Genomic DNA, 53,343 nt, shown 5'->3' on the forward strand with positions numbered 1-53,343 from the left:
ACGTCACAGGCCTAGTTTGTGGCCCCGTCCATAAAATCAGGACAATTTAGAAGGTGAAAGAGTTTTAAACCATATCTCAACAATTCAGTACTACATTGTTCTCAGTCTTTGCACTCATTATCTTCAAACATCCATCCATTCATCCATCCATCCGTCCAATACCCACAGACATATAGTGTTTATCCTCTGCGAAAAAATGAAAAATATTACTGCAGCTTACTGAGAAGCTGTGACCCCCCTCCATGTCTACTCTCCCAGGTGGTCAAGGCTCACACACTGGACGGAGCAGCACAACAGTGGCAAAAAACGGTTTCATTCTTTTCATTTTATTTGATGATGCCATTTGTGTATGTTTCTATAAAGTGCAATATTATAGAGTGCTATTTTTCCTATTAAAACACAATACAGAAAATGTAGGATTTTGGGTTGGCAGGAACGGATTAATGGCATTTGCATTCATCTTGTTAGTAAAATATGATAATAAAATGCTACCATACCAATTTATGTTGGGGGGAAAAAAGGGTGCCTAACGAGCGGTTATGGTATTTCCCCGTGAAGGAAAAGCCCCTAATCCCCGTTCCTGCTCATTGTTCCCTTTGCTTCGTTTCCTCTGTGAAATTTCCAGCCTTGGGACCGGGACCTGGACTCGGATAATTACTGGAAACCTCCATGGGGGCAGGGAATCCGCTTGACCGCCATTGATCCTTTCTTCGGGCCTGATTGGGCCGTACCAGCGGCGATGTTGCGCCTCCATTGGCCCAAAACCACATCAATCTGGTCATTTCCAGATGCCCCCTCAAGTTTGAAACTTTTTTTTTTTCTCTCTCTTTTTTTTACGAGCAGGAATCGGGTTTCAACTAAACGAGCTCTGGCAACCGAGTTCACTCGCGGCCGAGGGAAGAAAATACTCTTTGAATAATTCACACATCTGTGCCTGGCATACGTTTATACAGAGAACAGGCAGAGGAGGACCCGCGACGACGACAAGGAACAGGCGGGCGGACATGCTGCCGGGAGGGATGAAGACCAGATAGATAAAGTTGAGATAAGTTAGTCTTGTGTCCGGCTGACCGCTCCTGAGTGGATACACAGTAAGGTGAGCCTCTCGTCTCGAACTGGTTTTCATGAAACATTTCATCAACAGACTGAAACCGCCTGGTTGTTGGTCAACCGCTGTCAACCGAAACCCACTTTAGACACAGTCGATTAGTTTAAACGGGGGAGGGAGGCGTTGTTGTGTTTTGTGGCAGTTTTTACAGTTGACAGTACTTTGTAAGCATATCGGCCAGGACATGATGGACAAGGGTCGTTGAAACTGCCACCGTGTTTTACTACATTACAGAAGCTAAGGTCATATCGTTGTTTGACTGCTGAGAGGCTAGCATTTACACTTACATTGGTTATACGCCAAAACCTCCTGTGAGTTAGTAACTATGTGAATGCTTAAAGAGCCACGTTTTCACACTGTTGCTTTTTGTGTGTCAAAAACCTTTGTTTCACAGAAATGTAGTCTGTCAACGTTTTATTTTGTGGGTGCTGAGACCACTAAGAGTGAAGCATATTTACACTGACGTGTGTCTGATACAGTTTGCATTAGTTTGCTGGGAGTCGAGCATTCACATCAATGGTTCTGTGTGTCAAAAACTCTTGATCGTGTGAATGCTGAGTCAAAAACTTCTACTGTATGGCGGCTAACAATCAATCATTTGTACAAATGCTATTTTGCAATGAAAACCGTTGTAATGTGTGATTTGCCAAGTTTCACACTTGTCCTTTTGGTTTTAAAATATTTTTAGGGTCACCGATGATAGTCAAACATTAAGCAGTTGTGCGTCCAGTCTTCACTGTGTGAATGGTGTGTTCCAATAGCCTTTTTTGTTTTATTTTGTATGCAAAAACATTTTTTGGACGACTGCTGAGAGTCAAGCATTTTTGGTTAATATTGTTGTGCATCACCTAGGAATTAAAATAACTCGAAGAAAAGGGTTAGGTGTGATCTCTCCATTGAAGGCCTCAAAGTGGTCAAATGAGAAAACATCATTGCAACGGTTGCGTGTGTTGCACTATATGTGGGATTACCATGATATGCTGCCACCTGTATTGTCATGTCAATTAAATACGTTCTTTTTCATTTTGCCTGCTCGTTTCTCAGCATTTGCATGCGATTTCTAAAGGAAATGCATGTCCTAGGGAGATGGTCATGTCCATACGATCAATTTGATTGTGAACACCTAATAAGTGTGTGACAGTCTTGATATATATGTCTAGATAGTGTGAATGCTCTGAGCAGATGTTGTGTATTATTGAGAAAGGAAAAGAGGGGTGGGGGAAGAAGAAACTCAATGACTGGTAGTGCATTTTAGATGTTGACTATGAAGGGGGGTTTGCTTCATGATCGGCCCGCCTTCGTATATTAGTTGTTTTTCAAAATAAAACAGCATGTCATTGTCAAATGGTTTGCCACATTTCACATTTGGTATGTACAAGCTTGGAGCCTAATATTTCAGACAGGATGGTACAGAGAGAAGATACATATTTCGGATTTGCAGAAGGGTGTTATGTTTAACATTAGGCATTACAAGGAGCTCGCAGGAAGCAGAGGAAATGCAGAAAAAGACTAGTTTCAAATAAGCTTCCTTGCAGTCACAGGCTGGCTAATTCACTGTGTGTCCACTAAGATTAAAAGGCTGAGACGTGTTTTGAAAACAGTGATATGTTTTGTAACACATTGCAATGTTTACAATGTAAAGCTTGGTTCCAGAACAAGGCTCAAGTGTCAATGAATGGCTTCACTGTTCAGCCCAGGGGTCTGGGCAACTTACTGCCCATGTTATCTTGTACAGCCTGTACAGACAAGTCTGATGAATTTGGATTGAATCTTTGGACTTCTTGCATTACCTGCATTACATCGAAAGACTAATTTTTGTTTTTTTATTTTACATTTACAAGCGAAAGTTGTTGCCTAATTTAACCGACCATACAATAATGAAATAAGTGTCAGTTTCCCATTTATGCCATGACATTTTAAAATTGTAAAAGTGGAATAGAGTTCAGAGGAAGTGCAGTTACTCTGCTTATTTTAGATTTCATCCATGGCCACTTTTAATGAGATTTTTCTTTACCAATATTAATCTTAGATTTCTGCTTGGGCTTCCTCGTTTTTCAGGCCCAACATAACTCTGGAAGAACATAAATAATGACGTGCAATAATGAGCCATTAAGTCTAAACAGAAGCTGGATGGTGGGTCTCCTCTGAATCATCCAAGATGCTCCCCTCTGAGCGTCTTTATGAACAGGACAATAAAGTCACACCACCATACTGTCCCTATGTGGTGTTGTTATTATCATTAAAAGCTAGAAGGTGTGAAAGTGCTGTGGTAGTAACACTTGAGATATTGTTGTTCTAGCTGAGTGCAGTCCAAGGTAACTTATTGACCAGCCAAGTAGCGGTGTTTGACCCAGTTTTACGAGCTTGCAAAGTTCAGCTGGCCTCCAATTTCCCTGGAAACCCAAAACACTCCCTCACACAATGGCCACTGCATTGTTTGGAACAGAATGAGCGGGAGATGGCAGTCAGTCCTCCATCACGCCACCCTGCTTGGTTAGACAAACGTATCAAAATGTTGGCCCAGCTTGTGTTCAAACATAGGCTCTTTTAACTGACTTTTCTCAACAGCTGTGTTTTTAATGAGCTGCTCCAACTGGTTCTGGTCATCTCATTTTACACAGTAGAGGTGGGACTCCAATGTGCCAACAAAAGCAGTAATATCAATTTATTTGCTTTTCAAAGCCATCGGACATTAGTGTTACAAAAGAGTTGATAAATGGATAATTCTCGGATATTGGAGTACAATTTTCGCAAAGAAGATAACTGAACGCTATTCTTATCGGAAAACATGTTTTCTCGTGTCTGGTTTAAACCAGTGACACAAAGGCTTGTCAAGTTAGTGCTTTGAAACTGATTAGAAAAGGGCAAGCAGAAGAAAAAAAACATGCAGGAAGCTTAATCCATTCTTTCATTTGGTATACCGCTTGTTGTCATAAGGGTTGCGGGTGTGCTGGACCCTATCCCAGCTAAATTCAGGCTAAAGGCAGGGTAAATCCTAGACTGGTTGCCAGCCAATCACAGTGGAACAAACTTGACTGGATAAGCTTCCCGTTTGTCACATCCATTAACTGGTTAAAGGTAAATTGGCAAGCCTTTGGGGGAAGCAGAAAGTCAGTTCTCCTGTGTCACAGGCTTAAACAAGCGTGATGAGTGAAAACATCTTTTCCAACGAGAATAAGCCACTGTGCGTTTTTGTTTGTTTGTTTGTTCATCTTTTAATCTAGACATGTTAATCAGTTATGATAAAAAATTTTAGTAATCTCTTTGAAGGCATTTGTTTGCCACACACGATCACATAGCTACCACTGCTTTCTTCATTAAGGATGAGAACCGTTCTCATCATCAGTTGGAAGCTTTGACCAGGTATATTTGTAAGATTTCATGCCTGTATTATCGCAAATCCAGCTGTCATGCTGGATTTGATATTAGGGCAATTGAGGACACGTTTCCTAAATGGATTAATCCGAGGAGAAATTATCAGAAAATATCGTTTTGTAATGCTAAATTCCGATGGCTTTGAATATCAAATAAATTGTTTTTACTCAGTTAAATATTTCTTCCAAAAATAAATATTCCAACAATCAGTTGAACAAATAAACATTCACTCCCTTGTTTAAAAAAAACAAAAAACAAAAAATAGTGGTCCTTTATAAAAGCAGTGTAGCCCTGAGCTAGACTCGCTATGTTACAATGCAAAAGTCAACATTATTAAAACGAAGAAACACCAGCATTATAGTTCTTGTTTGGGTAAAATATCGCCCGTCCAGCAAAATAAAATGTTCTCACTGGTTCCACACCAAAGTTTAACAACAGTTTTGGGTAGGCTTTACATGATCAGGATTTTTGGGGCCGATCACCGATCAGTGAATTAAAAAAAAAAAAAAAAAAAAAAAAAACGATAACCAATCCGATCACAAGATGGAGGAATGTATATTTTAATGACCTGTTCATTTACTGTATATACTTGTGTACTTAATTGCTCAAAGAAATATATTTACAATAAATGTATCTTTGTTCCTCTATTTATGAGGCATAGTAACAGACAGAACAAATGAATGGTCTTCTATTAGATGGCAGGAAGTAAATATAGTAATTAATGTATTAACTTTTTGTGACATTTTTGTTTGTTGGTGTGCCGTAAGATTTTTCAATTCTAAAATATGTTCCTTGGTTCCATAAAGGTTGGAAATCATTGCTCTAGTCAGATAGTGTATTCTAATCAGTCAGGTCAAACCAACATTAGAACGTGACAGAAATACTGGGTGCTAAGTTACTGTATTTAAATTACTTTATTTTTAATTAAATGACTTCCCCCACACCGAAACTTTAGAGCATGATTCGACAGAACAGCGGCGGTTCGTGCTACTGCTAGCTTGCTAGACTACATAACATTTTATTGCCTGCTTGCGAGCCGTATTGTATTCAAAGTACATGAACATACCTCAAGCAAGCCTTAAACGAACGTCCTCTCCTGTCCTGAGCACCGGTGACCACCAACAGATTTTATTGCAGTAGTCTGACATAGTGCAATCGTGAAAGAGCAAATTTGTCTTGTAGTGTGATCTTGCATTACGTGTTGTCTGTCTCAGACATGTTGTCTGTTCCACACCGCCGACATTTTTTATTTATTTTTTAAATAACTTAATTGGCCGTCAGATGTTTACAATACTATGTCAAAAGACACGCAACAAGGCTAAAAATAAACTAGCCTTTGGATTCAAATATACTGTGCACGCGGGAACGCGGAGTAAATGTCTTTTGCGGAGCCGATCGATCACCGAATTATTACATTAAAGCTGATCAGCATAAAATGCTAAATATCGTCCAATACCGATCAGCCGATAAAATCGGTGTAAAGTCTAGTTTTGGGAGTCCTACAAGTTTGAACTGAATTTGCACCCACTGCCGATTCCTTCTTGGCAGTCACACTGATCAAAAGATTTTTAAGCGGCAGTAAACAACGGTTAATTTGTCATGTCAGTCGCTTTATCCAGAGTGGTGAGGCATAACCGCAATGTGACCTTTCCATCCTAGTTGTGTAAAAGCACTCCTTACCAATTTATTAACCAACTTAACAAATTAGGCTGTATGGGCTGGAGGTGAAGTAAAATTAGTCATTATGTGACTGGCTTTTGCAGTGTTCTTAATTAAATGTCATTGGCTCAGACATCAGTCATTACTCCAGCACCGGAATGAATTACATTTAATATAGGGCTGCAGCTGTTGCTTATTTTTTAAATAATGTGTAATTCAAATTTGGACTTGGCAGTCAAAGAGGGGAAAATGTATTGAATTTGTTCTGTGTCAGAGCAAATCAGGCAAGTGTGAATATTTGAATGGAAGAACAAATGTCAAAACATGTTGTACCCTAAGCCATTGCGGTTTATTATAAATGCACATTAGTGACTTGTTCCTACATTAGGGCCATCAGATTGCAGCCACTGTCACGCACTGTGTGCTGGTCCTCACATCTTTGCGTCAACCTGTTGCGGCAAACCTCCCTTACTTGCCCTTGGGTCTATTTTGGTCCAAATCACCTGGCTGAATTATTAATCAGTGAGCCATTATATGATTTTGTTTTAATTATTAATCGTTCACTGGAATGTGGCAGATCATGAAAAAGGGGAAAGGGGTCTGATGGTGCACAGCGTCTGATTGAGAGGCCTCCAGTTCATGTAAGACATGACAGACTGCGTGGGAAGATGAGAAAGCGGCACCTAATAATCATGCTGCATACAAATCGCATGTTGAACTGTGGCCACATCGGAGCACTTTTGAAGTAATTGCATGAATATTGCATGCATGTACTGTATATCATCCTGGTTTATGCAATAGTTAAAAACATCTGTGGACAAGCCTGTGACAAAAGTTGACGAGAGATGAAATTTCAGCCCGCTCTCATCCGCATGTCCTGCTATTGGTGACGCTCATTTGAGTGCTCACTTGTGAACACAAAGCACGGATGCACCTTTTATATAACTAGCACGATTGTCTATTGTTTCTTTCTGAGTGGAGGGGGGATTATGTCATGCAGTCAGGGCAGAAGCTTGTGGATGGGAGCGTTCTCATTCAGGATTTCTCGCTAAAACTTTAATCACGATCAAACATTCTGGCTCACTCTCAGCGCTCCTAATCATTGTATTGATTCATTCATTCATTCATTTTCTGTCACGCTTATCCTCATTAGGGTCACGGCCGTGCTGGAGCCTATCCCAGCTGACTCTGGGCGAGAGGCGGGGTACACCCTAAACTGGTCGTCAGCCAGTCTCAGGGGACATATAAACAAACAGCCACTCGCAGTCACAGTCACATCTACGGGCAATTTTGCTAAGCAGCTGTCCACCGTGCCGCCTCATTATTTATCCCTCAGAATAATCAATCACTTTAAATAAAAAGTTTAACCAAGTTGTTCTTTATTCAGTAGATCCAGCCCACATTCACAGTCACATTCATGCAACTCAAACCATAATTCAGAATCATTCAATGCCCTTATCCCATGATTATATTCTTCTTTACTAGGCTTTACACAATCAGGATTTTTGGGGCCGATCAGCGAGTTGAAAAAAAAAAATGACCTGCTCATTTGCTGTATATACTTGTGTACTTAATTGTCAAAAAAATTATATTTACAACAAATTTATCTTTGTTCATCTGTTTATGCCAGTGAGGCATAGTAACAGACAGAGCAAATGAATGGTCTTCTATTAGATGGCAGAAAGTACATACAGTAATTAATGTATATACTTTTTGTGACATTTTCGTTTGTTGGTGTGCCGTGTGATTTTTCAATTGTAAAATATGTTCCTTGGCTCTATAAAGGTTGGAAATCACTGCTCTAGTCAGATCGTGTATTCTAATTGCTCAGGTCAAACCAACATTACATGACAGAAATAATGGGTGCTAACTTACTGTAATTAAATTAATTAAATTTTTAATTAAATTACTTCACCCACACCGAAACTTTAGAGAGTGATTCGACAGAACGGCGGCATGTTTATGTCCAACCGTTCGTGGTACCACTAGCTTGCTAGGCTACATAACGTTTTGTTGCCAGCTTGCGAGCCGTATCATATTAAAACTAGGTGAACATACCTCAAGCAATCCTTAAACGAACGTCCTCTGCTGTCCTGAGCACCGGTGACCACCAACACACGTTTTTCCCCATTTTGTCCTTATAATACAAAGTCGGCGCGCTCCACTCTTGTTGTCGTCACCACGGTCACGAGTGTATCCTATCGCATTTGAGTTGACAAGATAAAGCCCAATGATGGTAAAAAACGGGATGCGGTGGTATCGGAATACAAGATTTTATTGCAGTAGTCTGACATAGTGCAATCGTGAAAGAGAAAATTTGTCTTGTAGTCTGATCCGGGCATTACGTGTTGTCTGTCTCAGACGTAATGTATGTTCCACATCGCCAACATGTTTATTTATTTTATTTTTTTTAAATAACTTTATTGCCTGTCAGATATTTCCAATACTACGTCAAAAGACGTGCGACAAGGCTAAAAATAAACTAGCTTTTGGATACAAATATACTGTGCACGATTGCGACGCGGAGTAAATGTCTTTTGCGGAGTCATTGATCAGATCAGCGAATTATGACATTAAAGCCGATCAGCATAAAATGCTAATTATCGGCTGATACTGATCAGCCCGATAAAATTGGTGTTTATTCTTTATGCAACTGACCAGCATACTGTACACCAGGGGTGGGCAAACATTTTGGCTCAGGGGCCACATTGACTTTTAAAATTTGACAGGCGGGCCAAGCCAGGACCAGATGCTTGCATATAAAAAATAAACAAAACAAATAAGGCATTGTAGTGTTCATACTTCAATTTACTTTTAATGGGAACAGAGTAGTTTTGTTGATCACCTTTTCTTGACAGTGCATCAATGTCTGGTGTTAGTTTTGTTGTGGTAATTCTCAGAACACATCTGAGGTTAATAACTCAGCTGGGATGTCTTCATCACACTAAAAGTCTGTTCACACACACATGTAGAGCCAAACACCACCAGCATCCTCTGTGCCATCTTCTGGATTTTTGGAAATTTGTCTGCGCTTAATGAAGCATAAAACCCATCCAGTTTGAGAGTTGAACTTCTCTTTTAACACAATATCACATTGGAGATCAATCCGTTACATCTGCAACTCCCATGGCGCTGTTTCAGGATCTTGTGTCACTGAATCTTGGATGGTAGTTTATCAGATAAGTGATTTGCTGAGCCTGCAAGCTTGATTTTCTGAGACGTAGCCATCAGTTCCTGCTGTTAGCGTAATCAGCATGCTTGGTATAAAAGTGACGACTGATGTTATATTCCTCTAAAATTCCAATGGTTCCTTAACAAATTAGATTTACAGCTTTTGACCGAACTTCAGTGAAAAAGTATTTAGTAGTCCATTCTATATTAAACACTCTGCCCTCACTGTCTTTTCTTTGGCCCACTCATGGTTGAAGGAGGGTTCAGAGCAGTAGCAGAATAAAAACAAGACAGCCAAAGTCAAGCCAGTGTATCACTGTACCAACCGCGCTACCTGGTGGAACCACTGGCCATTACAGGACAAGGTCAAATGAATTCAGTCATGATTTTGGGCGATTCTTTACCAATCATTGGCAGGCCGCATTGAAATGATCAACGGGCCGGCTGTGGCCCGTGGGCCGTATTTTGCCCACCCCTGCTGTACGCGGTCTAAAAGTACTTCACCAAATATTGGGAAAATTAAAAATCAATCATCAGCCAAATAATTAGACTTTACACCGATCTGATCAGCTTGATCGTATCGGCCGATAATTAGCATTTTATGCTTATCGGCTTTAATGTCGTCATTGATCGGACCACAAAAGACATTTACTCCGCGTCGCCATCGTGTACAGTATATGAATCCAAAAGGTAGTTTATTTTTAGCCATGTCGCATGTCTTTTGACGTAGTACTGTAAATATCTGACCGCCAATAAAATTATTTAAAAAAAAAAAAAAAAAAACGTTGGCAGTGTGGGACAGACAACACGTAATGCAAGGATCAGACTACAAGACAAATTTGGTCTTTCACGGTAGCACCATGTCAGCCTACTGCAATAAAATATTATATTCCGATACCACTGCATCCCGTCTTTTATGATCACTGGGCTTTATATTATCAAATCAAACTCGGCCGGATACACCCGTTACCATGGCGAGGGCAACAACAATGGTTCGTGTCGTGTGTATTATAAGACCAACATGGGGAAAAACGTGTGCTGGTGGTCACCGGTGCTCGGGAGAGGACTTTCATTCAAGGATTGCTTAATGTATGTTCACATACTTTTAATACGATACCGCTCGCAAGCAGGCAACAAAATGTTATGTAGCCTAGCAAGCTAGTTCTAGCACTAACATGCCGGCGTTATGTCGAATCATGCTCTGAAGATTTGGTGTGTGTGAAGTAATTTAATTACAATAAAGTAAGTTAATTACAGTAAGTTAGCACCCATTATTTCTGTCATTTTGTAATGTTGATTTGACCTGATTGATTAGAATACATGACCTGAATAGATGATAATAATACTTTAAGATACTCAGTATACAGTACATACAGTAAATGAACAAGTCATTTAAACACATTACTCCATCTTGTGATTGGATCGGTGATTGGTTATTGTTTTTTTTAAACTCGCCGATCGGTGATCGGCCCCAAAAATCCTGATTTGTGTAAAACCTACAAATGGGATAGGATAATCTCTCTGTCCTGTTTCAATGCCAGTGTGTATTGCGCCGAATAATGCTGCCATATTTTGGATACACTGTAGCGAAGCGATTGGTTAGCACGTCTGCCTCACAGTTCAGAGGACCGGAGTTAAAATCCCGGGGCCTTGCCTGTGTGGAGTTTGCATGTTCTGCCCGTGCCTGTGTGGGTTTTCTCCGTGCACTCTGGTTTCCTCCCACATCCCAAAAACATGCATGGTCTGTTGATTGAAGACTCTAAATTGCCCGTAGGTGTGAATGTGAGTGTGAATGGTTGTTTATTTACATGTGCCCTGCGATTGGCTGGCGACCAATCCACGGTGTACCCTGATTCTCGCCCGAAGATAGCTGGGATAGGCTCCAGCACGCCCGCGACCCTAGTGAGGATAAGCGGTAAAGAAAATGGATGGATGTAGCTAGCTCCCATAGCGTTTATTGGCCTTCTATAGATTGCAAATTGGTAGACTGAATCAGCACTGGTGCAGTTGATTCTTCAGGCACTCTATTTTGCCTCCGTTGCTCAAGAACACAATTAACAATCAATTCCACATAATCAGTATAATTCGTATGATCAATTATTGTTATTATGCTGTTTCCTGCTTATAAATCATTGGGACTGTCAACCATCCATTTGATTTATTACCTTATGTTTTCCAAGCTTGGCCTTGTTTACGCATTTCCCTGAGGGTTTTGATATTTAAATTTAATAATCAACATGGAAATAATGTCTGTGCCTTCACAAAAGCTTGCCTCTGCCCTCCATTGATTCTGATTGTGTGTCTCTTGAGGCTCTGGACATTATGCAATTTTGTATTTATCAGGTTGTTTGCAGCAATGTTTCATGTTTTTGGAAAGATGCTAAACAAAGGAGGAGTGATTTTATTTTGATACACCAGGGGTGAAAAAACAAGATTTAAGATGACCTTAATATGCTGAATTCATCCGTTAGCAGAAAAAAAACGGTCGCTGTCAGCAGCTGGTTATAGGCTTTTTTTGTGTTTATGGAGTGCATAATTCTGAAATGATTTATGACTCTTGAGAATGTTATAGCAGTAAATCCTCATAAACACAATATTCTGTGATTCAAGGACTGATGTCTCTTTCAGGGTCACAGTGCCCTGGTCCATGTGACTAGAGTTCCCCCAAGAGCATGCAAGTCCTAACATTTTCTGCTGCCATCAACCAAATCACTTGTAACAACGCGTCAAGGGATGTCGGTCCTTCAATGCCCCCACCCCTCACCCGGACTGTTTCTCGTGGGAAAACACAAGACGGAAACATTCCTTATTGATTTTGTCATTATGCTGGTTTGTTTTGAGCATCTATGTCATTCTAGAGACTTTCTGGTCTTTTGTCACCTTTTATACAATCCCAATTCCAATGAAGTTGGGAAGTTGTATTAAACATAAATAAAAACAAAATACAATGATTTGTAAATCATGTTCAACCTATATTTAATTGAATACACTACAAAGACAAGATATTTAATCTTCAAACTGACAAACTTTGTTTTTAGAAAATAATCATTAAATTAGAATTTTATGGCTGCAGCACTTTCCAAAAAAGCTGGGACAGGTAGCAAAAAAGACTGAGAAAGTTGAGGAATGCTCATCAAACACCTGTTTGGAACATCCCACAGATGAACAGGCTTATTGGGGACAGGTGGGTGCCATGATTGGGTATAAACAGAGCTTCCCTGAATTGCTCAGTCATTCACAAGCAACAATGGGGTGAGGTTCACCGCTTTGTGAACAAGTGTGTGAGAAAATTGTCTAACAGTTTGAGGACAATGTTCCTCACGTACAATTGCAAGGAATTTAGGGAATTCATCATCTAGGGTCCATATTATCATCAAAAGGTTCCGAAAATCTGGAGAAATCACTGCATATAAGAAGCGGCAAGACCGAAAACCAACAATGAATGCCCGTAACTTTCGATCCCTCAGGCGACACCCGACATCAATGAAGAAGAAATGCAGCCGGCTTCTCTGGGCCCGAGCTCATCTAAGATGGACTGATGGAAAGTGGAAAAGTGTTCTGTGGTCCGACGAGTCCACATTTCAAATTGTTTTTGGAAATTGTGGGCGTCGTGTCCTCCGGGCCAAAGAGGAAAAGAACCATCCAGACTGTTATGGACGCAAAGTTCAAAAGCCAGCATCTGTGATGGTATGTGGCTGTGTTAGTGCCAATGGCATGGGTAACTTACACATCTGTGAAGGCACCATTAATGCTGAAAGGTACATACAGGTTTTGGAGAAACCTATGCTCCCATCCAAGCAACGTCTTTTTCATGAACGCCCCTGCTTATTTCAGTAAGACAATGCCAAACCCCATTCTGCACGTGTTACAACAGCGTGGCTTCGTAGTAAAAGAGTGCGGGCACTAGACTGCCCTGCCTGCAGTCCAGATCTGTCTCCCATTGTAAATGTGTGCGTAAAAACAGAGACCCCGGACTGTTGAACAGCTGAAGCTGTACATCAAGCAAGAATGGGAAAGAATTCCCACAACAAAGCTTCAACAATTAGTGTCCTCAGTTCCCAAACGTTTATTGGATGTTGTTAAAAGAAAAGGTGATGTAACACGGTGGTAAACATGACCCTGTCCCAGCTTTTTTGGAGTGTTTAAGCCATAAAATTCTAAGTTAATGATAATTTGCTAAAAACAATTAAGTTTATCAGTTTGAACATTAAATATATTGTCGTTGTAGTATATTCAATTAAATATAGGTTGAACATGAGTTATGTTTAACACAATGTCCCAACTTCATTGGAATTGGGGTTGTACCTCTGCAGAGCTCTGATTGACAAACAAGTGTGACTGATGCTGACAGAAGATGGTTGTTCTGCTTCGTGGTTTGTGTTAGTGTCCTGCTCACATCTATTTATCCCAAAATATGAGTATCCATCTTTATGAGCCGTGTTGTTTGACACTGCTTCCTTTCACCCCCCTCCTCTTTTCCTCACTTGACCGCTAAGCCCATTTTTCTCACAGCCTTGAACATGCTGTCTGCACCTGCATGAGGGCGTGAGTCTGTGCCTGTGACCCGGTTTGCTGCACTGTCACAAGACATCCATGCCCCCGTGGGAGGAGGTCAGGTATCACTTCCATGAGAGTCATGTTTTCGAAGCTATTCTTTAACTGTATACATTGGTGCAGCTGCGGGCTACTGCTGTTTGTGTTTCCATAACATTTTGAACATTGTTGATTGGGATGATCATAGCATGACAGGAGAGGTGCAACGATTCATTGAGTAATTGACAACTAATTGATGATCAAATAAACTGATAACCATTTTTGATAATCCACTGGTCACTTAGAGACCTTATTTAACTCAAAATTGTCCAAATCTTTGGAATTTTAGTCTCTCAACAGTAAATATTAATACAGAGCTGCCGAATGTTACGGAATGTCCATATTTTGTTACAGAAATTACTGAACGTTGACTCGTTATGGCCGGCACAACGGCATCAGCCAAACGTGCACATACTGTAATTCCATAAGCAGCAGCATCTTATTTGTATGATCTATACAGTAGCCTACTAAGTGCTGAGGAAGTGGGGATATGACAGTCAGCTAATTAGGTACCAAAGGAACCACATGGCTACTGAAGCATCTGCTCATCCATCTTAAGTACTAGTAACTGTGACCGCTAATTTTGGAAGCTCTGTTTGTTGTCGATTGAATGAAGACGCATTGCCGAAGAACTTGTGGTTGTGTCAGCGCAACTGCAAAAAGTGCAAAAATCTGACTGCAAAAAGTGAAAGTGACTGGCAAACGACAAAAAGAACGCTGACAGACCTCTAATTTGATCAGAGGTAATGACGTCTACAGGAATACTTTTCAGATTCTTATGGGGTGAATTTTTAAAATTAACATTACCAACATGACGTTTAGGGTTGGGCATCGAGAATCGAGAACCGATTGGAACCAGGACTAACCTTCCGGTTCTCCCGGAACAGTTAAAATTAAAAAATGTCGGTTCCCAGTTTCGATGCCTAGTCCTCCAGCTGCGAAGAAGTGGCGAAAAGCAACAGAAGTGCCGTAAACCAACGAAGACGAATGGGCATGATGATGTGCTTGTGCCCAACGGCACAATTCACTGGCGGTGAACAAAAGTGTGTGTTAACTTTGTTAAAATGAATGACCAACACTTGGAATTAGATTATATTGTCAAAAGAAGTTTTTCCCGATGTGTAGCGTCTGAGGCGCTCAGAGGCTCAGCCTACACCGCGCGGAGCTTCAGTTAAGTCAACTCTCAGTCATCCATCCATTTTCTGAGACGCTTCTCCTCACTAGGGTCGCGGGCGTGCTGGAGCCTATCCAAGCTGTCATCGGGCAGGAGGTGGGGTACACCCTGAACTGGTTGCCAGCCAATCGCAGGGCACATAGAAACAAACAACCATTCGCACTCAGTCATGCCTACGGGCAATTTAGCGTCTCCAATTAATGCATGTTTTTGGGATGTGGGAGGAAACCGGAGTGCCCGGAGAAAACCCACGCAGGCACGGGGAGAACATGCAAACTCCACACAGGCGGGGCCGGGGATTGAACCCGGGTCCTCAGAACTGTGAGGCTGACGCTCTAACCAGTCGGCCACCGTGCCGCAACTCTCAGTCAATTGGGTAAAATACGCCTATGCCAACATTGAGACAGCTAACAAGGTAAACGGTTGCTTGCATTGATGGTTTTTAGCATTTATTTTAGTCTTCAAACCAACTTAAGCGCCGATGACAAAAAAAAAAAAAGCTTAGCATTGGGTTAAAACGTCACCGTAGCAACTTTACATCACAATGAATTGGGACAAAATTCACATAAACATTGTATCACAGTATCACAAACACTAACCTTTTGCCTCATCGGTGGATAGGTTTCAGGGTTTTATAGCATTTGTTTCAATCTATGAAAAAAAATAATAATAATCACCGGTGCCGTGTGAAGTTACTTTTTGTGACAAAATGCTGAGTTCTGGTGCGTACTCTTTAAAATAAAAGGCTACAAGCTTAAAACAAGAAGTCAAGTTAAAATTTGCACATATAAACCATTTGATGTGATGAAACAGAATACAGGGGCAGCTATATATCATTGTTAAAATAGTTATTTTAACAATATCAGTGAAGTCAACTTGGTCAACTGGGTGAGTGAAACAATAAAATAAAATGGTTAAAACAGTCAAAATAACAATTTTAACAATGCTATATTTAACTTTTAGCTGAAACATTAATGAATCAATATTAAGTCAATTGCGTTAGTTCCACATACACTGCCTTTTAGTTGATAGGTTTGATATTGATACTGGTTATAAAGAACCTCGAGTCAAATGTTATAGAGAATAGTTTGGAACCGGAATCGAACTAAGGAATCGGAATTGGAATCGCTCAAATTCAAACGATGCCCAACCCTAATGACGTTAGTGTTTATTCTAAGTTTTGACAAAGATGAAAATGTTCCTTGTGGTTATAACAGTGCAAATCTTAAAGCAAAAAGTGTTTTCGGCGTCAAAAATCGCACATTTATAGGATTCGGACACAACAGAAAACAATATGGACGTAGTTCGCTGTTCTTGTTTTCTGTGAAGTTTGAAGTAAATCTGACAATACGCTTGCTCTCAGTGTGACCTGGAAAATGAGATTGCTCGAGCGCATGCCGCCATTGTTTGTTGTTTCTTAATATATCTGTCAACCTTTTTTTAAAATATAATTTATCTGTTCTCAGATTCCTTTGTCTTTAATTTTTTAAATGTCTGTAAAGAGTATTTTTCTTTTTCCATGCATTTCAGAAACCCTGTCTTAGCCACGGACATTTATTATATTCTTGTTTAGGTACTGACAGATTGAACAATGATATAGTGATATGAATAAATCTAAAAAATGTCTATATGCTCTCTATCTGTTTCTCTCTGTACAATGTATTGCAATCTTGTACCAATAAGACAGAATTTAATGAATCCATTGCTTGTTCTGTTCGTAGTTATTTGGTCAACAATTTCCTTTTTCTTATGGTAAAAATCACACTGTGTGAAAACAGGTAAATATGTCATGTCGCAAATTATTAATCCACTAACAGTAGAGTTCAATGTTATTTGTGAAGATATTGTCTATGAGGGTGGTGCTATGTGATGTAATTCTGCTGGGTCTAGTGATACTTGGGTATAAATTCATACTGTACACTATACTGGGAAATTCATCTGTAATTTTATGTGTAGTTGGGTTTATCAAATAAATATTGTACTCGTCGCAGATAAATATGGTTGTGTTCAATTCATCATAACATCATACATAACATTTAGGCCTGGCCTACAGGAAAGAGTGTTTTTTTGTTGGCTATATCCAATGTTGTGTTGGTTATACTATAGAATAATGTATTTCTTGTGTTTATGGAATAATGCTGAAGATAAACTTCCTCCCGAAAAATTGGATGCTAAATCGCAATGGCAGTATATGTTTAAAAGAAACAAACAAAAAAACCCTCACAATTAAGAGTATTTTCCCATATCATTCAGCCCTACTTCTGATAAATGACAAGGTACTTTTAATTGGGCCCACATTGTTAGTTTATCGGCTTCCCAGTGACGAGGACTGGCTAAGTGTGGCTAAAGCAGTGCTTCGCAATTATTTTCTGTTACGTCAGCGTAACTGGGGTGTTATATATTTAAGTGCGTTATTTGGCTTCATGCTGTCCGCTGCCACCATTTTTAGACACAGTTAACGAGTCTTTCCTTGTCTCCCCCCGTAGTCACAATGAAACCAAACGCTACATCCACTTCATCATATTTCTTCGTCTTAGCTTTCGTGAGACTTTCGTTTTTATTATTATCTCCGTTTCCTTCTGCTTTTCTTTTCATTACTGTTAAATATTTTTCCATGGTGTCTCTTCAGGGTTTGTTCATTGCACTTCATATCTTCTGCTCTGTGCTGAGTGCGCGCGCATGCTCTGTGCAAAAAAAACCTACACCATGGGCACACTCTGACAATGAGATCGCCACTGCCACCTACTGTAGTGGACATGCAATTACATTTTATTCTCCTACGGCAAAAAAAAAAAAAAAAAGCATGTTCCCCGGGGTCACACACGCCCCTCCTGGCATCGCAGGGGGGTACCCCACTATTTGAGAAGGGACTGTGCTAAAGGTTTAGCCACATAAACACACATGATTTTGTGGCTAACTACACAAAAGTGTGGCCAAGAGATTTTTATACTGTTTATCCACAGTGGCTAAGAGGTTTTCATGACCCACTGCCAAACTTGGCTTTCAAGTCATATGACAAGACATAATGGGCGCACAGTCAAGACATTGTGGGGACAATGCAGAGACATTGTTGAGATATTGTAGAGACGCTAGCAATCTTTTGGAGACAAGTTTGAAATATTGTGGGGACACTGTTGAGCCATTGTGATTACATAGTGGAGATAATGTGGTGACAGTGGAGCTCTTGTGGGGACATTGTTGAGACACTGTGGGGACATCGTGGACAGTGTGTCAGGTTCACACACATTGTCAGAGGATAGCTGTCTGAATTTGCCCTTAAACACAGTCATGCTGCTAAGTTACCAGAAAACATCCAAAGCCTTTTCATAATTTTGAGCACTTGTCCCGTAGGGGACCTTTTTCCCCCCCATTAAGTCTTCATTCTTCTCACCATAGGGCGATAGAGGAAGGGAAGTGTGAGCCATTTTGGATTTTATTCCATCCTCAAAAGATGAAACCTGACATATAGCACTCCTAGGGTGTAAGTGTTTGTATTTGTGGCTATGAAAGTGTATCCTTTCCTCATCCTTTTTCCTTTTGTTCATCAACAAGCTGTGATGAGTTGACAGCTTAGATGACAGCAGTCCCTGGCGAGGGTGCATTAAATGGAGCACTGTGAATCTTAAGAGACGAGGTTGTGCAAACATGATCCATTATCGCGCTTTCTGACACGGTAATACATCCGTCAGGAAGGCTGCAGCGATAAGGTTGGTACTTAGTCTACGTGTTCCAAAAAGTGACTCCACTTTTGTGATTAAAAAGGGGGAACGGTGACTTATCACACACAATGAAAGCAAATGCAATGTTTTTTTTTTTTTTTTTTTTTTTGTCAGTCGAATCATTAGCTTCCTCCTTATCTGTTTCTCACACATTGCATCAGTGGAGGATTTCCGGTAACAAGTGCAGCCTGATGCTGAGGCACTAGATGATCTTCGACCAGCACATGCAAAGAGAGAGGAGAGATTTGAAAATAGATTCAGCGGGACACTGTATATAAGCGACCTCTCATTCAACACCAAGGTTTCCCTCAATGCTGGCTCACAATTGATATGGAGCACCTGACCCCCATCAGTACCATTCAAGCCCCTTCTCTCTAGCTATCTGCCCCCCTCCCTTTGTGTCTTCTTCCCTGGGAAGCATCCTGCTGACACTCTCCAATGGTTCTTATTGATATTCTTGGAGAGGCATTGCAGTGAGAGAGAGAGAGAGAGAGGGAATGAAAGTCACGCTGAAGTAGCACCTTCTAGTACTAACCATGTGAATAAAAAAAATAAAAAAATAAAAATCCCAATCGACTACTTATTTTGCCTGCAATATCAGTCTGAAACATGCACATGGATGGAGAATTTGCTCATCATACAATATTGAGGCTTTCGAATGACATCCATGTGTTGTTTCTTTGACTGTGGCTGGCATCCACAAAACAATGTTTAGCATGTCAAGGATGTATCAGGCAAATGAGATCCAAGGGTGTTCTCCATTTTTGGCCCCGGGGAGGCCGAGGATGTTTCTCTTCTTTGCCTTTGCTGCTTGTCTTTGCCGTTGCATGCAAAGATGCATATTAACACATTGTTTAATGCCTTGCTCCGAAGGATAGCCTGTCGCAATCATGCTTCTGCTTCAACTGATGACAACATTGAAGACAATAGTGCCATTAGCTCATTTGCTTATACAGTGGTACCATGACTTAGGTGTTTAATTTGTGCTGTGACTGACCTTGTAACTAAATTTATTTGCATCTAAAATTGTGAGTGAGACGTGGGATGCTTGGCGGATGTTGTGACGTTCGCTGCTGCCATCTAACAGCGCCATATTTGAAGATCCCTCATACCTTAAATTTTGGCTTGCAACACAAAGCAAAAAATCAAAACAGAACAATAGCTCCATCCATCCATTTTCTACCGCTTATCCGAGGTGCGACAAGCATTAGAGGGATAAGCATTAGGACCACGCGGAGAAAGCCCACCAATTACAGCAGCATTGGTTTTTAGTAGGCTCGTGTCTGATGTGGTAGACACCGGCCTCTATTGATCTTGTGTTTAGGGCCTGTTCTTGTGCTACCACGATTAGTGCCTCCATGTTGTCTTTCAGTCCAGCCTTTTCCAGCCACTGGTACGTTTTCTGTATGTCAGCCACTTCTTCAATTTGTCGGTGGTATATGCCATGCAGGGACTTGTCTTTCCGTGACAGCCCATCTAGCTACTTCTCCTTACTGGGCTTCTGTTACCCGAGGCATTCATTTAGTGTTTTGTTCCAGGGAGCCGTCTTCTTGATGTATTCTTGGAGACCCGTTGTTTCCTCTTGTGCTTGTGACACTCTCTAGTCCTCGCCTGCCCTCTTTCCGTTTGGTGTACAGGCTCAGGATGTTGTCCGAATGACATTCCAATGTCATTGCTGTATATCCTTGTGAGGTGGATCGAGGAGTCAATGTCGCACTCATTCTTGGCATGAAGCTTGATGTCATCCATGAAGAGGAGGTGGCTGATCATTGTTCCACTTCAGATGATACCCGAAACCACTCTTGGTTACGATCTGACAGAGGGGGTTCAGGCCTATTCAGAACAGCAGTGGGCACAGAGAATCTCTTTGGGATATGCCACATTGGATGTTCACTTGTGCAACTGGCTTTGAGTTGGCTTCCAGAGCTGTCTTCCACAACCTCATTGAGTTATTGATAAATGTTCTTAGGTTCCTGTTGATCTTCTACAGTTCCAGGAACTCCAGTATCCATGTGTGTGGCATTGAGTCCTAAGCTTTCTTGTAGTCAAACCAGGCAGTGCACAAGTTGTTACTTTTGGTTTTACAGTCTTGGGTGATTGCCCTGTCGACCAGTAGCTGGTGTTTGGCTCCCCTGGTGTTATTAACAATGCCTTTCTGTGCTCTACTCATGTATTGATCCATATGCCTACTCATTTTAGCTAGTCTCAAGTGCCCCGGCACAACGTCATGTTGTATTTCTTGGGCAGTTCTTTAAGTTTTACACCTTTGATTTACTCTGTTAGGAGGCTAACTTCTCTCTGGGTCGCCTTTTATTTTTGTCTCGAGCTTTCTCTCCCATGGAGGTTTCCCTTGCTCCTTCCGCTTGTTTATCTTGTTTAACCAAGCATTTCTAGGATAACTGATACCGCTGCATATATCACCAGATTGGTCCCGGTGATGTTCTTGGTAGGGATGCTTAGCTGTGCTGTGTTGATGTCGTTCAGTAGGGATTCTAATAGTACTTATTTTATGAGCCTTGGCAAGCAGGAGATAGCTGAGTTCCCCCAGGGCTTCATGATCTCTCTCAGGTCAATTGCTCTTTTATTGAGCTGTTCTGTTTGTGGGGCTTGGAACCCAATATTGATGTTTGGGGGGAGTGTGTGAAATCACCCCCACAATGACCTTGTGTCTTGGCTCCTCCCTTGACGTAGCATCTTTGTACTGCAGCTGAGGTACATTGTACTTCATCTATCCCCAATTGTGATAGAAAGTTCCTCTCGCTGATATTCGAACTCTCAGGCCGTAGTAGTTTCTTTCTCAATGTGGAAGTGTGGTTTTGAAGAGTCCATTCCTTCCACATTCTCTGCATGTATGCTATTTCACTACTCTACTCCACGGACTTTTGCTTCGTTCATACTTGTGGGTATTTACATCACCCCACAGGCTAACACGAATGCCGCACTGCAAACGCTGGCTGACCAAGTCAACAAGCTAGAAAGAAAGCACCCACATTCACCTGACATCTTTCTTGGGGGCTTTAACAAAGCAAAACACAACCACAAATTCCCTAAATACAAGCGGCACATTGACTGTCCCACAAGGGAAAACAAAACTCAAGACAACTGCTATACCACGCTGAATGACTCGTACCAATGATATTTCTCATACAGCTTTGGGCTTGTTTTATCATTGTTTAATTCACTTTATATCAACATACAGGCACAAACTCAAATGTGTCAAGCCTGTGGTGAAAACCGTGAAGAGGTGGACCAATGAAACTATGGTGGAACCGCAAGACTGTTTAGATAGCAAAGATTGGAGTGTCTTTGAAACTTCAACTGGCAGCTTGGATGAATATACGGACACTATTACAGCCTACATCACCTTCTGTGAAGATGTGTGTACCAACAAAGACATTTCGCATATTCAATAACAAGAAGCCATGGTTCACTGCCAAACTTCGCCAACTTCGCCAGGCTAAAGAGGACGCCTGTCGAAGTGGGGACAGATCCATGTACAATCAGGCCAGAAACCAGCTGTCAAAAGAAATTAACTGGAAAACTGGAAAACCAGTTTGCTGCTAACAACTCTCTATCAGTTTGGCAAGGATGATAATCACTGACCAGCTACCAGTTTGCAGACGACACCACAGTATTCGGCCAAAGACTGTGACGAGTCTGCTTATCGACAGGAAGTGGAGCGACTGGCGCTTTGGTGTGGCCAACACAACCTGGAGCTGAACACGAGAAGACTGTAGAAATGATCGTCGTGGAAAACATCCTTCGCTACAGCTGCCCCTCACACTAACTGTCCTGTGTCAACCGTCGACACCTTCAAGTTCCTGGGAATTACACTCTCTCAGGACCAGAAGTGGGAGACCAACATCAACGCCATCCTCAAAAAGGCCCAGCAGAGGATCTACTTCCTCCGGCTTCTGAGGAAGCAGAGTCTCCCACAGGAGCTGTTGAGGCAATTCTACCCAGTGGTCATTGAATCGGTCCTGTGCTCATCCATCACAGTCTGTTTTAGTGCTGCCAGAAAGAAGGACAAAATCAGACCGCAACGGACAGTCAAGGCTGCCGTAAAGATTATCGGTACCCACCTTCCCACTCTTGAAGACTGGCACGCTGCCATAACTAAGACAAGGGCATAGAAAATCCTCTTGGACCCTTCACATCCTGGTCACCACCTATTTGAGCTTCTTCCCTCAGGTAGGCGCTATCGAGGAATGCAGACAAAAGCCAGCAGGCCTTCCAACAGCTTCTTCTCTCTTGCCATTTAACTTCTTAAACTGTCGAATTACACTTTCATTGTAACATGTTGCCAATATTCCACGTCTGTCGGGACATTTCTACATTATTCGTACACTCAGTTTTATCACGCTGGACTATTTGCATACTGTTGGTGATGACTACTGCCCACTTATGTGTTTGAGAACTCTCTGCACCATTTGCACAATTGTCACTGTACCAGATCATTGCACTATTCGTCACTTTAAATTGCTCTAAATAGCTTGAGGACTGCATCATTTTCCAAATTGCCATTATATCAGCATCAACACACCAGTGGTACACTTTCATTGCGCAATGACTCCCCATACACGTGTCCTAAATGTATATTTTGTCATAGTGGCTGTTTGTTGTCAAATTCATTGTGTGTTTTGTAACGTACTTGGCCAATAAAGCTGTTTCTTGCTGATTCTGCTGTCTTATGCATAATTGTTTTCCATTGACCCTCAAAGTACACTACTTGATGAATTTAAAATTGGGGGAAAAAAATCATCTCCATCCCCAAAGTTTCACACCAAAGTTATGCCACTGCTTTGTTTTTCTACTGTATCTATGCCAGGCAAAAGACACAAACCTGTGTATCCACCTGTTGCCATTTTTACAACAAAATAAATCACAGCTTTCTGTGAGAATGTCAGCTTTGTGTTCAATTAAACAGGCCCACATTTAACAATAAGACTTTTCACACGGAACATCAATTCTGATCAGCCCCCCATGTGACTTGATTTTTAAAAAAATAAATAAATAATAATAATAATTTCATCTCGGTGTGCAAAGTACAATTCAGATTTATTTTTTTTAACATCTGCCACAGGCCTCTTTCATATGTGGATATAAATTGCATATGTGTCTAACGCGAGTGAGTGCAGTACGGAGGCTCACAAGACGCGCATCCGACCTGTACGTCATCAAAAGTCACAATTGTTTGACAAAACAGACATGCTTCAAAATGGCAACTGCGGACAAAGCAGCAGAAACCAGTCAGTGGTGAAAATATGCTGTAGAATGCATAAATATAGGAAAATGTTGCTTCTGCTTGCACAAAATCTTTGAAATTGCCACAAATGCTTCGTGACGAGACCTACACGAAGGGCCATATTTACTTCAGTCAACACGGCACCTCGTGTTTGTGCGCATGCGCAATGCAACGTCCTGTTTTGTGCGCATACGTCTGACTTCACAGTTGCGTTCAGTCCATAGTAGAAGCCGCGTTTGTTTTTGTAATGTGTACAACTACATAAAAAGATTGGATTTAACAAAAAAAATGAATTAGGTGTCATGCCATGCAGTGTGAATGTAGCCCAAGTTCTGTAAAAGATGGCAAAAGTCACAATTGTTCGACAAAACAGACATGCTACAAAACGCCAACTGCGGATGAAGCAGCAGAAACCAGTCAGTGGCAAAAAGATGCTGTAGAACTGATAAATATAGGAAAATGTTGGCTCTGGTGTCACAAAATCCTTGAAATCATGATGAGACCTACGGGACCTCTGCCTTGGCTCAATAAACGTTGGGAAACACCGCCGTAAAAGGTCAACCTTGCAGAAAAGAAAAGAGTCATCATGTGGCAAAATGTAGTGCAGGATATAAATTGTGCAAATGTTTTAAGCCACCATTAGTTTTGTTGTTTCAGAAAGGCTATAGAGACCTAATAGAGAGGAACCTACAACTCGTTTTTTGTAAAGAGTCAAAACTTGTACTTTAAAGCATCTTTAAACATCAGCAAATATTGCGACTTCCAGCAATTCCAGTGCAAAACGTCATCAGGTGACAGCAATGCAAACATGCCCGTTTCATGTTGTCTTGTTTGTTTCTACAGTGTTATACAATTGTTAAATTATTTTTTCCGCTTCTATGACAGTTAATATTGCTTGTGCGGTAAATAAAGGTTTTCTGGTGGGTCAAGTTTTGTGGAGCAAATTATTTCACTTTTGTATTTCTTGTTTTGAAATAAGAGCAGCTTGAAAGTCAAGTAGTGAAAAAGAACATATTGCGTTTGACTTCAGAGGTTCCACTATACGGGGGTTCCTGTGGTTATGAGTTCCGTTCCTCCAACGATAATGCAACCCAACTCTATCACTAACCTAGGCTAAGTAGTGAAGTCAAAATGTCATTCAATATTTGTATGAAAAACAAATTTAGGTCTTAAATATAAAAAGTTCAAATGAAAAACGGTAAGTATAGCGGTCACTGAACGTTCCTTATTGTGGCGCGTGACCAGGTATCTTTAAGATGCTGCTGCTGCTGCTGCACAAACTAATTCATTGTGAGCCATTCGTAATGTCAAACGTGGTCGGTAACGTCGTAAGGATGTTGAGTGGTCTGACCGTGACCTCTTTCTTGCTAGTTTAGTGTTATAAAGTCCCTGATAGTCATAGTCCAGATACTGAAAATTAAATAGACTGGTTTTCTTTATTCTGTGGCCATCTGAAGGAAGCTTCTGACTTCCACATACAGTACAATTCTACCATCTTTATATCTTTTTATTCATTTTCTTTATGCTGACATTGAAAGGCCCTTTAGGGGAAAAGGGTTTTGGTTGCCTATTTATTTTCGTGTACTATTCTTGGAGATCTGTGTGCGTTATAGAGGGAGTTCACAGGAAAACAGATTTTATTTTTCAAAAACGGAATGTACAAACCTGAAGTGATGACCCACAGAACGCTTTTGAGTCACAGCTGCCGGGATGATGGACTGCAGACTCATTTGATTTGGGAGATGAAGAGGAGGGGGACTGTGGATGCTGGCAGACACACTGACCCCTCACTATTTCTGAGCTGCAATTGTGTGCACAATCGCTGAAGTAGCATCATACATAAATCAAGCAGCGGAGAATGAATGACGCTTCTGTCTCCTCCTAACTTCCCCTCACACATCTAGGCCTCGGAGTATGTTCAGGAGATGAGATGTCCACATGCATTATAATTCCTTCTTCTCTAACTAGCTTGTAGGCTATGAGCCAGAAGGTGGCGGGGTCTCATTTGAAAGCTGTCACCGCTCATTATCTTATAAAGACGAAAGCTCTCGGCCCGGTACTTTATGCAGCGTGTTATTTGCATCAGCCTCACACATTGCAATTCTCAAGACCCATTTGTACCACTCAGTGCAGTTCCTGTTTCCTTCGGTATGAGCACATTACTTTTCGGGGATGGGGATTTGCCTACATTTCTTTGAGCAACTATTAGGAAAATGAATGATTGATTGATCAATTGTTTTTCAAAAAGTTGTATTTCTTTTAGATGGCACTTGTTTTCATGCTGTGCAAGAAATACTATAGCTGATGTTATTCTATTCTGCAAAGTTGTGGGGACTTGAAGGGAGCCTTTGCAGTTTAAAAAAAAATAATAATAATAATGTTAAACCTGTCTGTATGACCTGACAGTAGAATATGATTAAAATGATCTTTTGCAAAATCATCCCTGTCTGGCCCCACCTAATGCCTCTAATTTAAAATGGAATTAATATTTTAAAACTTGGCATGGCAAGTCAAAAATAGCCAATCAGAGACTGTAGAGACAGGAGGCAAGGCAGAATAGTCTGTTAATCATTTGCACACGCCCGCCGTGCACATGAAGGCTTGTGGGGACGCACCACAGCCTCACAAAAGAGACTATTAAAGTTTCTTGGGCGGATTATTTAACTGTGGTTTGCAACAAATGTTAAAAAGAAGGGATCGGACAGCTCTTTCTCAAGACAAATCAACGGTAAAGAAATACTATATTGGTGGCGTCCTATATGCATATGGCTTACCTTGGAAAACCACCTTGTTTTTTGGTCAGAGATGTGAGGGGGCGGGAGTAGGGAGTGAGGCTAGATTCAAACCTTGCTAGCAGTTTGAAAAGTGCATCCCGCACCTTTAATCAGGAGTGCATCTGCCATTTCAGGACCTCAGTTGCCTCAAGGTAGAACAACAATCAATTCCACACAACAGAATTCTTAACGACCAATCAACAAACTGATCGCTCTCCCTCTCCATTGTCACAAATATGGAAGGGTACAAAAATATCCAAACCTTTGTGAATTTCTTTTGGGGTAAATCCTCAATTTGGAGCTAGATCCGTTGATTTGTCGAGAGACTAACATAACTAACATTGAACTCTGCTTTAGTTTCAGCAGCAATAAAACAGTTACCACCGGTACAGCAAAGTAATTCATGAAAACACCACAAACTATTGGACAACTTTAGCACTAGAAATGTAAATCTATTTTCTTTATAGCCATTGATGTATGTTTTTAATTTTTTAAGTGGACTTACAAGAATGTCCACTCGGGTAATGGTTATGATGGCTTCCTATACTAGGGATGGGAATCGCTAAGATTTTTACGATTCCGATTACATTTTCGATACTGCTTAACGAGTCGATTCTTTATGGCTTATCTTATTGATTCTCAAATTTTGTAGTTTGGGGGAGAAAAAAAACATCCAAGGTACTTTAAAGAGAGAGAAAAAAAATTAAATGAATGAAATAAAATGCCCGCTGGATATTATAACCAGGCTTATCGCTATAACATACTGTATAAACGTTCTAATCGAAGAAAAATGACTGTGCTGCGGCTCGGGTTGTGTATGCAAGTCCCTGCGTTGTAAACGCACCCTGAACGCACCCTATGTATCTTGCAGCAAGTTTTGTAATGCATTGTCATTGACGAGCCAAAACAGACGCAAAAAGGCAATGTATCACCATTACTATTTTATCATGGGTTCAAGCCTGCTAAAATAGTATGGACACAGCGCCGTGATGGCCAGCAGTGTCCATCAAAGTCTGCCTGTGTCACACAGTGCTACTTGTCACACAACGCTACCATGCACCCTACAGAAATGCCTGTGTCATCCATCAGAACTCTTTTCAAACGTCTTAAAGGCATTTCTGATCCAATCAATACAAAATTGAGCTGACGAAACCCATTTATATATGCGGAAATTAATCTGTCCATTATGTGGGTGGGCTGAAATCTGGCCGAAAATTAAATATTTAATCAGAAAACAAGCCTAAAATTACTACTGAGTCTGTTTTGGGGGAATTTCTTTTCAGACATTATTTGTAAATCCAGAACTATGGAATAAGTGCTAGTGTTCACAGTATTAGATAGGTCCAAGGATAACAAGGTCTTGCAGGGAAAGTACATACTTTGGTCTCCCTGTCCCTTATATATGTACACTACTCACAAAAAGTTTGAGTATTGGGGTTTTGTGTGAAAGTTCAGGATGAACCTAAAAGGCACTACAGGTATAACCTTTACAGGTGAACTTAAGTTGACCTTCTCTAAAGTTTTGATTGGCCATGTCCAAATGTTTCAGTAATTTTTACACCTTGGTGTTCAATAACAAGGAGCTGAATGGCAAAAATCACAACAGGTGTTTCAGGTGTTGTGTTGCTTCCAGTCTCTCTGTATCTTTGTTGCAACCTGGTGATGAAACTCTGTGACACTGTAAGCACAGTGGTCACTTCCCTCTGAGAATATCCTGCTTTGAAGCCTCGCAATGGCGAGGTACTGTTGATCAAATGTTTGGTGTTGTCTTGCTTTCGTGTCGTCAAACTCTAAACGGCGTTAAATACCTGTTCTAATTGAACCAGGAAATTAAATGGTCAAGTATAATGAACGCATGCACACTCTGTAACCATTTAACTTCCTTTCCTCTCTTGTCCAGAGTTGACCATGGACTCCTTTAGCACAAAAAGCTTGGCCCTGCAGGCGCAGAAGAAGCTGATGAGCAAGATGGCCACCAAGAGCATGGCTAACCTTTTCATCGACGACACCAGCAGTGAAGTGCTGGACGAGCTGTACCGGGTCACTAAGGAGTACACCCGCAACCGCAAAGAGTCCCAGAAGATCATCAAGAACCTGATCAAGATGGTGGTAAAGTTGGGGGTGCTCTATAGGAACAACCAGTTCAGCAGCGAGGAGCTGATCCTTGTGGAAAACTTCAGGTCGGCACCAAGGATGACAAAGCACTTAATATTAGTATTTATCAGTATTTTATTTGTTTTATTGAGCAGGGACAATGCAGATTAATAAACATTGATGTGCATGTGCCAGAGTTGGGGAAAAGTCAACATTACTTTTTTAAGTCATCGGGAAATAGCTAATTTTATACCAGGCCCAATGTGTGTGCAGTTTCAAGAGTTTTTGTGCATGGTAAGGTCAAACATTATTAAGAATTAGTTTTTGGACGGAAACTATGAATAATAATAATAATAAGAAGAAGAAGGAAAATAATTTCTTTCAAAACAATAGGGACCATGCATCGGTCGCTGCTCGTGCCCTAAATATGTAAACATGCAGAACCATAATAAACACAGTAAAGAGAATATTAATGTTAATAGAACATTTGGGAGATCCTACGCTGAAAGGTGCTAGTTAAAACACATAACATTCCCTGTTAGAACACAAGATAAAACAAGGAATATTGTTAATTAAAATATGGACTAAATCAACACTGTATTGTTAGGCACTCAATGAACCATGACAAGCAAGAGTAGAAAAACATACATATATGTATACGGTATATACTGTACGTTTAGTTACTACAGCGTCTTTTAAGAACTTTTTTAGACATTTTGACCCAGTCTTGAACTTTTTCAGACCATATCAAAACCAACAAACCAGAAGTGATAACCCAGTGGTCTTATCTGTAAATAAAGCAGGTTAACACGGATAGCATGTACTGTATTGAAATTTGTAGAGGGTTATTCAATACAGCCGTACCTTGACTTATGAGTGCACCAATTTGAGTTTAATGTGTTCCAAGCTGTCGCTCGGTCGTTGTTTGGCTTCGTGTTATGAGCCCAAATTTGAGATACGAGCAAGTTTCAGATACTCACCCAGAATCCTGCATCTCACTCACAATTTGAGATACGATTAAAATGAGTTATGAGCTCAGTCACGGAATGAAGTGAACTCATTAGTCAACGTACCACAGGATCAAATAAAACAATGCTAAAGCTTGAAATTCCCATTACGGACCTTTTTTAAATTCTAGTTCACACTGCACACATTTTGATGGCCACAAGTCCAACTGCTCACACTGTTCATTCAAGTCCTTATTTACTGTTTAACTTAAACCCAGCAGGTGTCTGTAGTGTTTCCAACTGTTGCTGGCTGAGAAACAAATGACAATATATTTCTGCCATCTGGAATACTAAAGGAACAACATCCACATGCTTTTTGTGCCAAAACCCCATAGAAATAGACATAAAGTAGATGTATATTGATCACCAATCATAACTTTTTTTCTGAACACCGCTAAGTGAGAGGATAATGGCTCAGCGTTTGAAAAATCTAATTTTAGTGCTGCTTCAACTGTGCAAGATCAGTATCGCGAATGAAAATTCTTAGAGAGAGAAAAGCAAACCAAGACTATCACACTACCACCACCATGTTTGACTGTTCGTATGATGATCTTTTTCTGAAATGCTGGGCAACGTTTACACCAGATGTAATGAGACACTTCTTCCAAAAAGATCAACTTTCATCTCGTTAGTCCAGATAATATTTTCCCCAAAAGTTTTGGGAACCATTAAGATTTTTTTTTTTTTTTTTTTTTTGCAAAGGTAAGACGGGTCTTTGTTCTTTTTGGTCAGCAGTGGTTTTCGCCTTGGAACTCTGCCATGGATGCCATTTTTGCCCAGTCTCCTCCTTGTTATTGTGTCATGAACACTGACCTAAACTGTGGCAATGGAGGCCTGCAGTTCTTTAGAATGGTGTCCTGAGTTTCTTTGTGGCCTCCTGGTCATCTTTAGTCACTGCTGTTCACTTGGGGTAATCTTTGTAGGCTGGCCACTCTTGGGAAGGTTCACCACTGATCCATGTTTTCTCCATGTGAGGTTAATTGCTCTCCCTATGGTTCGCTGGAATCCTAAACCTTTAGAAATGGCTTTTGCAACATTTTCCAGACTGATAGATGTCAATTACTTTATTTATTGACTGTTCTGGATTTTCTTTGGACCGTGTCATTTTGTTGCATCTTTTTTAGATCTTTTGTCTGACTTGATTTTGTCGGGACAGATTCTGTTTAAGTGATTTCTTGATTGAACAGGTCTGGAGGTAATCCGGTTTGGGTGTGATTAGTGAAAATTAACCAAAAATTGTGATTAGCCACAATTAATTCATGATTTAACAAGGAGGGTAAATACTTTTTCACAGAGTGCCAGGCGAAACTATGCAAAAATATAAGAATTGGCAAATGGAGCCAATACTTTTTCACAGCACTGTACAATGACAGCGTGAACCCTAAAGCCTATGTAGGCTCACACAGAATGCCTTCCGGGCGGCACCCACCAGGACCAAACACCATCACTCCATTTTACTTTTCATTACATTTTAAGAAGTTCAAGGCCCTCCAGGCTTTAATGTCTTGAAGACATAATAAAAGTGGTTTTAAGGAGAAGGCATCCTCTTGTAGTCTCACTCATTGCGGGTGGGTTTGGCACATATCCCCTGTGATAAATGGGGGTTCATTGTATATAGAAATCGATCCATAATTTTATAAATTTTCCTTCATTGGACAAAAAAATCCCAGGCAAGAAAGTCTTCCCGGAAAAGTGGAAACTTAATCATATTGGTAAAGGGGAGACAGTATTGGGAAGCGGAGGCAAACTCAATGTTTTCTTGCATTGACACTTCCTGTTGATGTCTAAAGTTTGATCAAGAAAAGAACAAGGCAGCAGTTTCTATTTATAACCAAGTGATCTCACTGTGTCAGGGCTCAAAATTGACAGCCCGTCTCCTCCCTCTGTCTCACAGGAAGAAGGTCCACACACTGGCCATGACGGCGGTCAGTTTCCACCAAATCGACTTCACCTTTGACCGCCGCGTCATGAGCGCCCTGTTGAACGACTGCCGCGAACTGCTGCACCAGGCTATCAAACGCCACCTGACAGCCAAGAGCCACTCGCGCGTCAACCACGTCTTCAATCATTTTGCCAACTGCGACTTCCTGGCCGCTCTCTACGGGCCGTCCGAGGTTTATCGCGCTCACCTGCAGAGGATCTGCAACGGCGTCAACAAGATGCTCGACGAGGGAAACCTTTGACCGCTGCTTGCGGCCCCTTTTTTTACATCTTCGCAAGCCTCTCTCTCCCTATCACCTCTCATCTTGGAGGATATTTTGAGTTTAAGATGACAATCGGGAACTTTTCTCCACGTATTAGTTGGTTTGTGCATTCCTCTCAAACATTATCATAACACTGAAGTGCTTTTTTTTTTTTTTTTTGCCCAGTCTTTGCTTTTCTTTTTGCTTTTGTGTCAAAGCAAACAAAGCCCATGCAAATGAATGTAAAATACAACTGTATAGGAGCCTCTGTGCCTTAAACGCCTTCCTACTCATTCCAAGGGCACAATGCTCGCTGTCTCACTGAGTTGAGAAGTGAATCCCTGAACAGGCAGTTTTATCTCTGTAAACAATGGTTTGGAAAGGAAAGAAATGTCTATACCATTTCCAAATACCCAAGACATAAAAGCTCTTTTTTTACATATATATTTTTTTAAACTACTATTGCACTCAAGCCTGAATAAGCGCTGTACTGTACTTTTTCCTGCCTTATTGCAACTATTTGGACCAGAGCAGATTAATCTTGCTTAGCCTGCTTTTAAACATCTTAACATCGGTGTTGAGGCTGGACTTTTTGTCCCAAAGTCCTCAATAAAACCCTTCTACTATGGTTTTAAAAAAAAAAAAAAGAAAGAAAAGTCTGGTTCCTAGCCAGCACAACAAAGATGAAGTATTTAGGTCATAGGGGACCTGGAATATAAAGGAGTCTGTGCTGTGCGTGTTGTCTCTGCACTGACTCAGATGTCTATGTTTGTGAGTCAACATTGTGACTGTAATACACTCTGTGACAAAGCTATCTTCACTTCTACTACCTGTACTCTCTAATGGGAAACCACCTAAACAATATCAAAAGGAAAAGTCTGATTAATTTATTGTTTATCATTATAATTAAAGATGATTACTACTTATTTTTTTAAACAATAATCACTTACAATAATACAATCTGGCTGAAAATGCACTGGCTGAGAGGGAGAAGACTACCTAGCGGACTGTTACTCAAGTTTATGTAATTCTGTATTGTTGGTAACTGTAAAGACGTCCTGGTAAACCTGGCACAATGTAAGTTTCATGTGATTAAGCCAAAAGTGACGAAAAAGCTCAGTTACACAACTGAGTGATCCAACAATAACAGTTCAATTGTAGCTGAAAACACACCAGCTAAGAGAAGACTTGGTTGCAGACTTGTTTGCTAACCAGACTAACAGCTTATTTTTGTTTGTCGGTTGCTATAGAGACCTACAGGCAAAACTATGGGGGCGTGTCAGTTTCATGTGATTAAAACAACGGTGATTGGAAAAAAAACCTGGGTACTAAATTGTCCATAGGTTTGAGTGTGAATGTTTGTCTATATGTGCTCTGCCATTCACTAACGCCAGTCCAGGGTATACCTGCCTTTTGCCCCATATCAGCTGGGGTAGGTTCCTGTTCTCCCACGACCGTAGTGAGGATAAGCGCTATATAAAATGGGTGGATGTCAGTACAGTTTTTTTCATGGCGTCGGAGCTGTGTTTTCAGAGTGGCCTCTTTTGTTTTCAAGGGGCTGAACATTATAGCCAAGAGGGGAGAGGAAATAATGCAGAGGTCGTTTTGTTGCTAGCCCGTAGCCTGCTTAGCAAGTCGCTTTACTTGTGTCTGTTAACATTCTTTCCTCCAGCTGGTGTTTTCTGCTTTCCTTGGGCTGTCTACCACTGCTTTTAGTTTCTATTGAGTCGCTGTTGTTAGAGAGACTTACGTAAAAGGAATGCCACATATTTATCACATGTAAGAGAAAAGAACTGGTAACACCTGAAACTGCTCCAGTGTGACACACCTACATCTTTTAGAATAACTACTATCATCAATTTAAAATAATAATAATTTCTCTTTACCTCCATGGATTTTCTGTGGCACTTGACTACAGTAAGGTTGCAGGTGAGCTATAGTCTATCCGATCTGACTTTGGACTCGAGGCGGGGTACACCGTGGACTGGTCGCCAGCCAATCACAGGGCAATCTCACTTTAAATTTCATTGTTATTTTCTTATTAGAATGGGGCACTGCTCCCTGTTTCTTTTTTCAGTTTGTGTCCCAAAATTTAAATTTTGGTTTCTTCCCCAAATATCACCATATAACTGTGACACATCCTGTACTTAAATGAATGATAAAGAACACATAAGACAAACATTTACGACAACAAACCTGGAAAAGGTTGTGCCTGCTTGATAATCTACAAAAAAAAACTTGCACTATTAGCACCAATACAATTTTTGAGACCTTGGGGCCTCACCCTTAGTTTGGGAAACTGTGGTTAGGGAATACAGTACCTGTACAGGTAGAAGAGGTGAAGAAGTGTTGTGATGTCATGTCGACATTGCATTATGGGGACAACACCTCGTGATATCAGGTGTAAAGCTTGAAAGCAGGCTCTGTAGTAGTCATAATTGACTTGCGAAATGAGCTCCGTTTCATTTAGCCACGCGTTCCAAAGAAGTGTGACTTCAAATCAATGTTGCGTGGTGAAAAGGCTTTTTGTGTAGGGGGAGGCAAGGCTGCATGTGAACATTGGCCACACAACACTGTACCTGACTGTACTGTTTGACTGTTGTTGTAGCTCACCACTCTGGGGTTGTTCTATTGTCCTTATTCCTAACCACTCCATTTCAACACACAGCAACCTCACTTCTGCTTCTGTGTGCTGTTTGGGGCCCACGTCACTTAATGCAGTCAACGGATGTTTGTTGTTTGTCTTTCACAAAGGAGATTTGGCTATTCCATAATGGCTCTCTTTGTTTTTCCATCACCCGAGTCTGTCCCTGAGATTGGTCTGTGCCTCGGCCTAATTTTGTATTCCGTGAGTGACTGACTGTGTGTGTGTGCATACCTGTGACAGAATTGGAAATTGAGCAGTGTAATAAGCGCTGTATGTTTCCCAGATAGGATTGCAGAAACTTTAACTTCCTCTAACTCAGCCGCTCTGCCAAAGAGGAGGAGGAGAAGAGCTGCTGTTACTCAGCACGTCGCCTCTTCCCGGGGAAGCATTCACAAAACAATATGCACTTGATTATCATAACACTCATAATGATGAAGATGTGTGGGGCTTGGGTTTTCATCTGAGGCCATCTCAGGGTTCTCATTGTTTATCAAACCAGGATAGAATACGGTCTGCAATGATTCATTTTACTAAAGCTCTTTGTACTCTTCTTGATGCATTTTTACTGCTATTGTGAAATGTTTTTCATTGTATGTACATATGATTATTATTTTTGTGTTCCCATATTGTATCCAGACGCAGCAAATACATTACTTTTCGGAAAGGTTACTTTTTGGTTCTTTTTTTTTTTTTATTTATTATGTTGTACATCCATCCATCTTCTGTAGCACGTTTCATTAGGGGTGCAAATGAGCTGGAGCTTATTCCAGCTGACTTTGGGCGACAGGTGTGGTGCACTCTGGAATTGGTCACCAACTAGTAGACATACAGCCATTTACACATACTGTACAGATAATTTTGTCTTCAATTAACCTAACATGCAAAGGCTGGTTGGAGCTGTTAATCAATATTCTCTCATTAGAATATTATATCCACACACACACAACTCTTTCCCCCTCCCCGACCCTCGCGCAGCTCCCAGCATTGTGAGGAAGCCATGGAAATAAACACAAACTCATCTGACTCACAAGCAATTCAAGTTTAGGTCATTTCTTTCCACTTCCTTTAGCGCCCACGCAACAGTCGATTGCCAGCGTAGGAAATTAGTCCGCCAGAGAGACTTGCTTCTGTTTCTGGGATATTTAAATTAATCACTGCACTGCCTTTATGAATTCAGCGTGAAGTTTAATCTGTCATTGACACGGCTTGGACTACGGAGAGATAATTTGGCCCGTAGCGTGTCTGAAGATGGTCCCAACGGCACACTTGAAAGGCTTTCGGCTGGTCCCAGCGCCCAATTATCCTCTAATGGTCATTATCTCTGCTTGTGAGTTTTGTGAATACACCCTCCGCTTCTGTTGGCCGTCGACTGACTTGAGGGAGCTTTGCTACCGTCACGTCTCATTGTTTCTCCATGTACTCCATGTTTCTTTTAAAACCTAATAGTGCTCCGAAAACAGCTAATCTATCATGAAATTTTTTTGTGAGCCAAAAGGCAACCTGTGCTTTTGGGACTTGTTTGCAAATGTTCTTTCTGGCTGTGCTCTTCTGTACACCAGTATTTCTTTTCAAAACACATTTTTGACCCCTTTATTTAAAACGAAAAATTACTAACAACATTCTGAAGGGCATACTCACACTAGGGCCCAGTGGCGTCAAACTCAAAAGACCAGTTTAGACCCAAGGTCTCATTTACAATGGTGAGTTGGCCAAGCAGTAAGAAGTATACAAAACACATCACAAATACAAGCGGTACATAGAATGGGTTTACATAAATTAATAAAAGGCAGTTGTGAATGCAGTAACAATAAAAAACACAGGCACCGTCCAATGGATTTTCCTTGTCTGCGTTATAAAATAATAATAAAATCTTATTATTAAATGTATGCAATTGCCCATGCATTAAATGCACATGCAAATACATTAAAGCAGATTTGTTGAACATACAGTAAATGCTTGTGAAACTGGTTGAAGTGAAGAAAAGTTACAATTTCAGTACATATTTTTTTTGCCAAATTTAAAAGAACAAATACATTTAGCAAGAAACATCATGTAGACAGGCTTTTTTTTTTTTTTTTTGCTTTAGCGGGCAGCATAAAATGATGTGGCGGGCTGTTATATGGGCCCTGGGCCTTGAGATTGACGTGTGTGACTAGTCTATTCAAACTGCACTTAAGACTTAAAGTCTTGACACTTACAGTCTGGTATGTTTGCTGATGAGTGCTCCCATGTGTACTTAGTTAGTAAAATCAGCCTACACACATAAAGTAGACATGTCACACAATTACTGTAATGCAGTCGTTCCTTGCTAGTTAGTCATAACTACCAGCTTACATGATAGAAATACATAGAAAAAGTCCACGGCACGGTCACTTAGATCCATGGCCCACATGTGGACACATTAATCATGACCCGTACACTAGGCCTACATGGTGTGAACGCTCTTCTCATCAGTTATTAATGATAAACGCAACCCTGCACAATAGAAATAAACAGGCTGCAGTGTTGTACGCTGATGAGTGAGTGATGGCACACCAAAATGGGTCAAAGCCCCAATGCTTGAAGGACAGTGTAAGTGCAGGTCGGGGAGGTAGGAGAGGGAGTGTGAATTGCCGCCAAGTCCAGCATGGTCCTAATGGCCGAGTGTGAGTAAGCCCTAACTGATGTTCATAGTCTGTCAAGTGCCTGCCAGGGCAACAGGTGGCAGTATAGCCCCTAACATAGGGCCATTTAGGCCAAAGACAATCCTGAAGAAAGTCATTTCTAAAAAAGGCACTAGCGTAATGCCTAAGTACCATATTGGGATATAAAGTTCGCAAAGCAATACATCCATTCACTTTTTATAGCACTTGTCCTCATTAGGGTCTTGGGTGAGTTGGAGCCTACCCCAACTTACTTGGGGCTAGAGGGGTATACAATTCTGGTTGACAGCCAATCGCAGGACCCATATAGACAAACATCCCATTCACACTCATATTCACCTGCAGACCAACACCCATGGAAAATTTACAGTTTCAAATTAACCTAACATGCAGATTTTTGGAATGTGGGACGAAATCAGATCAGTAGCCAGTGTTACCCACGTTAGCACTAGGAGAACATGCACACTCTATAACGTGAGATCGATTCAAACCCTGAACCTTTGACTCTGAGGCAGACATGCTAACCATATACTTTAAGGACTGTTAAGGATGTTGTCAAGTCAAAGGTTTACTATAAGTTAAACAATAAAATAGTCATGCTGGAATTACCTAATTAACATCTGTATTGTAGGCCACATTGTCGCACTATTGGATGGGGGTGGCATGGGGGGCGTGGGATTTTGACATCTACTCGTTAAAAATTACAACCATATTCTTGTAGTTTAAAATATATATTTTTTTAATTTGATGTGATAAACCACAAGTTACATGTGGACTAAAATTAATATAAAATATAACATGCATTTCCTGCCGTGGTCCAGTAGTTGGCACTAATGCCCATCCTTCCATTCATCCATTTACTGAGCCGCTTCTCCTCACTAGGGTCGCGGGCGTGCTGGAGCCTATCCCAGCTGTCATCGGGCAGGAGGCGGGGTACACCCTGAACTGGTTGCCAGCCAATCGCAGGGCACATACAAACAAACAACCATTCGCACTCACATTCACATTCACACCTACGGGCAATTCAGAGTTGTCAATTAACCAACCGTGCATGTTTTTGTGATGTGGGAGGAAACCGGAGTGCCTGGAGAAAACCCACGCAGGCACGGGGAGAACATGCAAACTCCACACAGGCGGGGCCGGGGATTGAACCCTGGTCCTCAGAACTGTGAGGCTGACGCGCTAACCAGTCGTCAACCGTGCCGCCGCACTAATGCCCATTAAAACTTAAAATATTTTGCACTCCAGTGCTGTCTGCTGGATCTGACAGGTCACTGCCACACTGCCAACAAAATAACAAGTGGTTCTCGGTTTACAACAAAGTTTCGTACCCTACGGCGGCGACGTCACATAACCCAAATTTGTAATAAAGATAAACGCATAGGTAACTAATTTTAACGACATCATCTATGCTGCTGAGCAAACTTGTCCATTGTGTGCCATTTATAACCTCAAACTGTCCTATGCTTGTCATGAGCGGAACAAAGGACAGGACCCAAAATGCACGACTCTATTTCAAATGGACAGTTTCAAAAAGAGAGGTTTAATAAACGGGCGGAGGTCGGTACACAGGCAGGCAATCCGAGACGGCAACAGTATCCAAAAAACCTGAGGCAAAAAGGCAGGGGCAATAATCAGAACAGGGTCTAGGATTACTATAAGTCGGTGACGTGGAAACAAAGTACAACGAACTGGCGACCAGAAAGAATGAGACACGAGGTTAAATGCATTGGGTAATTCGGGTAAATGAGGCACAGGTGGGGAAGATGCTCTCAGGAGCAGGTGTGTACGAGAAAGGGGGAAGACAACAACCACAACACCCACCCATGACAATGCTGGGACTAGTAGCGGCTGGTCATCAGAAGGTGCTCGGCCATTAACCCACCGCTCACCATGAAGACATAATAAAAACGAAATAATGAAATAAAGATATTTTGAAATATTTGTACTGTATATATTTGCGATTGACTGGCAACCAGTCTAAGGTGTACCCCAAAATCTGCTGGGCGAGGCTCCAGTTTACCAGTGACTCAAGTGAGAATAAGCTGGACAGAAAATGGATGAATATGTACAGAATATCTATTTTTAGATGAGAAGGATTAATATTGCATAGTCAGTGCGGAAAAAGGTTGCCTCATTAATTTGTGTTATTTGATTTGTGACGCATGTTTCCGGTCTGGGCCACTAAAATCTTGATTATAATACGGTATATATACTCTCATTAAAAGTTGTACATGTGCAGTACAGTGGATTCTTGACATAGGAGTTTCATTCGTAACAAAAAACACTCATATCTCAAATCAGCTTTCCCCCTTGAAATGAATGGAAATGCCTTTGCAAAAAAAAAGAAAAACATCACCATTTTGTCATGTGTATTTTAATGAGGGTCCGAGATGAACAGTCGCCAAATGTGACGAAATCATCCTCAGGGCGCTACTCTCCACGTGGCGAGTAAATGTTTGTACCCACGTATACAAAAATACATGCGCAAATCATAGTGCAGCAGCGTGTGTCCTGGAGGAGGAGCAGGCCAGGAAGGTGTGTGGGATTCCTAATAATGCCGATGTCAATTATCAACTGTGTGCGTTCCTCGATCGAGCATGACGGGATGTGAGTGACAACAGCCGATCAGAGACACCATTTTCCTGCTCCACTTCGGTTTGCAAGTAGAAACCGCGTGTCCTTGGCTGGCTCGCCGCCTTGCCCTGTAGCGAGATCGAGAGCCAGCAGAGTCGGCAGCCACCCGTCCTCGCTCCGGCGACGGAGCCGACGTCGGTTGTGTGGCAGCGTCTCCGAAGCGACGCGGAGAAACACTATTAATTCGCCGATGTGTAAGGTACATCGGGGCCCTCAAAAACTGAGAACACTGTGTTTATTCATTTGAAGAAATGCCAACCAAGTGATTACGTGGAAAGCAAACAAAAAAAACAAGCAAAAAAAAAATTATTATTTAAATTGTTGTTGTTGTTTTTTTTTTAAATGCAATTGCAGTCAGTACAGACTGTTTCTCCCTGTTGCTTACAAGTAGCATTAGCAGTTAGCCACTGCTAGCGGTGAGGCCGCCAGTCCAAAGCAACAACAATCAATCGCGTCATTATTCAGGTGGTTTGTAAAATGACACAACTAGTTCGTCTGTGTTGTTATGAAAGATGATGCACATTTTGAATTTGCAAGGGTATGTAGCATTATAACTGGGGAATGATAATGTTTACACTTCTAGGTATCTTCACTATCCCCGAGGGAGCAGTTTCTTTATCTTCTATCTCCAAAATTACACAGGACTTCGAACTAGTGTTATATTTTTCCACATTCGCTGCAAAGTTGAGTGAAAGCTGGTCTTATATTTTTGTACATGTATTTTATTTGCTTAGTTTACTGTTATAATTATTGACTATGAGGAATGTTGTTAACGAAAGGCGTTAATAAAATGTTGAACTACTCAGAATCAGCTACAGTTTTCAATACAGATCCTTTAAAACTGGCTGTCTAAAAACAATATAAAACAATCGTGATAATAATCGAGATCAGCCGATATGAAAAAATATATCGTTTTTATTTTTTATTTTTTGCCAGATTGAACAACCGTACAAAAGAGACATAAAACAGTTTTGACATTACAAGCTAAAAACATTAAGATAATGTCATAATACAACAATCAGCAGTTTTACTAAGCAAAATCCAACCTCTTTGAAAGCAAACTAAATGAAACATCGACAGCCGGATGTTTCAGCCTCCAGGCTGCTTAAAGTCCTTTAAAAGTGTTCAGTGATGAAAAATTAAAAAGACGCACACTTGCCGGGGAGTATGATCCCATGGAGGCTGTAATGCTTTTTGCACGAGGACTGTGTGAGGCCAGACTTTATGGATGTTAAATAAAATAAGTTTTTCTTATTGCTATTGTTTAATGTTGCTGTGACTTCTCTCAGTTTGCATCCAACATAATACCGTAGTATAGAAATATGTGTAAAAAGGGCTGCACACATATACACTTATTGCACGTGCCATTATCGGGATGGCAATATTGTTTTCGATATATTGTGCAGCTTTATGTAAAATGATTGAATATTTTGGCCGGTAAAAAATATGCTTGGCCGGTGAGTCGAAGGGTTAATTTTGGCTCCTGTCTGTAAAATTGTACTTTGTAAAAACAAACAATGTCAAATTTAGCTAGAATTTAAAGAATGAAATCGTTGTTTTCAAACTTTTTGCTTCAATACAATAGACATGCTGCTCCTTCTGGTGTGTGCGCCTTGGCCACGTGGGGGCAACGTCACAACTCACCAGTAATATTAGTCATTCTTCGCAGAGCATATATACTGTAAGAATACACTGTATACCTGTGCGTATTGTTATATTATCTGTGTTACTCAACCGTTTGTCTTCAAATATATGTTGCTGAAACGGTTGTAACACCACCACATGGATGCCATTATGTGATAGCATTTGTGTTAGCATTAGCAATAAGCTATCAGACTAAAAGGTTATGTAATTGGCTTTGTTCAAATGTTGAGTTTGACAGTAAATGTCAACTGGGAGTCTCAATAAACAGCTTAAAACCTCTTTTTTAAAAATAATCTTTCACTAATTATCCTGTATTTCACAAACTGCTGCTTGTTGTGAACTGAGTTGAGTCACTGCCACCACAGAAGGCTAGTATCCGTAGCGGTCGCCAGTCGAAGCAAAAACTCTATGAACAAACGATGCCTCTTGTCTTGAAAAACTATTAAGTCGGGTCACTCATCTCAAGGCACCACTTAATCTCATCTTCAATACAAGATCCACACAGCACTTCTGCGTTCAGTATTCAGTGGCATGTGAACTTCCGTTCCGGTCGGAAGGCAAACACATTGTGACAGAGTGACAGAGCCAAGCATGTCCAAGTTCACTTGCTGTCTGTTGGAATTAGCAAAAGTAACCATGAATGACGTATGAAGAATTGTCCAGCACTGCAGCACAACTCCTGAGAGTAAGCTTGAAAACAGTTTCAAGTTTTACGTTTCTTCGTACCGCTGAAATTTAGAGAGTGAGATTGCTAACATTGGTTGCTAGCTTACTCTTAACCCTTCTAGGCTGAGTAGGTCTGGTTGAATGTTGTCTGCAAATGTATAGATATTTAGCAATCTATTGTTTGGCCCCGAACACCACTGGTCGGGACTCTCCTTAAACCGAGGACCCCCTGTACTCAACATTTAATGGGTTCTTCCTTGGCCTTTAGACAAAGTGACGTTTTGTGAAGTTTTTGCCAAATCCAAATCCAAACATTTACCAAACATAACCCATCATCTCGCATGACTCACAATTATTCTTATTAAAAAAAGAGAAAACTAGACATGGCATTCCTAAATTGATAAGAAGCCGGAGAGAAGGAAGTGAGGCTGTGGAAGAACAAACCTCCACTGGGGCTTAATTATCATTCTCCATAATGAAGTGACTGCAGAGGACGCTGATAAAGATGAGGCCTGCGGAGGATCCATTAGCATCCCTGCTTGTGTAACCAGCAAACCTTATTCACTTATGAATTCCTTACCTGAACAAAACAACATTTGTAATATCACGCTCCTCTGTAGGATAAAAGATGACATCCCGGGTGCTTGTCTGGCTGCATACACACACAAAAACAGAGCTGCGAGTGTGCGACAAACTGAGCAGGATTTCACGCTCCGTCACGGAGAGGATACAGCTGATTTTGGCGTACCGCGGCAAAGTCAGACAGGCTGTCAATACGGGTGCAAACAAAAAGCTTGATGTTTGAGTTCTGGGTGGTGCAACAAAACAAACCAAAGGCATTGTGTTTTAAACCACTCTTTTAGGTTTGAAATATATTCTAATTTATTGAAATGTACCTGTTATGATAAAACCCCCTACCTCAAATAGAGTCTGCAGCCAAGTTGGCATTGCAAATGAAAATCAGTTCTCAATTGCCTCACCTGGATAAAGGGTGCAGTTTTAAAGGTGTCAAAAATATTTGAAATTTAGATTAAGATATAAAATAAGACATTAAGTGGAATGTGTCATGACCATGCCCTACAATTCCTCTTTTGGAGCTTGGGTGGCGCCTTGCGCCTTGTCTCTCCCTGTCCCCCTCGCTCGCCCTAGCAATCAGCATCACCTGGGCTGGTTGGTGGAAAAGCCCCTATACACTTTTGGCGGGATCAATGTGCTCACTGCTCAAAAGTTTTTCAATCCCCGTGACTCGCTCGGCCGACCAGAGCCAGGCCGTGCCGGAGGGAGACGTAACTTAGCTCGCCGCCGACTATTGCTGTTGCGATGGTGAAATTGTCTCGGCAAATGTTAACTTTCCATTTTCTTTGTAGTATCGGTTCACTGTTAAACATGTTAAAATAAAAAGTTGAGTTAAATTGCTGAAGATGGGGGTGAGTGGAACACCCCGGTGTTTGCTGGAAGAGCTCCCTTTGTCTTTTAAAAGTAAAATCTTTTGATGAAATTTTGACCTTGAAAAGTACTAGCACCTAACTATTTAATAGACCTATTACACAACCCCATGTTATCACACATTTAAAGAATGAGGTTATTTTTCTGGCAGATGGCGTCCCAGTAGCTTGAAACAAATGGACTCCGGAAACTCGTAACCATTCCACCTGAAAGGCTTAATGTGTTACCGTGCATATGGTCCATTGATGCTGTATAGGACAGGAGTAAATTCATACAGTATGTGATGTATTATCAAATGTGAGAACTATAAGGTTCAGATCATGAAAGGTTTCTTGGCTAGTCCACCAAATTACAGAACACTAAAGTAGGTAGTCCAGTGGTTGATTCTCCTTAATACAATCCAGTGTACCACCAAAATGATTTCGAAACTGTTTTGAAACAGTTATCTAACGAGTTGTTATCTTTAGGAGATCAAAAAAAATATTTTGTCAAGGGAAAAAGAGGCGGCACGGTGGACGACTGGTTAGAGCGTCAGCCTCACAGTTCTGAGGACCCGGGTTCAATCCCCGGCCCTGCCTGTGTGGAGTTTGCATGTTCTCCCCGTGCCTGCGTGGGTTTTCTCTGGGCACTCCGGTTTCCTCCCACATCCCAAAAACATGCATTAATTGGAGACTCTAAAATGCCCGTAGGTGTGACTGTGAGTGCGAATGGTTGTTTGTTTGTATGTGCCCTGCGATTGGCTGGCAACCAGTTAAGGGGTGTACCCCGCCTCCTGCCCGATGAGAGCTGGGATAGGCTCCAGCACGCCTGCGACCCTAGTGAGGAGAAGCGGCTCAGAAAATGGATGGATGGATGGATGTTTGCTTTCTTGGCATGCCAGTCCCCATATGTATAAATGATGTGACATAACTTATTGCAAATTATTTTGATGACCCACAGTTATGACTCAGATCCCTGTGGGTGCAGGGACCGCAGTTTTACAACCACTGCTCTAAACAGCAGGATGTACTTTGCTCTCACACGCTTCCACAGTTCTCCTCCTAGATTGTCTTTTATCACAAATTACAATACCCTTTGGGCCCAGTGATCGAAAATGACGCAGTAATGAATATTTTCCCCCTTTTCTCCAGGGCTCCTCCTACAGTTGTGAAGTGCAATTTGCTCCAAATCGAAATGGACAGCCGTAAAGTTTCTTTATGTGTAGAAGCTGCCCAAGGTCAACTTTAATGCTTGAACTGCTGAACTCGCTGGGAAGTGCTTAAGAAAATTAAGCCCTGTGGCCTATTACATCAAATTATACATCTATTCTGATACTCCCTATGGACATAATAGTGCTTAAATTGCATATTAGTGTTTTAATTATTAATTAAACTGCTTTCTGTCCGATAAAGAAATGGAAGCAATGAAGACACAGTCAGAATCTAAAGAGGCCAAGCCAGTCAATATACTTTCTTATCAGTAACAAAACTCATCTCTGCTGTAAAATGTCTGTTTGTTCATGCACTGTACTTAACAGGAAGTCAACATAAGAGGTGTCCTGGCTGGTCCACCATTTTCGTTGACCACTAAAGTAGGTAATCTGGGGTTGCCATAGTAGTTACAGAGATGTCCTTCTCCGATTTACCACCATAATGATTTTGGCGCAGCATTTTAGAAATGTAGATCGACTGGGAATAGAGAGCTTTTCCTTTTGGCTCAGCTCTTTCTTCACCGCGACAGACCGGGGACAGTGCCTCTGGATTGGTAGACTGGGGTGGTTGTCCCCTTTTTTAAGAAGGGAGACCGGAGGGTGTGTTCCAACTACAAGGTGATCACACTGCACAGCCTCCCTGGTAAGGTCTATTCAGGGGTTTTGGAGAGGAGGGTCTGTCTGGAAGTCAAATCTCAGATTCAGGTGGAGCAGTGTGGTTTTCTTACTGGCTATGGAACAATGGGCCAGATCTACACCCTCAGTAGTGTCTTTGAAGGTGCATGGGAGTTTGCCCAACAAGTCTACATGTGTTTTGTGGACTTGGAGAAGACATTCGCCCATGTCCCTCAGGGAGGATTGTGGAGGGTGCTCCTGGAAACTGGGGTACCAAACTCCCTAATAAGGGCTGTTCGGTCCCTGTACGACTGGTATCAGAGTTTGTGCCGCATTGTCGGCAATACATCGAATATGTTTCCAGTGAGAGTTGGACATAGTCAAGGCTGCCCTTTGTCACCGATTCTCTTCATTACCTTTATGGACAGAATTTCTAGGCACAGCCGAGGTGTTGAGGGGGTCTGGTTTGGTGGCCTCAGCATTGCGTGTCTGCTTTTTGCAGATGATGTGGTTGTGATGGCTTTATCGAACCGTGACCTTCAACTCTCGCTGGAGCGGTTTGCAGCCAAGTGTGAAGTGGCTGGGATGAAATTAAGCACCTCCAAATCACAGACCTTGAAAAGACCAGAAAAACATACTTCCCCCACTTCTGCTTTTAAGAAGTAACGGTACTTTTACTCCGTTACAATGATCTAAATGTTGCTCGCTACTTTTATTGATCAATTATTGCTTATTTATCAAATATTTTGTGCGCATCCATTCCACACATCCACCATCCACATACAGATGTAATTTCTGAATATTACTCCGCGGCGGACAAATATGGGAGCGCATTGGCCTTTGGTTCCGCCTCTGCGCTCGGGACCTGCTTTGGATAAGTCATAGAAGTTGACGAGACCAGAAAAAAAAAACTTCCGCCACTTCTGCTGTTAAGAAGTAACGGTACTTTTACTCTGTTACAATGATCTAAATGTTGCGAGCTACTTTTATATATCAATTATTGCGTATTTATCAACTATTTTGTGCACGAGACTCTGACTTCGACTTCTGCATCGGGCGCTGTTTGCGCCAATCCAATTTAAGCCTCGTGACGTTTAAGACTAGTTCACCAATCAAACGACACATGAAAGTCACATGACCTCACACAACGTCTTCTATTGGACTTCCCGGGCATAGGTATTAACACTAGATAAGCCAGCCCGGCTGATTGTTGTGCCTACGTGGCGGCCATGTTCCATCCATCCATTTTCTGAGTCGCTTCTCCTCACTAGGGTCGCGGGCGTGCTGGAGCCTATCCCAGCTGTCATCGGGCAGGAGGCGGGATACACCCTGAACTGGTTGCCAGCCAATCGCAGGGCTCATACAAACAAACAACCATTCGCACTCACAGTGTCACCTACAGGCAATTTAGAGTCACCAATTAATGCATGTTTTTGGGATGTGGGAGGAAACCGGAGTGCCCGGAGAAAACCCACGCAGGCACGGGGAGAACATGCAAACTCCACACAGGCGGGGCCGGGGATTGAACACGGATCCTCAGAACTGTGAGGCTGACGCTCTAATCAGTCGGCCACCGTGCCGCCCCGCAAGTACATTTTGTATTAATTAGGAAACCCACCTACAATTATCTAATTAGTTTACGGATGTTAAAGTTAAATGTATTTAGCGACGGAGCAATGTTTTGTGTCTTCCAATACATTTACAATGTATTTAAGTGTGTTTTAATAAGGTTAGGATTCAAGGAATTTCATTGTCATACCAACACACATTTACATGATGTGGCATGAAATTCAATACCCAAGGTCCCAGATAAGCCCTATAAGTCCCACGACTTGTGAAATAAAAACACAATAAAAAAAAAGTTAAACATAAACTACAATTACAAGTAATGCTTATCCCCATTTGTGAGTGTGTGCAAAGATGCAAGAGCAGCAACAGAAATATATACTGGCCACTCATGCCAGAGTAGCATCTGCTCCATTTGCACACTGATTGAAGAGTATCTGTAACATTTGCACAACCAACATTGTCCCAGATTATCACACTACTCGTCACTTTAAACCGCATACACTCCTTGAAGTCTCAGCGCCCCTTGCACAATGGTCATTGCACCGGTTTATTGCAATATTAGTCATTCGAACTGCTCTAAGTGCTAGAGGACTCTGCATCTTTTTGCACAATTGTTTTTTGTCAATGTCTCTGTCTCCAAAGTGTTCTGTAAATTGACTGTCTGTTGTACTAGAGCGGCTCCAACTACCGGAGACAAATTCCTTGTGTGTTTTGGACATACTTGGCAAATAAAGATGATTCTGATTCTGATGGTCATTTGTACTTGAAAGAGAATAAAGTGTTTATTGTGCAGGGATGACTAGGCATGGGGTGGCTGATGAAGAGTACTGTTTGAGTCTAATGTCTGACAGCTTCCGGAAGCTTTTCCTCAGCCAGGTGGTCCTGCACCGGATGTTCCGTAGCCTTCTGTCTGAGGAGAGAATCGAAGAGAGGGTGTGCGGTGGGTTGAGTCCTTGATGCAGAGACCCCTCTTTCTGCATCTGCTGAATATATTTGCGGTGGTGGGGAGGCTGCCACCCCCACAATCTTCTGAGCTGCCTTTATTGTCCTTTGCAATGCCTTCCTCTCTGCAGCTGAGCAGCTGCTATGCCAAACCGTGATGCTGGTGCTGAGGACGTTCTCCACCACACATCTGTAGGAGGTCTTCAAGACACAGCTCTCTAGTTTGGCACGTCACAGCTTCCGGAGGAAATAGAGACATTGATGCGCCTCGTTGAGCAGATAGCAAGTGTTTTGGCTCCAGGTGAAGTCCTCTGGAAGGTGGAATCCAAGGTACTTGGAGATGGCGACCACTTGCACTGCTGCTCCTCCGATGTACAGGGGTGGAGTGTGCTTTAGTAATTGTAGGGTAAAACTATAAAAGTACATATTTTTGAATATGGTCTCTTTGGATTGTGGATTTTCACCTATTGTGAGTGGGTCTGGAAGATATCCCCTGCGCTAAACCGAGGTTCACTATATGCGTTTGCCAGTCTAGGGAATTGACCTTTTTGGTCACAGGCCATAATCTTAACCACGGCGCCCTCAATTGATGCGACATTGGCCAGAAGCAGATTCATATTTGCTGCATCAAATATGAAGCGCGAGGACTATGAGGTTCCATTCAATATGGATAACATTTTGTCACAATTTGATATCATCCCCTCACAGCCAGTTTTTTATTCCTCATTTGTTCCTCATTTCTATGCAAATCCCAGTGTCAAGGCTGACATCTCAATCGATGCAGCTGCGCTTTCCAAAAATTCTTTTTACAGGCTGTAAGATGCTGACCTCCTAAGCACTTGCAAAATGTTCCTCAACAGCGACCTGGATGAGGTGAGCTGCCCCTGCAGAGCAAATGTGAACGCTTATTCATGTATTACTTTGCTTTTGTAGTCCCGCCACATCATTTCTCATCCCGTATGCTTAAAGGTACTCTCCCCTCTGGCAAGCACAGCAACGGCAATCTGTTTGCAACTCAGAAGTCTTGCAAAACTCTGCTTTTTTTAAAAACCTCTCTTCCACCACACTCTCCCTCTCGCTTTCTTTTTGGTGTCCCCCACATCTCTCTCTTTGTCTCTCTCCTCCTCAGAGTCCTCAGAGACAACCTGATGCCGTATATATAGATATAGATATGCAAGCATATATATGTGTGTGTGTGTATATATATATATATATATATACACACACACACGTGTTCAACAATGACAAGCACGGCGACTAAGGGGAGCAGCAGGGGAGCAGTGTGTGTGTGTGGGAGGGGGGGTTGGGGGGGGGGGGGGGTTCCCGAAAGCAAACAACACAAAAATATACAGCAAAGACACTGCTCCTGCGTGTGTGTGGGTGTGTACCGTCTTTGCCGGTGCAGTGTGCTTACACACAGAACAGAGCCGAAGAGGATAATCAACAATGTCACACTGGACACTTGGCGAAGAAAGCATCTGTTCACTTTGATTTTGAATGTAGCAAAACAGCACTTTCTACAAACTTTCAACGGTGACTGCATTTTTAAGGGCAAGCAGGACAGTGCCCCAATAGATAAACTAGATGGTGCTGTGGTGAAAAAAAAGAGTGTACACGAGTACCTTGACTTACAAGTACCCAAACTCTCGTGTTTTTCGAGTTACGAGTGGTTGCTTAGTCAATTCATTTTTTTACATTTTTGCTTTTTGTTGCAAGCAAAAATTTGAGTTGGGAGCGGGATTCGGAGATTGCGCCACTCGAGTGAAGTGAGAAAAAAGGAGTGCAGGAAAACTATGACTTTGGACCCCTCCAATGCGCCATATTGGAACAATTTTCTTCATGCACACTCCACACAGAAAGGCTGAAGCCGAGCTCTGAACCCATGTGGTAAACACAAGGTCACTGTGCTGCACTATTTGAGAAAATGAATAGGAATTAATTGATGTGTACAAATAAAATGGTCAGTTACAGTCTTGTTTTAGGAGTAATTACCTTATTTTGTGTCTGTTCAGGACAGCGCCTCTGGACTAGAGTGGTTGTGAGACTAGATGGGGTGTTCCAGCTACAGAGTGACCACATTCCTCAGCCTCCCTAGTAAGGTCTTTTCACGGGTTCGTGAGAGGAGGTTCCGTCGGAAAGTCGAATCTCAGATTCAGGAGCAGCAGTGTGGTTTTTGTCCTGGCCGTGGAACAGTGAACCAGCTCTACACCTTCGTCAGAGTTCCTGGAGGGTGGATGGGAGTTCGTCCAACCAGTCTACATGTGTTTTGTGGACTTGGAGAAGCTGCTAGACCGTATCCTTCCATAAGTCCTGTGAGGGTGTGCCGACATTATGGGGTACCAGACCCCCGGATATGGGCTGTTCTATCCCTGTACGACTGGTGTCAGTTTGTTCCACATTGATTTGTTTCCAGTGAAGATTGGACTCCATCAAGGCTGACCTTTGTCACTTTGTGTCATTTTGTTCAAGGACGGAATTTATTGGTGCAGCTGAGGTGTTGAGGGAATCTGGTTTGGCAAATGATGTGGGTTTTTTTGGCTTCATCAAGCCGTGATCTTCAGCTCTCGCTTGAGCGGTTTGCAGCGTAATATGAAGTGGTTGGGATGCGATTAAGCACCTCCAAATCTTAGGCCTTGATCCTCAGTTGGAAGAGGATTTTTTCGCAGAGGAGATCCTGCCCCAAGTATTTCGGGGGTCTTGTTCACTACTGAAGGAACAATGGAGCGGGAGATCAACAAGCGGATTGGTGCAGCATCTGCAGTAATTCGAACTTTGTGGTGGAGAGGGAGCTCAGCCGAAAGGCAAAGCTCTCGATTTACAGGTCGATCTACGTTCCCACCCTCACCTACCCTCACAAGCATAAAAGCGGCTGAAATGAGTTTGCTCCGTAGAGTGTCAGGGCTCTACCTTAGAGCTAGGGTTAGAACCTCGACTAACCAGGAAGGGCTCAAAGTCGAGCGGCTGCTCCTCCGCATCGAGAGGAGCAGATGAGATGGCCCGGGCATCTGGTGAGGTTGTATCCTGGACGGCCCCCTGGTGAGGTGTTCCGGGCACATCCCACTCGGAAGAAACCCTGGGAACCACCTATGACACCCTGGAAAGACAATGTCTCCCAGCTGGCGTCTCGCATTCCCCCCGGAAGAGCTGGACATAGTGGCGAGAGACGTATGGGCTTCCCTACTTAAGTTGCTAGCCCCACGACCCGACTTTGAATAAGCGGAACAAAAAATGGAGATGCGTCTGTCTGATTTGCTGTCCCTGTCCTATATTTGCTATGTGGGGAAGTGGTGCCCTTTGCCTAAAGTTCTTGACTTTGGGACCAAATCTGTCTGCCCAAAGAATTCTTTCCATGAGGTAGGGGAAAAAAATGTCTTTGAAGCTGCAAGCTCATTAAAAGTTTTACGGTGCATCATTGTAGACTAGTTCATGTCTGTGTGGTTTAATGCTTTGGAAAAGAAATGTAATTTTCCTGTTATGTCGCTTCATTAAAGATCAATGCCGCACCATTTCTTCTGTACAAAATGCCACTGATCTCTTTGTGTCATCACCAACAAAGTAGTGTAAAACCTCTATCCCTTTCACTTCACTTATTTCCACTTGTGCTACTGCTTTTTACAGCAAGTTCTCCAAGGTGTTTTTGCACACCAAATGTAACCAGACATGCTACCTTTGCCCTTCAAAGCATTGCTTACTTGTAGTGTTTGCCAGTGTCCCCTTTATCTCTCTCTCTCTCTCTCTCTCTCTCTCTCTCTCTATCTCCCCCCCTTATATATATCTCTGCTCACAAGTCAAGTCGAGGAAGAATCTGTCTCTCTGCAGAGGTGGTTCAGTTGAGCCAACACACTTGCACGCTAGCACACATGCTACGCTGCTCGAGGAGGAAATGGTCAAGGTGACAAGGTTCCAGTGTTCCTCTTGCGCCTGCTGGGAAATGACACCCTTTTGTAGGCCATCAATTAGTACTGAACCAGCACATATTCATTTGCACTGACAAGGGGCTGGATTGCTGTTTGATTATTGATAGATTTTAGGTGTTGTCTTGGCTTTCCATGCGTTTTTGCACCTCGCATTCTTCATGTGTTTAATACGTTTTCCCTGTCATTTCACATTATTACACACAACTTGATTTCTGATCTCCCTGAACTGGTTGCCAGCCAATTGCAGGGCACACAATCATTCACACTCACATTTACACCTAAGGACAATTTAGTCTTCAATTAACCTACCATGCATGTTTTTGGAATGTGGGAGGAAATCTGAGTACCTGGAGAAAACCCATGCAGGCACAGCACATGCAAACTCCATAGAAGGAGGCTGGATTTGAACCCGGGACATCAAAACTGTGAGGAACATGTGCTAACCAGTCACCCACCCTGCCGGCTATTTTTCATCCATCCATCCATTTTCTGAGCCGCTTATCCTCACAAGTGCTGGAGCCTATCCCAGCCATCATCGGGCAGGAGGCGCGGTACACCTTGAACTGGTTGCCAGCCAATCGCAGGGCACATTTAAACAAACAACCATTCGCACTCATATGCACACCTACAGGCAATTTAGAGTTGTCAATTAACCTATCATGCATGTTTTTGGGATGTGGGAGGAAACCGGAGTGCCCGGAGAAAACCCACGCAGGCACAGGGAGAACATGCACACTGGCTATTTTTCAAATGTAACTCAAATTAATAATCATCGAAATTTCCACAAGCAACTAATTTAATTACACATTTTGTTTCGGTAATATAATGCATTACATTTACATAACTTTTGTAATTAAATTATGTAATCTCGTTACATGTAATTAGTTACTCCCCAACATTGATTATTACCTATAGTTGTATTAGCTGGGACTGATGTGATTGAATCGGAAGATATTGTGGCCTGCCATTCGTTCCTGCTGAAGAACAATGGTTGACACCCCGGTTCATCTCAAAGATGGAAAATCGATAATAGCTACTTAGCACATTCAAATGTGCACTCCAAGTTATATGCCGACTACGTTTGTCAGAGCCTGCAACCTTGCCCTGACTTTAGGAGCTTCCACGGCAATGTGTGAAAAACTCTTTTTCATCAGCGCAGTATGCTGCCCAGACGGAAGATCCGTGTGAGTTAGCTTGCTTTTGAAAAGGAGCTCACTCAAATATTTCAAACTGTTCGGAAGGATGCATTGATGAAGATGTTCAGTGCGGAGAGACGACACCTCACACTATCTTAAAGCACTACTCAAAGTAGGTTCCAAGTGTGTGT

The 53,343-nt window shown here is 41.8% G+C and overlaps 1 protein-coding gene across 1 annotated transcript; it reads left to right on the forward strand.

The window, feature by feature from the left end:
* Positions 1–698: 698 nt before the first annotated feature.
* On the forward strand, positions 699–35,418 carry tnfaip8l1 (tumor necrosis factor, alpha-induced protein 8-like 1). Its single transcript, XM_061779861.1, has 3 exons — positions 699–1,096; positions 28,719–28,998; positions 31,814–35,418. The coding sequence occupies exons 2-3, from the start codon at positions 28,727–28,729 to the stop codon at positions 32,100–32,102; spliced, it is 561 nt and encodes a 186-aa protein (XP_061635845.1). The 5' UTR covers positions 699–1,096; positions 28,719–28,726; the 3' UTR covers positions 32,103–35,418.
* Positions 35,419–53,343: the final 17,925 nt, after the last annotated feature.

This window comes from Phyllopteryx taeniolatus, chromosome 7 (genome assembly GCF_024500385.1).
Source record: "Phyllopteryx taeniolatus isolate TA_2022b chromosome 7, UOR_Ptae_1.2, whole genome shotgun sequence".
Classification (NCBI taxonomy): Eukaryota; Metazoa; Chordata; class Actinopteri; order Syngnathiformes; family Syngnathidae; genus Phyllopteryx; species Phyllopteryx taeniolatus.

Bases quoted from the DNA above. Each gene is read 5' to 3' on its own strand.
- tnfaip8l1 (XM_061779861.1), top strand. From the start codon at position 28,727: ATGGACTCCTTTAGCACAAAAAGCTTGGCCCTGCAGGCGCAGAAGAAG. The intron at 28,999-31,813 runs GTCGGCACCAAG...TCTGTCTCACAG, and splicing joins ATCCTTGTGGAAAACTTCAG to GAAGAAGGTCCACACACTGG.